This window comes from Charadrius vociferus, unplaced genomic scaffold (assembly GCF_000708025.1).
Source record: "Charadrius vociferus isolate BGI_N301 unplaced genomic scaffold, ASM70802v2 scaffold151, whole genome shotgun sequence".
Classification (NCBI taxonomy): Eukaryota; Metazoa; Chordata; class Aves; order Charadriiformes; family Charadriidae; genus Charadrius; species Charadrius vociferus.
This window is the reverse complement of record NW_009646933.1, coordinates 791,471-861,802: the sequence shown is the minus strand read 5'-3', so window position 1 is coordinate 861,802 and position 70,332 is coordinate 791,471. Positions and strand designations below refer to the sequence as shown.

Genomic DNA, 70,332 nt, shown 5'->3' with positions numbered 1-70,332 from the left:
AGTTTGTTTTTTTTTTTTTTAAAGGAGTTTTTTTTTTTTAACAAGTAAACCTTTTTGACTGAGTTTAGTGCTTAAGGTTAGGAAGGATACTGAATCTGGCACTTCTACAACCATGGAGTACCCTGCATCAAGCACAAATAGTTGGGTTTGGCTTCCTGAAATACTTCTGCTTAAAATTGCCTAAATCTGGCAATGCATGTGACACTGTACATAACAATATGTGCCTTTCAGACTTCTTGGAAAATGTATTTTTTTTAATACCAGGTCAAAACTCTGCCTAAAAATGGAATGTGATACACAGCCTGCTTTCTTGCTTGTGTTAGTTGAGGAATGCAGCAGAGGTATTAATATTTGAAAGCTTTGTTTTTGACCGTTGAATTTGTGTCTATGCTATGAAAAAATGTTCTGTGTTAGGAAACTGGTATTTTTTTCTAAGTGCAGAGAGGTCAAGAGCTGAGGCCCGCTAACAGTAGAGGGTCAGTAAGGACTAAAGGGACGCATACCTACTCTGGGAAGTCCTTTTGCGGGAACAGCAGGCTACACTTCAGAAATAGGTGCCACTTACCCCTGCCTGTCACAGGGGTCCCACTTAGGCTTTTGTGTCTGTTTTTGCTGATTGCACAAGACGCTCTCTCCAGGTTGCAGAATCTCTCTTGGAAGTTGGAGATGACAAAGTTGTTTTTACATAGGCATAGAGAGTGTCATCGTGTATTATTTATTTTAAGGATAGGCCCACAGCCTTATGCAAGTTAAATAGTTCCTCAGTAAATTCTTAAGCTTTAATTGAAGCTGCAATCTCTTGAATAATTTTACCCTTTAATTTGGCAGAGTCACATTTTTCGAAGTGACCAGCCAAATGGAGTGGGGACGGCTGCGGTGCTGGAGTTCTGGGTTCAGGTCCTCACCAGCCAGCAGATGTGGCACAGGGACAGGGCAACGCTCTTGTTGCTGGATGATTTATGTAAAGGTGCTTTTCAGTACAATCAAGAAGACTGCATACAAAAGCTGCTTTACCAGCAGCACAAGGTAAGGGTGTGCTGTAATGGTGTGGCTGTTGAGTAAATCGTCAGTTCACCTGTTGCTTGTGCTAATGTTGATGTGAATGTATTTTCCTGAAATGCAACAAGAACAGTCATGATGATGAATGGTAATGTGGTTATCTGACTTTTTCAGAGTAGGTCAAGATTAATGAAATGTCTGATATTTTAATAATAACTAAAACCTATTTGGAACACAGGTTTCATTCATATGAGTTCTATCATAGCATTTTAGTTTGTGGTCTTTTGCATTTTAGATGTTTGGTAGCGTGTTTAGAACAAAAATAGAGTTTTCTCTCCTGGAAAAAAGGGACACTGTCACTATAGCAGAATCTTTTCACTGAAAAAGAAATAAATTACTGGCAGGCATTTCATGGTGGCTGGCTGAGCTAAGGTTGGGAAGCAACAACACGAGGCAGAAAGGAACCTGGATGAAGGCAGAGCAACATACAGATGTAGATCATCTGTTAGGCTGCTTGTGAAAAAAACCCAAATATTTTGTCTTTCCTTGCAGAATGCTTTGGGCTATCACTGTGACAAAGGTCTGCTGTCTTCGCTTGTTAGCTGGATCGTGGCAGGCAATGTGACACCTTCCTTTGTTGAGGGCAATGCCAATTCCTCTCAGGTAAGTGATATGATAATGTGGTATGAACAACCCTGTGATAAGCATTATACAGGTGCCTAGTTGGTTTGGTTTTTTTCTGCTTTCACAGGTTTTTGCAGACTTTCTCTTGTTCCCTCTTTCTATCCTAGGGTTTGTGGATTTTCTTGTGATAAAATCCTAATTTAGCCTAAGAGAATGCCGTGGGTTTATGACACTAAAGGGAACGTGGACATTTTGCACAGAGAGAGGTTGTCTGATCTGCGTCCAGGAATTCATATAATAGGATTTATTAGTTGAGCTTTCTTTTAATCTTCAGTTGTTCTTGGTGTATTTAATGAGAGAAAAGTACGTAAAGCCTGACTTTTCTATTAGATCAATCTTTATCTGATAAATATTTTGAATTCTGGTTGCTTTCTCTCTGCTTAAGCAAGTTCTGAATTTGAGCAAAAAGGAAACAAACCTGCAGTACCCCAACTGGAGATGTGTAGTGCAGGTGGGAGAGAGGAGATTTTATTTTGCTGGGTTTGAGTAAGTTGTTTCCTCCAAAACTCTGGATAATTCTGTCACTTGTCCCTGGTTTCCCCCTTCTTACCCAAGGTCGTAGAAAATACAGAGGTGAATTTTGAATGTAGATAAGGAGGAAACTGGTTTTCAGTTTTCTTGTTGAGATACAATACTGCTCTTGCAACTTGGTAATGAGAATCTGGCAAAGGCGTATTCCTCTTGAGAAAAAGCAAGCTTCCTGAACCTACTCCTGCCATTTTGTTATCAATGTTTCTGTTATTACTGTGTCGTGCAGGTCTGGTTTTCATGGATGGTGTTAAATATGGAGTCAATATTTGAAGAAGATTCACAGCTTCGCCGAGTTGTGGAGGGGGAGTTGGTTATGAATGCTTCAACGCCTGATCAAGCTTTGAAGGTAAGAGAACTGTTCATCTGCTTTTATTAGAGAGAATTACTGAAGAAAAGTGTTCTCTTGTATTGTTTAGTTTTTCTCATGTGCTTTTTCTTACCGAGATAAAGGCATAACTAATGCTTTATATGATTGGCTTTCCAGGAGAGAATACACTTCAGGGAAACTTCCCTTTACATTTTCAACTGAATTTTTGAAAACTGCCTTGCAAATATCTGTTTTTAATATACCATTATGTACAGAAAGCTTCAGTCACTAATTAGTGTTCTTACATGATTTTCTGGATCATCTGAATTCCTCTTGATCTTCAGTGGATTTACTCTCTATCATTGAGATGGGGAGTGCAGATACTCTTATTTTACAGGTGGGAAAATGTGTCTATATTTCAAAGAACATTTCTCAGATGATCTGAATTTTGCAGAAGTTTGGCCTTTATTTTTCTCTGTATTTGCTGAATTATATTCCAAGACTCTTAGGACTGTTTAGGTCTTTCCCTTAACAAGACACTTAGTCAGGTGTGCTGTAAGCCATGTTGCAGCGTTTTCCAGGTTTTACCCAAATTGATTTAGAAACTCTGGAATGAAGCAAGTGGAAACCAAAGCTGTCCAGTCTTGAAGTCTGAGTTTTGGCCTGTCCTTCATCTCAGCTGTTTCAATGTGTTTTAATGAAGAAGGTAGTCTAGAAGCTCTATGAAAATAGGTTTGCTTTGGCTACATCCAGACTGGTGCGTGTCTTGCATCCTTGGAGGCTAGTCCAGAGAACATTTTTTCCCTTGGCTTGTATGTCTTGATTTACATGGAAGACAGGGAGTATGTGGGGAGTGTGTGGAAAAGGGTGCTGAGGCTTCCCAAGGTCTAGGGTAGGGGATGAGGTAGTGACATGGTCGGCGCCAAGATGTGGGAACTCAGAAAAGCTTCCCATTCACCTGCTTCAGGCACAGTCTGTGTGAGCTTGGTGTGTGACATCAGTGATTTAGTGGGTCCATGGAGTAGAGTTCTGTGTTGCTAATACAGTGTGCTGCTGCTCGTACATTGCATTTCCTTTGTTCTGCTTTTGCAAAAAGAAAAATAAATTATTTTTTCTCCTCCTGTCTTTCTTCACATTGGTTTTACATCACGCTTTAGATTTTCAATAGCACTGCATGGAATGTAGTCTGGAAAAAGTGAAAAGTGGTAACAGACTGTAGGATTCTGTGTCCTCACCTGGGTCAAGATTGTTTTTACTGGATGGAATGTTCTCCATGCTTCATGGCTCCTGCTTTGTTCTGTAACACTACTGGTCTTATGGATGCCTAAACCAGGAACATCTACCTCTGTGAGGAAGAACAGTAATTAAGTAATTAAGTGTAATTAACATCAGTGGCCTATATGGTGGCCTTCCATTCATCACTAAGACCTGCAACAGATGTGAGAATGTTTCCAAAGTTTTCTTTTCCGTAATTGCTGAATTTTCATGCTGTGCTAATCTGTTGGGTTAAGCTGTGACAGCCTGTTACAGGGAACCGCAGCAGAACACTTGTCTGAAAACGTTCTTTTTTGCAGAAAGCGCAGACCCAGCTGAAGCTGCCCATCGTACCTTCCCTGCAGAGGCTCATGATTTACCGCTGGGCTCACCAGGCCCTGGCTACCCCTGCCGATCACCCTCTCATGCCGCTAATCTGGCAGAAATTCTTCCTCCTTTACCTTCACCGACCAGGGCCACAGTACGGGTGAGTCTGATCATAAGAGCTCTAACAGAATGGCAAGCACTGGTAAATCTGCAGTGCATGTGAGATTAATAAGTAGCTCACACTAAGATGGTATCCGAAAGTAGCGGGTACCAGCATCTTCTCTAAAGAGTCAATTTATGTGCAGAGATGCTGATGTGACACTCGCAACAAGACTTCGTTTTGCTTTTTTGTTCATTTTTAGATTACCTGTAGATGGCTGTATTGGAAGACGTTTTTTCCAGAGTGCAGCTCATGTTAACTTCCTGAATGAAATGAAGCAGCGCTTAATAGAGGTTGCAGACTTCCACCACGCTGCTAGTAAAGCACTGAGAGTGGAGAGTCCCACAGAGGCCAGCGACAGATCACCGGAGAAGGCGAGCTGCTCATCGGATTACCTTACTTCACCAGAACTGCATAAGGAACTTGTCAGGTAAAAAAAAAAATCCTACCCAGTTCAGCCTTATGCAGTGCAACCACCTGAGCAGCTGGGAGGGCACCGTCTTAGCTGTGGGAGACGTGAAGGGACGTGACCCTTGGTTGACTTAAATGTACCGCAGGCACTTGTTATTTGTGGTGGTGAAATCTGTTGTTACAGCTTGTTTAAGGGAGGGCCGATTTTACTACTAAAAATAAAACCTGGTTGATGGCTCTCCCCTAAGGACAAGTCTTTGTTTTTTAATTAATGGCATCCCGATACTGGTAAAATATGTGTTGTTTGTACATATCTGCTGCTGGTATGTACCTCACCAGCTATAAATGTAAAGTGCTACTTTGTGTGTATACATCTATTTGTCACAGGCTAGGGCCCAAACTTAAGTCTGAACAAAATTACTTCTCCAGGGAATTTACTGTCTGTTTCAACACATGATCTAATTAGTGCAGTTTACCCAGTTATCGCACTAAAGTTGAGCGGTGACAAGCGTGTGCTGTGCCAGCTGGGAAGTGATATGTCTACTTAACCAAAACATTAGCACAAGACTGTTTCCTTGTGTTGGAGTAGGCTAAGGAGATGTGCTTGGTCGCTCACTGCAACTCAGCTGATGAAAGCTCATTTTTGGAAGGAGCGGTAACTTCTAAGAGCCACATATCTTATGCACAATGCAACTGTAGCTGTGCTGTTCAGAAATCTGTGGTTCTGTTCTACAGAGACTTTTGGTTTGAGAAGTCTACCTTAAGAAATATTTGCAGTATTACAGTATCTTGTTTTTCCTAGAAACTGTAGTTGAAAGGATTATTTGAGGAGAGTCCCTTGTTCGGGGAGTTTGGGCATACAGGGTCTGAGCTGCTTGTACGTGCTTCCCCCCAGCAATTCGTAGGTGCTGTACAAACAAACAAGGGAGATCATAAATCCTCCTTGGTCATATGTGAAAAATAATGCAGAGATGCTCGCTGTGTGGAATGTGATTAATATTTGTCAGTCTTTCATTTCAAAGGAGTTCCCCACTCCAACGTAAAACCAGACTGCTCTACAGCCAAGTAAATCTTATGCTGAGGAAGTCAGACCACCTAGACAGGAGGGAAAACATTGCTAGAGGTCATAAAGTCTTAGGCTTAGACTGCTTCTGTTTTTTCACCAATGGCACTGATACAGAAAACAGGAATTTGCTAGTGGTATTTAATATCATAGTGCAAAGTTTTAATGGTATTCTAGTTACCCCTTGTATTTAATCAGGAAAGCTTGGATGATATGATTATAAAAAGTGTACCCCTTAGTAGAGTGATGTCAGTTGAAGAAAGAAGTATATTTATGTTGAAGTACAGTGTTAGCAGAGGAGGAAATGGGAATAAACTAGCCATGACTTTGAGTCTGACAAATTAAAAAAATGTAACTCGTGTGTGAGCTTTTAGAGCAGGGACTCTAGAACTAAAGTTACAGGGTGAGAACCCAAACTTGCTCAAATGTACTCTTTTTTTTTTTTTTCTCTTTACTGATCATGTAAATAGGGTTGTCAATACGATTACCTCACATAAGAGACAATTCCAGTCCTGGGTTACGTTTGCTAATTTATGTAAATGTTTTCCTTTTCAAATTTGTCTTGTTACTCTTGGTTATTGCCCTTTATATTTTTCTAAATAGCGGGTTTCTAAATAAATTTTCCACTGCGGGTCTTAGAACTGATGCTTAGTGTGTTAGTCACAAAGTGTCTGAAACATGTATGTTTTGAGCCATGTCACCTTGTAGCATAATTTGTTACCTTAACTGTAAACCCCAGAAAGACACTGCTGTGTAATACATGCCATGCATACAATTAAAGTTTATTGATTTTATTTTCTTGTTTTCCTTCTCAGGCTTTGTAATGTTTTTGTTTTGTGGTTGGAAGAAGAGAGTTTCCAGAAAGGAGACACATACATTCCTTCTTTACCGAAGCAATATGATGTACATAGACTTGCTAAAGTCATGCAGAATCAACAGGTGCAGTGCTAATGACTCTGGCGATCTGGGATGCAAAATTGACTTCCCTTTTTAAAAGGGGTCCTCTAAAGCAGTGAGAGACGTGGTGTCGCTGGTCTTTAATACCTGTACAGCATGTATAATACCTTCACAGCTCTAATGTTTTTCCTATAAATCCTGTGCTATCCTGAACTACCTTCCTTTATATTTGAGCAAGGACTCGTGAGTAGATTTCTTGCATATCTTAATGACAACACAGTCCTTATTCTATGCTATTCTGTAATTCTTTTTATGTTCTAAGATAATTTTATAGAATTATTGGAAGTTGGAACTTCAAATGACAAAAGACTGGAAGCCAAAATCTGCTCATGTTGTTAGTATGTAGTATGTGGGTTCAAATATCGGTTAGCAAGCAGGAGATGTATATTGTTCTGTTCAGTAAGCCTAAGGAGTTATTACAGTTAAAAGGCCTGTGACAGGGAGATTTTGGAAGGGCATTTCCTCGTGGCTGTTTTATTTTTATTCCTCCAGCGTATGTGATGGCTGCAAATGCAGCCTGCTTTAGCCTGACTGCAGTTCATCATGCCATGTTTTAGACTATCCTGGTTTCCTCTGTGTTCTCTTTAGGAACTGAGTTTTAATAATCCGTACCCTTTATCTCTAATTTGTTAGAAATGGTACTGTGTGCTTGTCAGATTTCTTCTCTAAGTGTCATCAGTGGTTTTCTGTGGCTTGTCTGTTTATGTGATAAAAATTCTGCACCTTTTTTCTTCAGTTTATATTTTTCTTTTTCCCTAGTAATATTTTCCTAAGAGTTAAACTGCAGTGTCTAGGGTTTTTGGACTGACTTTAGTTCCCCAGCTACTAGGATAGATGCACAGTGTATGGTACCGACCAAAATGGGAATGATAACTTAATTTTTTGTGCTTTAGGATTTGTGGATGGAGTATGTCAATATTGAACTCATACACCATGAGTTTCAGGAAGCTCTAAACCTTTGGCTGCAGGTTCAGCTTGAATCACATACAACCTGCGTTTCTGCAGGGCAAACAGACTTCACCAACCCTTCATCAGGTAAGAAATAAGAATACTTGTTAATGAAACGCGATCAGAAAGAATTATGAGCATGTTGAAGTCCAGTTTCTTTAGGAACATAATGAAGCCTGTGAATAAAGGTGTTAATACAGTTTGTTTTGTATGGGTACAGCATTTTGCATGAAGTTTCATGGTGTTATCGCTAAGATGCCCATGTGAGAGGCTAACATCGATGTTTTTGGTTTAAAGTTCACCACATCACATAATAGCTGGTGGTGTTCTGCCTAGAGCTTCATGGGTGAGCTCCCCCAAAGATTTCTCTGCGCAGAGCATGCTCCAGACTGGCTGATTCTTCCTGAAGTTTAGATAGAGACAGATGCAAGCAAAAGCAAAAACCACTGTAACTGAAAAAAAAAGATTGTCTCTATTTTTTGTTGTTGTTGTTCCCAATGCCTGTCCCTGGAATTTTGGTGAAAGGGTTGTTCTAGCACAGAAGGGGATAACAGTTGTCATGGTAGGTATATTTAGGATATGGTGAGACTGGATTTTATTTCTTTTTTTGGAGGCTGATTAAAAAAGGGGAGGGAGGCAATAGAAGGAAACTGAAATGGTTTCATAGGTGAGTTTTGGGCAAAGAAACTGAGTGGGAATCAACAGGAGGAGAGAGCTGACCTAGAGAGTACTTTGGGGAGGAATTGGAGCTGAGGAGACTAAAGACGAGGGTGAATTGTAGGAAAAGGAAGATGAATTTAGCTTAGCAGCCTGGGTCTGGGAGCCTCTGTCAGAGTAGGGGAATAAATGGGATGGTAAGAGGAAAATTGGAAGGGTAGAAGGTAGTCACTGGGGGAAACAAGGAAAGCAATCTTAATTGATTAATTAATTAATGGATCTTAATGTTGTGTGGTGGAACTGGTCATGAAAACTAGTTGTGTAAAAGAAACTTTGTCAACAAAAGAAGGAAGATTAGTTAAGTGATTTTTTTTTTTTTATTAAAGGAAAGAATCCTGAGAAATACTTGTTTGCTGCTAAAAATATTTCATGCAAAAAACCCAATGTTTTTCTTCAGTTTCTCCTAAACTTTTCTTATTGACAAAACTTACTTCTGCTTTCTCTCCCAGCCAAAGAGAGGATATTGAATAATTTGAAGAAGTTTGATACTCCCAAGCCCCTTCTTCCACTCCAGACCATGAAAGCTCCTGTGCCAGTTATTTCCTCTGCCAGTCTAGTAAGTCAGAAAGAAGCAATTCAGCTCATGCGCATGGACCTTAACATCTTGCAGCGACATGCCAAGTAAGACATCACTGTTTTCCTTCTGGCTGAGTGGCATGTCTAGCAGTGTCTCCAGGTGCCCTTTATAGTGACCTTATTTGTGGTGTTGGCACAAGACTGTCAGTGATTGACTTCTGCTTCTTGTCCCATTGTTTCTCCTTGGCTATAATGTTACTTTTCCACTCCTTTAAGATAATGCTAATTGTCTTATCTAATGACTGAGATTACATCAGCTGATACCTAACTTCTATAGTTTCTTTTCTCAATTGGCATACAAAATAAAGCCTCCCTTTAGCCTAGATTTGTTGGCAATGAGTTAATTAACCTTTGTCAACTAATGTAGTAGCTGCAATATAAAGCACTGGAACCCCCAAGAGAGACATCTGATTTCTGGGACCATTAGCTTTGTGTATGAAAGAATTTTTCTTTCTAATATACCTAAGAGAACCCAGCTGAATTGTTTTCAAACACAGCTGATGAATCTGTAGCTGTTCTCACCCAATGTAATCATTTGATAAAAGTATTATAAACCAAACCAGAACTTGCTAAGCCCAAGAGAGGATGTGTCTAAAGAATTCCAGCAGCAATTTTAGGTGGGCTTTTGTTTGTTGACTGAATCATCGCACAGTCCAGCTTTTTCTTGTCTGGTGGAAAATTACATTTCCTACAGAGAGAAATCTATTTAATTTCCTTCTAGGTTGTCATATAGAATAATTCAGAAGAACTCAGGCAGACTCGAGTAGTTTTGTTCTTATGAACCTATTTCTTTATTACTTTGAAGTGCTATTACTTTGAAGTTTTAACTCAATTTCTTTTAATAACCTTTTATGTTTTCTAGGAAAGTGTCACTAGTCTTCGTACAGCACATTAAATTGAAGTCTCATCTCTTGCTTTTAAATTCTTAGTATTACTGTTTTCAGTAAAGGTTTTGGTAACTTTACCAATAAACGCTTTTCAGAACGGCAGCGCTCTGGGAATCTCAGCATGTTGCTCTCAATAGTGAGATATTGGACACAGTACCTAAGCTGTATGTCAATCGGGAAGAGCAGATCACCCTCCATTTGGAGTGCCGGGGAACTTCAAATAAAGGCTGCCAGGGAGCAGCTCTTGTGACAATCCAGGTTAGAGACATGGCATCACTTCTGTTCTGGGGCTGTTGGACATGGATAATGAAAGTGAAATGACTGAATGGTTACAAGAATGGTAGCAGTTGACCAAATAAATCCATACACCATAATAGTTACCTGAAATACCTAATACGTAATGCTCAAAAGGAAATGCAGATTAACAGCTGAAGAATAAATTGTTGCATAAAAATTGTTGCATAAAAATTGTTTTGCTCACAGTGTCCATTCTAAACTGCTTCCCAATGGGGGATGTGGGGATATGCTCACTGATAGGAATAGAAGCATGATAATGTTTCTAGAAATATTCCTATGGTGCTTGGTATATGAATTTCCTGATTTCCTTTAAGTTTCAGTCCCTGTGGATTAAAAGTCCTACATAAAAGACACGAATTGGAACATGACCAGGGAAGTGTGCTTGGGCAAGATGTACAAAGACTGATCAAAGCTCTCAGGAGAAAACCATCTATACTCAGAGTTCGTTTACTGGGCTCTGCTTCATTTTTACAAATAGGTGCAATGTTGAAGAATTTTAGGAAAAGATATTATTGTGAAATGAATATATGTCTTTTTGTCATTTAGTTTGAAGGGAAACGTAAAAATGAAGCAGTGAGCCAGCAGCTTCATGCTTTGCGTAAAGAAGTGAGACAACTGCAGGCAGAAACTACAAAGCCACCTTCTCTGGGTGTTTTGGAAGCAGCAGTACATGTGGAAAATTTTATATCGTAGGTTGTTCAGACACTCTTTTAGGTAGTGATGTTTTATATTTCTTTTTCTGTATGTTAGAGTTAAAATGTGGAACCTGTTTGTGTGTCTTTTCGTAATGCTCGTCAGCTTGGGTCATCAATAGAGCTGGAATCCTGAGACCTGTATGTGTGACACAGACCTCTAAAGGAACAAGTCTCTCTTAGCAGAAGAGCTTATTGCTGGACCTTCAGCCTCAACAGGGCACACAGTATAGTTTTCTCTTTTGATTTATTGTTTTTTGTGTTAGAATAGCCCTTCTAACCCTGCAAAATCACATTGAGTGATGACAGGGATGCTGTGCTAAACTTCAGGAAATGGCAAACTGGTACCACAGCTGTCTCAGCCATAAGCTAAACTACATGTTTTTAGTATGTCTCTTCATAGATTTTCCCTGTTATAATGCGGGACATAGTTCTTGAATAGGCAGTTATGAACTGAAGTAGCTTTTCAAAATACACAACAAAATCATCCAGTGGAAGAGGACTATATAATATCACTTTTTTTGGTGGGGTGAATAAATGGATTAGTCCAAGGCTGCCTTCCTCTTGAAGGCCTTTTACAGTTCATCCCAGAGGTCCAGTTTTGCAACACCATTCTTCTCAATCTCCTAGGTTTCTGCTGGGTTTCTTTTAGTGTAGTTGGGTTCCTACAGAGTGTACTCACTGTACAAGTTAAACTATTTGGTTACTATTTCTACACGTTCATTCTTCATCATTAATCTGAAAAATTCTGTGGATGAGCTAGTTCTTGAGTTTACATCTGTGGAACCGGATGCTCTTCAGATATTTTAATTCGGACTCAGTGAAGGGGGTTTGAGCTCAATAAAACATTTATTTGGCAGTACACAAGAAAAGTTTGATTCTATTTAAATTCCTTTATTGCTGAGCCTGTTAAGTAAAATGAGGTAAATTTTCTTGCAGTACAAATGTAGTTGAGATGGCCTAAGAACATGATTTTAGGGAGAAATAATCTGTCGGAACTATACTATGAAAAATCTTTTCATGGTCACCTTCTGATTCTGATTATGGAGGTTTTCTAAGGTTAGGAGGTATCCATTTCAGGCAGCAAAATTACTTGAGCTAAACATGGGGCTGTTCAGCCTGGCTATGAGGAGGCTCAGAGGGTTCTCATCAATACTAGAAATACCTGGAGGGGAGGGTGCAAAGAAGATGGAGGCAGGCTCTTGTCAGGGGGGCCCAGTGACAGGACAAGAAGCAATGTGTACAAACTGAAAGACAAGAGGTTCCCTCTGAACATCAGGAAACACTTTTTTACTGTGTGGGGTGACATAGGCTGTCCAGAGAGGTGGTAGAGTCTCCATCCTTGGAGATACTCAGAAGCCATCTGGACACAGTCCTGGGCAACTGTAGCTGTAGATGGCCCTGCTTGAGCATAGGGGTTGGTCCATATGTCCTCCAGAAGTCCCTCCCAACCTCAACCATGCTGTGATTCTGTGAACCCACGCTTAATTATCATGTCAACCAGAAATACCCATCTGAAGGCTATATATTAGCAAGAAACCTTTATTGTCACAGGTTATTTTCCATACATAAATTTAATCTACGCTTTTTTTCCAGGGCCTTAATAAATATCTACAAGGTGCAGCCTGTGCCTGCAATTAAGAAAGTCGGAATTAGTTTGTTTTTTACGTTAGTGGAATATGTGTGTGATGAAACTCAACGCAATCCTCCCACAAGGCAGTTCTTCACATCCTGCATTGAGATTCTAGGACAAGTGAGTTTATTCTCTGGTTTTTGGGTGCCTAAAGCTTATTCCAATTGCCTGCTAATATTGGGGATCTAAACCATTCAGAAGCCTGAAAATTAACTTCTGAGCTCCTATGCCATTTTCCTTTCAATTAGTTGTACAATATACATAGTCTTTAGGAGAGTTTAAGCTTGCACATAAGCAAAATGAAAACTGTTGCTCTGAGATGCCTGCTTAGTGCTAATAAATGCTCATTGTGTTAGTTAAATGTTAAGGTACGCTGGATTTTGGGGCAGGTAATTAAAGTTTGGGTAATTCCCGTATGTAAAAGAGTGTTTTGGCATATGTTTTGCTGTTACTGATCACTTTCTAGCTGATACCTCGTCAGCTTCTGTGTTTAGACACCTCTCTTCTGCTGCCTTGCAGTGTTCTTGGTGTAGAGAGTTAGCCAAAATTTTGCTGGTAGAGAACATAAATGCTTGTTGGTGGTGGTAATGTTTGCCATGGGGAACACATTATGTGGCTGCTCTGAGAAAAAGCATTAGCCTCTGCTTTGGATCCAGGTATTTATTTTCATCTCTTACATACAATTTGTTTCTTTGTGCAGCTGTCCTTCAGCGCTTTGAACAGGTGAAGTGATGAAAAGCTCTGCATAGCTGTAGTTCTGTTTAAATTTTTCCTAGTTTCAGGCAGGGCTGCTGAAATCTGGATTCTTCTTCTATCCCATCGGAAAAATTGTATTTCTAGGTATTTTTAGACAACAGGTGTGGTCACAAGCGTTGTTCTTAAGTGTGCTAGAGAAACTTATTTACTTTACATTATATCTTGTGGAACAGCAGTATTTAGTTGATGTTGATCTCATACAATCTGTCATTTTTGAGAAAAAATTCGTTTTTAAAAAAGGACCAAAATTATGCTTGTCTTGACAAAAAAGCTCTGAGGTATGTTTTCCAATAGATTGGCACTGGGCCATTTCTCTCACCTTTCCTGATTTTCCTCAGGTGTTCATCAGTGGGACCAAGTCAGAGTGCAAACGTCTCCTCCAGACGATCCTGCAGAATCGAAGGCTCTGTACTCTCCTTTCTCCTTACTTCACTCCTGTTGCCTCTCCCAATGAATTTGTGACTTTATATCAAAAGTCGTGGCCTTTTTGAGTGAGGATAACAGTGATGTTTTCTTCATGCTGCTGACAAAGGTAAAGTACTCATGACCACTGCATGTGGTTTGTGGGTTGCTTTTGTGGGTGTTCTTTCCCCAGAAACTGTGACTTTAGGCTAAGGAAGAAAGTGGTGCAAATCTGGTACTTTAAAATAACATTGACAGGTTCTGCAGGTCTGTGTTGTTCACCCTGAATGGTATGTTTTGTATTTCAGCTCAAGAGGGGTCAGAGGCAAAAGCAAATAGGAAACTTAAACTAGCCTTTCCTTGCCCAGATAGTATCAGTATGTTTTTCCTATGGTTCACTCTTCAGTGTGCTCTTACTCCCGATACAAAATTAAAGCAGGCTCTCGATGGCTGCTTCTGCCTGATACCTCTGCAGGGGCATTCATCGAAATAGCCAATGAATCCCAGGTATCTTAAAAATGAAAACAAAGAAAATTATTACAGTGACCGAATCTTGCACCTCTGTGGTGGAAAGGACATGTGTGCCACATATTTGATCTTAAAACATACGGAGTTAGGTAAGAGCAAGTGATTTGGACGTCTTTTTGTTTCAGGGCTGCATGATACTGTTGGCCTGTATTGTCAGTGGGGAAATTACTATTATAGATGTCGATATCACTCTGATTCTCTTAATTAGTTACACAGAGACAGGGTTTGACAGCTGTGAATAGCAGGCAGTCTGTTTCGGGCATGACTGAACTGTTCTCAGTGGCAATGGTCAGCACTGTCCCTGCTGACCTAGGTCTGAACAGATGGTCTAGGGGTTACAAATGCTTTGCTCCTCTCTCTGAAAATTTATGGACTATGTCAGTTAGCCCAGTCCAATGCTCGTGAGTGTTTGGTAGTGGTACTGAAGTGCGGAAATTCATATGCATCTTTATGAATCTGAGGACCCCTGCCAAGGGTTGTTTCATAAATTCAGGGACTTCTACAATATGCAAAATCATAACCTTTGGAGAGTGTTACCTTGGTTTTGAGTTAGGGCTAATGAGGTGCAAGTTCATTAGGTTTTTCTTCAGTTTGGTTGTTTTTTTTTTCCCCTAATGATTTCTCCCTTCTCCTAAAAGCGTTGTGGCTGTTAAAGCTCCTACTTACAAATGCTTCCTGTCCTCTCTTCTAGTTTGACCTTACACAATGGTTAAGTGTTGCTAAGCCACCTCTATCTGAACGTACCAAGCTTCTGGAGTCTATTCACTTGGCGCTCAATGCATGTGGCCTTGAACCTGAAGAAGATATTTTGATGCCATTTAATATCTTCTGCAAGCATTGGACTAACCTTCTCCAGTATCAGTTCCCTGATCACTATAGTGATTTCCTAAGGTTATTTGTGCAAAGTGAGTATCTGAATCGATACATACTAAGCCTTTCATAAAGAACTCTTTCGGCTTAAAAATATGGACTGCATGCAGTAGAGTTAAATAGCAACAAATATGGAATGATTTAAACTTTCTTAAGTTTCTGTATGCACTTTTATGTGCATGCTGTGTGGTATGTTTTTATTAGGTGCCTTTTAGCACTATTAGAAAGAAACATTCTGCAGACTGAAGTACATGCATCAGTGACAACAGATTTTCAGCCCATATTACAGGAGAAGGATGGAGGAGACGTTTCTATTAATGGAAGCACTTATTAATTATAACTATGCCACAGTAATGCAGCATCCTTGTTCCTGAGCACCCTTTAATGTCAAACTGAGAACGGGAATTATGGAGACCGGGCACTGATGCTGAAATCTACTGAAAATGTCCTGATTGACATTCAGAGGCCCATCAGATTATAGGTAGCATCTAAAGAAGAACAAAAGTACTTTCTGTCAAACCATATGTGCTGAGGCAGCAACTGTCTCCTAATGTGTGTTTGCAGCCAAGGATGTACTAAGTGCCTGGGAAACTCTCTAAGAACAGAGCGTGTGGATGCCAAAATGGGAATGTTAAATTACTTACGTTTGGGAATTGGAGAGATCTCTCGCGCTTAAACTTGGGGCTTTCATGCCTTGCCTTTCTTTCTATGCAGTAGGGAGCTCTAATTTCAACCTTTTCTGACTCATTCTGAGAAAGGGACTAATATCCTTGCCCTGATTTTCACAAATGCACTCCCTTCTCTTTTCCCTAAGGCTCATCAGAGCAGCTTCTAAGCCCTGACTGTTGGAAGGCATCGCTTAAAGCTTTGGGATGTGTTTCACCAGTGACTGAACAGGGAAGCTTCAAGAAAAGTGATTCTACTGAAAGTCCTGTATTACGGGATGCTGCAAAAACTCTCCTCTCTGCAGAACAAGTGAGTGCCTCTTTGGTTGATTTATTATGTTTTTCAGCTGAAACAGATGCCCATCAGTGACAAATAATACTGCTGCGCAGTCTTTCTGTAACAGATTAATAGTTTCCTTATTTTTACAGGTTAGAGAGACAATAGAATGGCTTTCCACATCTTTCTGCAAACTCCGACTGGCTTCGATGGACTTCAGGACTTTTGGCCTGTTTTCAAAATGGGGTCCTTATGTGGCTGAAGTGAATACATTTCTGGAGTATCTTATCAGACAACTTATTGACACTGAATTTGCTAACTTAGCCCAAGAGCCTGTTGGCAGTAACAGAATTCTAGCAGGTAATGTGTCTTATAAGCAAATTACTTCGTTACAGGCACTCAGTTTCTTCAATTTCCTCTGTTAAAGACCACTTAAATATACAGTAAAATCTTCTTACTCAGCGTTTGTACAATGAATGAGACATTAAAATACAGACCAGAAACAGTAATGCTACTTCATGGCCATGTGGGAGTTTATCTTCATGCTTGTTGGGATAAGCTTGTTTGTATTTAAGCTTGCTTTAAAATTATTTTATGAAGAGATCAGACTTTATTCAAAGAAAAATACAGTCTTTGCACTGAGCAGAGGTTTGGGAACGAGGGACTACTGAATTTCATTATGATGTGATTTTGATTTGGAGAAAATTGCCAAAACACCTTTTATTTTAGTATAAGCAGGTTTAAAGTATAAATCATTACCCCCCACAATCTCAAATGTGTTAAAGTGATATTACTAAAACATCTAAGCAATGCAAAGTGGTCATGATTGTGTAAAACAGTCAAATTGTTAACCAGAGTTACTAATAAGCATATTGTATTTTAAATTTTTATTTGATGGGGAAGAACTGATTAAATATTGGAATAAGCAAAGGACATTGTACTCAAATTTGGAAAAGTGTAGTATGTTCACTGTAGCTAATTTGAGGAGGAAAAAAAAAAGGAACTTCTGTTTTTATTTTCTTCTAGCATTGCAGTCCTTGTATTCAGTCATTGCTGGACTCTTTAAACCGTGGATACTCATCTTGGATAAGGAAGATGCAAGGTATATGTTACATGTTAAAATTAAGTGTGTTTTTCCTCAAGTAAGGACTTTAACCCTATAACAAAATGGTTTTCATTGTTACCTGTTTTTTTTTTTTTTCTAATTTATGTCTGTATTGTGACCTTCCATTAAATAGCTCTGACTTGTGTCATTTCCTTAACAATTACAGAACTAATTCATGAGTTCCTTAAGTCAAATTTTCCAAGACTTGGATTGAGTAATTATATTTCTTGTATCTAAAATAACCAAGCTGTGGTCAGGAAGCAGAGATGATAAAAATATGAATTGCACTTAGTTCCAGAAACACTCAAATTTATATTTTAGTTTCTTTTTTTTTATTTTCCATAATACTGGTAATTCCTTAGCTTAAAACAAAACAAAAAAGACAAACAATTACAACCCCAAATGCCAGCGGTATGTAAAGAAATGTTGGACCAGATCAGTCCTGTGATGATCTACTGTCTTGCGTTCCTCTGTCTTCACATGGAGAGTTGTTTGTATTGTTATACAGTTAAATTTGACTTTCTTCCAAAGCCAAAAGCTTTTTGAACTGTGAGTGCATCTCCAACGTTTAATTAGAAGGTTGACTATAGGTGGTATGTGCTGTCATTCAGGAATTCCTGTGTTTTGGTATTTCAATTATGAAATGTCAAACAAGTAATCTCTGCTTACTCAATGGTATGGTGGCTCTTGAATGTGACATTAAAATATGTACCTCTCCTAAGGAAGAAATGAGCAGTTCTGAAGAGCTGAGTTTGAATGAAAGGACTGCTGATACCTGCTCTATTGGTTTACTGTGTACTACCTACTGTATTGATTTACTGTGCTTTAGAATATTTAAATCGTTTAAGTGTTTATGGTCTGGTAACTCAACACTGACATTTGCGTTGCTTCACTCTTTCTTTTAAGCAACCAGTCCTGCTACCCTTGGTTAGAGAGCGACACTCCTGCAGCAGCCACCATGGTCTGTTTGTTTACAGATTGCATCAAGCTTTTGCATGAGAGCTTTAAAGGTGGGTGAAGTCCTCGCTGTTTTAATGTAGTGTACTTTCTGTTCTATCAGACCAAAAAGGATTTTTGAGCTGTGGGACGTGAAGGGATTTGGTTTGTTATGAACTTTTAGCCAAGATGATCAGTGCAGTGGTACCAGAAGCTTTTCTTTATTTCGGCCTTAAAAGACAGCTTTTTTCCTTGGCAAAGGTAGATGATATGTTTGGTAAGTGCATATCTGTCTGATAACAAAGTTAAAGCAAAAGAAAATGAGCTGTCATGAGAATGGCATGACTTCATTCCAGGTCTGTATGTTGTTCCCATACAACATACGCAGTAGCATGTCACAATGACCAATACATGTGTCTCAACAGCTAGTCTTGGGGGTAATTTAACCTCCAGGACTGATCATTTTGAGCTCCTATGTAGCATTACTTATTGTGCCTAGTGTGTAGTTAGACCTAGGGATGGGAAAAAAATAATTGCACAATAGCTCTTAAAAACTTTCAGGGATGAACTAGGTTCAAACTTACCTTGTAAAAATAAATAATTAAAAATGATGTATTATTGTGTGTTTTAGAAAACTTGAGATATATAAGATCTTTTTTTTAAAAAAAAAAACCCAACCAACAAACAACAACAAAGGAGCCCAGCATAAAAGCAATGAAGTTCTGTATGGAAGGAGTATTTTATAACTTCAGATTATTGTCTGGCAACTCTTTAAAAGATCGAGGAAGGGCATAAAATCATAAGCTCCCCCACTTCTTGATTTGGAGGAAAAAAGACCTAAAAGCTTAATGTGCATTTTTTTTTCTTTGATGACTAGATTTTAGTATAACTTGCATTTATGGTTTTTCATCTTCAAAATTGGACTTTCTTCTGTAATCAACTTTCCCTGATTTTTTTTCTGTTGTTAATTCAGCTATTTTCTTTTATTCTAGATAAGCTGTTTCCAAGCCACCGTGGGGCTCTCTGGTTACATCTAATGCATTACTGTGAATGTTGCACAGCCCCCAAAATGCCAGAGTTTATTCTCTATACTTTCCATACTGAGTTCAGAAGGCTTCCGTGGAAGGAAATGCATCCAGACCAGATGCTGATGGAAGAGTTCTTTAAAGTGAGTACACAGCATCTGGTGAATTAAGTTCATAATCAATGTTGGCCTTGAAAATAACTGGAGAACTGGGGACAGTTCTTCTAGCAAGTAAGCTTTTAAGGTTTGTAGCATTCACAGCTGCTCATTTGTGATTCATTTTTGTGAAAGAGTGCTATTAAGTCTTAGCTGAAGATGTGGGGAGCTGTAAAGCTGGCAATATTTCTATTCTGTTACTGCTGCATCTGAATGTCTCGTTTATTACATATATATTTAATATGTTTTTAGTTAGAGTTAATATATTTTACTATTGCCATTTGGTTCTCAGTTCCAAGTTGTCTGAGACAGCGTAAAGCTGCAGAAAGGTTTGGGAATGTCCCAGGATTTACTGCTTATTTGTTTGGGATGAGTTCTTCATGCAATTCTCAATAGGCTCAGAGTTTCTTAGTTTCTCTTAGAGCGAAGAGAAATGGATGTTAAGAGTTTGTAATAGATGGTTTCTTTTTGGTTTTCTGTAGTGGTTGTCTGAGAGGCTTAGAAGGTTTTATGTGCAACTCTTAGGGTGTGTGCATGAGTAAAATGATGGAGAAGGGGCAGTCTGTTCCTCTGCTGACCTGAAATACTGCTGGGGATTTATAGTTGGCTAAGGATCTGAAAATTATGAAATATCTTACATTGTTTTATGTGCCTGTCTTTTTTTTCTCCTCCCTAGATTGAAAGAGGCAGCCCCAAGAGTTGTTTCTTATTCTTGGGTTATGTTTTATGTGAAATAAACTGGGTCAGTGTCCTCTCTGATGCTTGGAATCCCAACCCTCCTCCTCAGACTCACAACATGATTGTCTGTCTGCTGTGTATGATGGTCCTGTTGGCAAAGGAGGAACAACTCATAGGCAAAGAGGTAAATTTTTGAAAGGTTCATACCTGTTTGCCTTAGCAGAAGAGTAATCCTTTGCTAGCAAGGGCACAGGATGTGACTTATTTCACATTTGCAGAATGATTAACTCAGAAGTGTGTTTTGCATAGGTAAAATACCCAAATAGCATTTTAGAGATGGCCAAGACTAACTCCTTATGTGGGGGATTTTGTATAACTTGTGTGAAAAAAGAAGAGCTGCTGTTTGTTTTATGAAGCTTCTGTGGGTGCTGTGATCCAGTAGTGTTGTAAAGAGTAAACAAATAAATACTGACAGTTTCCTGGAGTTAAAAAATGACACTCTGGGATTTGGAAAGATCAAATATATATGTTGCTTTCATTAGTGTTTAAAAAATTGATGTTGTACAGAGCTACTGTGCTGCTGTTTTTCCTTTTGTTGTTAAGTATGAGATGCTGCATAGTATAGCTTTCTTGTCTCTTAGGCCAGCCCTTAATTAAAATGTCTGTTTCCTTTTCTCTTTCCTGGTTTTAGAGAACCTTAGTTATAAGCACGTGCAAAGTAGAGGTAGTATTTGCAAGAATTTACATATGCATCTATAATAGATGTGCATATATATGTGTACATGTTATGTGCACGTGTATATAGGTGTGTATGTATTGTACATGCATATAGAAGCATAGAATGGTTTAGGTTGTGTTGTGATTTGGGCTGAACCAGTCACCGAGCTGAACAACAGATGCTCTCACCTGCCTCTCTTTGAAGACCAGGACAGGTTGGAAGGGACCTTTAAAGGTCATCTAGTCCAACACCCCTACCACAAACAGGGACACCCTCAGCTAGATCAGGTTGCTTGGGGCCCCATCCAACCTGACCTGGAATGTTTGCAGGGATGGGGGCATCTACTACCTCTTTGGGCAACCTGGGCCAGCATCTCACCACCCCTCCTGGAAAAAAACAAACCAAACAAACAAAAAACCCAACCAAACAACAAGAAAAAAACCAAACCAACCAAACAAAAAAAACCCCCAAACCAAACCCAAAACCCTCTTAATCTATATCTAGTCTAAATCTATCCTCTTTTAGATTAGGGTTTCTAATCGACAAGCGGCTGAATATGAGCCGGCAGTGTGCCCAGGTGGCCAAGAAAGCCAACGGCATCCTGGCTTGTATTAGAAATAGCGTGGCCAGCAGAAGTAGGGAGGGGATTGTGCCCCTGTACTCAGCGCTGGTGAGGCCACACCTCGAGTATTGTGTCCAGTTTTGGGCACCTCAATACAAGAGAGATATCGAGGTGCTGAGGCGAGTGCAGAGGAGGGCAACGAAGCTGGTGAAGGGGCCAGCAAACAAATCATATGAAGAGCTGTTGAAGGAGCTGGGACTGCTTAGTTTGGGGGGGAGGAGGCTGAAGGGAGACCTCATCACTCTCTACAACTATTTGAAAGGATGCTGTAGAGAGGCTGGTGCTGGTCTCTTCTCACAGGTAATTAATGACAGAACAAGAGGGAATGGCCTACGTCGCCCTGCCGGCCATGCTTCTTTTGATGCAGCCCAGGATGGAGTGGGTTTTCTGGGCTGTGAGCGCACATCGCCAGCTCACAGAGCTTCTCATCCGCCAACACCCCGAAGTCCTTCTCCTTAGGGCTGCTCACAATCCCTTTATCCCCCAGCCTGTATTGATAGTGGGGGTTGCCCCGACCCACGTGCATACCTTGCACATGGCCTTGTTGAACCTCATGAGGTTCACATGGGCCCGCTTCTTGAGCTTGTCCAGATCCCTTTGGATAGCATCCTCAGGTGTGTCAGTCACAGTGTGTCCCTCAGGCATGTCAACCACACCACTCAGCTTGCTGTTGACACAAACATGCTGAGGGTGCACTTGATCCCACTGTCTGTCATTGGTGAAGATATTTAACACTACTGCTCCCGATACAGACGTCTAAGGGACACTACTTGTTGCTGATCTCTATCTGGACACTGAGCCATTGACCGCTACCCTCCGGATGCCACCATCCAACCAATTCCTCATCCACCAAACAGTCTACCCATCAAATCCATATCGCTCCTATTTAGTGAGAAAGATGTTGTGGGGTACCATTTCAAAGGCCTTACAGAAGTCCAGATAGATGACATCTGGAGCTCTTCTCATGTAGTCAAAGGTAGTCCACTGATGTAGTCACTCCATTATAGAAGGCCACTAGGATGGTCAGGCAGGACTTGCCCTGGATGAAGCCATGCTGGCTGTCTCAAATCACCCTGTCCTCCATGTGCCTTAGTATAGCTTCTAGGAGGATCTGTTCCATGATCTTCCCAGGCACAGAAGTAGGGCTGAAAGGTCAGTAGTTCCCAGGTCCTCCTTCCTACCCTTTTTAAAAATGGGTGCAATGTTTCCCTTTTTCCAGTCACTGGGGGCTTCACCTGACTGCCATGACTTTTGAAATACAATGGAAAGTGTCTTGGAAACTACATCAGCTGGTTCCCTCAGGACTCAAGGGTGCATCTCATCAGGTCCCATAGAATTCTGTATGTTCAGGTTCCTCAGGTGGTCATGAACCTGATCTTCTCCTACAGTGGGAGGGACTTTGCTCCCCCAGTCCCTGTCTTGTGGTGCATCTGCTTGAGAGGTGTGGGGACAGAGGTTGCCAGTGAAGACTGAGGCAACAAAATTGTTGAGTACCTCAGTCTTCTTCTCGTCCGTTGTTACCAGTTTGCCAGTCTTGCTCATCAGAGGGAGTACGCTTTCTTTCACCTTCCTTTTCTGGCTGACATACCTGTAGAAGCCCTTCTTATTGTTCAAGTTCAGCTCCAGCTGCTCTATGTAATGTATGCATATGCAATATTATATGTAACTTAAGGTGAAACTTTTTCTGACAGCCTGAGGGAAAAGAGTGTCTAGCATCTGCCTGGTTTAATTAAGACAGTCTGCCAGCATGAGTGCAGGAGCAGCTTTTACTTTGGCGTTCATACCTGTGGTTCTGTGAGAAGAATTGGGACGCTCGCAGATTCACGTTTATTTTGTCACGACCAGTCATATAAATCTCCGCTGTGCCTCGCTTCTTTTTCTGAGTGGCAAACATGAACCTGTGGAAGGGTAGTAAGGAATCATGCATTTATGAAAAACTTATGCATGGCTCTGTCCATTACTTTACATGTTTGTGATGTTTTCCAACCTGATCTTCAGTACAAGACACACTTCAAGTTGGTTGTGTTAAGCACAACTTGGGAATGGGATTAGTCCCTGTGAGGTTAGGAGCAGCACTTGATCTGAATGTAGTTTTTTTTCATAGCTGTCTGAAAAGAAAATATTTGTCTGCTTGAAATTGTTGTCTCAGGAGTTATAAATAAGTGTTGTTCAGTCCTTAGTCAGAACTGCTTTTGCAGACATTTCTTTCTTACCATAAAGTGCTCACCTCCTAACTCCATATGATGTGATGACAAGTCACAATGATCTAACAACTTGAAGACCAGATATATCTTTAAGAACCTTGTCACTGTCTGCTTCTGATGAGTTACTGGGTACAGATTACTTCATCTGTTGAATCTTAGGTTGAGTTTTCTTGTTCTCTTGCTTTGAAGGGGTATTTGACCATCTCTGATTTCCCAGCGCTTTTCCCATTTATGGTTGCATTCCAATATTTCTGAATTGTTGGAATGGGAAAGAGAAACACTGGGTCTTAAGTTGAACTTTCCAAAATCCTGATTTTTGCCAAGAGCTCTGTGTGGGTAAATCTAGCACAGTCTCCTTCAGTCCATTGCTTCTGAAGGACTCTTCGAGACGCGCTGGGTAATCTTCAAGAAGTCCCATTTCACGTCTGCCAGCTTTCTCCTGCTCACACCATCTTCCATTTTCCATTTTCTCTGAGGCATTACAAGATCCTGTGTCAAGATGTCACCAGCAGCCTTTGATCAACATTGTGTTCCAGTACAGGAAAATTACCAGAGTTCACGTGCTTTGACCTGAATGTATTTGCTTATCAGAAGCTTCTCAAGCTTCAAAAGACACCTGTTGGTACATGTTATGAGTCAGCCTCAGGAATTCCCTCCTAGCCTCCAGCAGTGTTAAAGTGACGTGATGTCACTCTTTTTTTACTTCCCAGAATGATCCTGTGACACCTTGACCTGAATCTCAAACTCTTTAGTTCTCTGTACTATGTTCTAGTGCGTGAGCAACTTGAGAAGTACTTGAGGTACCAGTGCCACGTTCTTGTTAATGTAGAATCCCTAGTAGTATGATGTAGTTGGGTTGGAAGGGACCTTAAAGATCATCTAGTTCCCCCCCCCTGCCATGGGCAGGGACACCTCCTACCAGCCCAGGTTTCTCCAAGCCCCGTCCAACCTGGCCTTGAACACCTCCAGGGATGGGGCAGCCACAGCTTCTCTGGGCAACCTGCGCCAGGGGCTCACCACCCTCACAGGAAAGAATTTCTTCCTCATATCTCATCTAAATCTCCCCTCTTTCAGTTTAAAACCATTCCCCCTCGTCCTGTGGCTCCATTCCCTGATCCAGAGTCCCTCCCCAGCTTTTCTGTAGCCCCGTTAGGGACTGGAAGGGGCTCTAAGATCTCCCTGGGGCCTTTTCTTCTCCAGGCTGAACAACCCCAACCGTCTCAGCCTGTCCTCCCAGCAGAGGTTCTCCAGCCCTTGCAGCATCTCCGTGCCTTCCTCTGGACTTGCTCCAATAGGTCCATGTCCTTCTGCTGGTGGGGGCTGCAGAGCTGGACACAGCTCTTTTGTCTAATTTGGATTAGTTCTGTATCCTTATAGTATTAGGGTTGTGTTGACTACCAGCACAATTCCAGTATTTGTTCCCTCTGTAACATGTAGAAATTTGGTGCTTCTCAGTGCCCGGGGGGGCCTTTTGTATTGCAGATGTGTAGGAACCCTTGAGAGGAGGATGGTGGTAGCTGGGGTTAGACTCTGCTGCTTGTAGACAGAGAGACTTTTCCATCTGCATACTTGCACTGCCTGTGTGAGTTGCAGACACTGTTGTGGAACTGCTGTACTGTTCAGGATGGTATTTATGAGAATAAACACTTGAGGAGTCCCCCGTGTTAACAGATGATTCATTGAATGGAAAATCGAGGGACTTGGCTTCTGTCCCTGTTCTGCTGTGAACTTAAATTAATTTCTTTAAAAATAATTTTTAATGCCTTTTTTAAACCTTTATGGAAATGACTTTGCCTTGTAGGGTCTCCATTTCTTTCTAGCTGTCTTGACATGTTTGCATGTCAAATTTTAATGTCTCTGACTTGTGCTTCATTAGAGCGCTGCAGCAGTCTGAGTACTGTTGCATGAATGCTAGAGATGACATCCATGTGTTGGCTTGCTGTTTGAATGCGGAGTTGCTTTTCAGCCAAACTCGCAGTGGTCATCTGTTTCTGTGGGGTTTCTGCTCTGTCTCCTTCAAATTTTGGAGTCTGGGCTTCCTTCCAACGTTGACTACTGTGAATATTAATTTAAAACAGTAAAGAAGGTGGAGCTTAGACTGATGTCTTTAAATCTTCAGGAATCGCCACTCATAAATCTTCTTGGACAGACCAGCTCCCTTCCTTGGCAACTTGTGGGCATTTCATCTTATCAAAGCATCATCAACTACTGCAGCAGTCACTACCCTCCCTCTGTTATCCTCGCTAAGGATGCTGCAGCTGAACTGACAGTGAAGCTCCTGAAAATCTCAGCAGGCTTTGGTGCATCCTCAGATAGTCATGTCCACCTTGTAAGTTAAACTGGATTTGCAGTGTCTCTGAGCTGTTCTTGTGTCTTGCAGTGTTCTGCTTTTGTACATTATGGAGTGTGGAAAGAGTCTAGGCATGATTTTTTTTTTTCCTAATTGATTTTGATTTTGATTAACAGGATGCAACACTGAAGTGCCAAGCATACATTCGCCAGGTGGTTCAGTTTCTCAGCACCTTAGAACAAAGCGGAAAGATTACTCTTGCGGTTTTGGAACAAGAGATGTCCAAGTTGCTAGATGATGTAGTCATCTTTAATCCTCCAGGTTTGTGTTAAAGAAGTGGCAAATTACTTTAAAACTGTCAAAACCCTTTATGGTACTACATGGATTTTTGAACATCTGCGACTATGTAATTACTTGCATTACTATACTGTCTTCCTTATGGGCAGAAGGTCATGTTGCTTTGATGATGTGTATGTATAGGTGGTATGTTAGCACAAACCAAAAATATAAACATTACTCCATAGAGCTGTCAAGAGTGACAGGACCAACAGAAAAAACAGAGGTTATGTTGTGAGTGAAGCTAACTGATATACAGGAGCTTGAGGAATTCTTTTCTTTGCTTTCTTGCTTTTTAATCTTTTTTTTTTTTCTATTTGACTTTTACATCTTTTTTAAAAGGAAAGATGACACAAATACACTCTCTTGGTCCTGAGGGTTTGGGTTCTAAGAAAAGATTCTAAACTGTTGTGCAACTGGGGAAACTGACTATATAGAAGTAGAGAAATTATATTGATCTACACTAGTAGTATGGTGTATCCACAACTGCAGCATTTATATTGATTTTGGTTTCAGTACTAGTAATGTCCTGAGCTTCCTCTATCAAACTAAAACTTCAGGTGAAATCAGTCATCTCACTCTACTACACAGAAGTACTTGTCAGGTGTTGTGTCTCTTCCTGTCCGTGACCCACACTGGTGAACAGAAAGTACCCAAAAATCTGTGTGACTTAACTGTCTCTCAGTACTTGTATTGGTACTTGGGCAAGCTCTGTAGGACAGCCCCATAAACATCAAAATTCATTGTGACTGGAAGAGAAGGCCAACACTCATAACGGAGAAATTTTGGCGGAGACCTCCAGTATAAGAGGAGCCCTCTGCACGCTTTTATGTGTTAAAGAGCTGAAAGAGAGAACGTTAGGTGTTTCTCAACCAGGCGGTGGCGTACAGGAGGATCACTGGTGCAGAGCAGCAGGAAAGTGGTGGTGTGTATCAATGTAGCTTCTCTGTGAGGTTTGGAGGGGGCTGGTGGAGGTTTTTGGAAGAGCCTCCAGGGCAGCACTGTCTCTTGGCAACAGCTGGAGCAGAGGAAGCTGGACTTCTTGCTCGAGCACTGTCAGGACTTGTCCCAGGGGATCTGGTGGGCCCAGGTGTCAGGTGTCTGGTGGTGGTCCTGCTCAGTGGTCTGCAGCCTGTGGAGTGGGACTTGGCTGTTAACCTCCTGCCATTGTCTCTCATTTCGTCTGTGATAAAATGTTTACCTTACTGGAGAGCTGTGCTATGATTTTAGGGGCTTTTTTCTTTTTTTTTCTTTTTTTTTTTCCCCTTTCTTTGTAGGTAGATGATACAAACAAAATAGCTTAGATTGGAAGGGACCTGTGGAGGCCTGTAGTCCAACCTCCTCCTGAAACCAGGGCTAGCTTCAAAATTAAATTGGGTTGTTCAGCACCTCAGCTGGTGAGCTTCCAAGTATCTGCAAGTGTGGAGGTCTTGGCCTCTTTGCGTAATGTTTTTCAGTGATTAATCCCTCTTTGTGCACAACTTTTCTTCTTAACCACTTGAAATTTTTCCTTCTACAACGCCTGATGTTGCTTGATTTTATTTTTTTTTCCTTTTATAACAATGGTGGGTTTTGTTCATTAATACGTTCAAAGGTGTAGTCTGTAGTTACACTTTTAAGAGCCAAGCACGTGAAATGTTTGTGCTTCGGGGTGCTGTTACAGGTGGCCCATGATAACGTGTTCAGGCAATGCCAAGAGATGGTTTAAATAAAAATATTCTGGGGCTGAACACTGGGATTAGCAGGATATCTAGAATCCTGGAAATGCATGAAGGAATTGCAACATTTCAGGGCTCATCTTGGTCTTATTTCAAATTTAATAATCTAAAATCTTGGTTGTTTCACTCTAAGGTGTGCTTTAAACTGTGTTTTAATACCCAAATTTTCTTGGAGACTGTAAGCATGCTTTATCATTCAATTTGTTTGCACTGTAGTCATGGTTTAAGACTGTAGGTGAAAGATGGGCTCCAACATACTCTGCTGTATCAGTTGTGTCTCTGTTTAATGAGTGGTGAACTATCTCATCAAGGGAAGAGACTGTAAGGAATGGATGTCTTATTGCAGTTTTTTAAGTACAGACAAGGAATTGAGGTGTGTAAAGAGCAAAGGGGTTCAGATTCTACAGAAGGGGTTCAGTGGTGAAGTTGAATTTGGGTTCTAGTGTCTAGTTACTGAAATGGCTTTCTTATTTCTGACTTCCAGAGATGGATCTGCAAACACGTCATATGGCCCTCAGCAGTCTCTTTACAGAAACGCTGATGATGATGAACAATTCGAGCGTTACAACAGCTGAGTCGCTCCGGGTGAGCTTACGAAAGTGGATCGACAGCAAAGTGCACGGATTGCTAGCAATGCCCCTTCTCACAGCGGCGTGTCAGAGCCTGGCCTCTGTGCGACACATGGCAGAGACGACCGAAGCCTGCATCGCCGCTTACTTCAATGACGGTAGGAGCACGTCTTGTTCTGCTGCTTGTCTCAAATACATTGGTCAGTCTTCGGGTGCTCATTAAATACAAATCATCTGGAATCCTTACAGCTTCCTGATGCCCAGTACTGGAATTGGGTTTTAATCTGGTTTCTGTAATCAGAGCTCCGTTCTTTGTATCTGATGTCTGCCAGCTGTCCCATATGTATGTGCTGTAGTAACTAGATGTGGATGAGTTAGACCATGGTGGTTTGGGTTTTTCAGCTGCTCTAATTGTGTCTTTTCTTGAGAACTATATATGTCTCTGTGAAGACTGATTTGCTCTGTGTTAATGGTTCCCGTTTTTCCAGCTAAAGGGGAGGGCTTTAAAAAAGAATCATCCCAAGAGAGCAAAACAAATGTTTGTGTCCCTTCCTGTAGTGTTCTGTAGGCTAACTTAAGAAAAAAATACTATTAATTGGTAAACCTCTGAAATTCTATGGTGTGCGGGGTTTTTTTGGTTGTTTTTTTTTGGCGGGGAGGGATGGGGGGTTCTTTATGCATAACCCTTGTGGAGCTACCTATTGATTTCTTCCACATTTTATGTGATCAGATTTCAGTACACCTGAAGGAAATATTTAAAATTCCATTGCTAACATTTTCAAATTTAATCCTGAGTGAATGCTGAGAAAGTATCTTGCCTTGACCTCAAGGAGATGCTCTGTGAAAGTGGAGTTTTTCTCTTCTCTCCCTCAGAGTTGCATGATGAATTGATCACCTGGTGAACAGCTAAAATGGCTGGAGTTCTGTAATTTTAAAGGAACACAGAGAAGTAGTTCCAGTTCTTAGGTTTTACCAGGTGCTGCTTACTCACATGCTCTTTGTTCTGTCCTTTTGTTTTCTTTATAGATTGTCCTCACCACCAGGATTTAGGCTGGGGCCCTATACTCGCCTCCCTCCAAGTTCCTGAGCTAACCATGGAAGAATTCCTGCAGGAGTGTCTGTCTTTAGGAAGCTACTTGACCCTGTATGTCTACCTGCTGCAATGCCTAAACGCTGATCAAACTCTTACCAATGAAATGAAAATCCTGCTAACCATCAACAAGTGGCTAGAGCAAGTGTACCCAAGGTATGAAACTCAAGGCTTCTGAATCATAGAATGGTTTAGGTTGGAAAGGACCTTAAAACCATCCAGTTCCAACCCTTCCCCCCCCCCTGCCACAGGCAGGGACACCTCCCACTAAACCATATGGATCAAAGCCCTGTCCAGCCTGGCCTTGAACACCTCCAGGGATGGGGCAGCCACGGTTTCCCTCGGCAACTTGTTCCAGTGTTTCACCACCCTCATAGTGAAAAATTTCTTCGTAATACCTATTCTACATCTCCCATCTTCCAGATTGAAACTGTTCCCCCTCATCCTATCACTTCATGCCCTTGTAAAAAGTCCCTCTCCAGCTTTCCCATAGGCCCCCTTTGGATACTGGAAAGCTGCTATGAGGTCTCCCCGGAGCCTTCTCTTCTCCAGACTGAACAACCCCAACTCTCGCAGCCTGTCTTCATAGCAGAGGTGCTCCAGACCTCTGATATCTTCGTGGCCCTCCTGGTCTTGCTTCAGCAGATACATGTCCTTCTTATGTTGGGGGCCCAAGAGCTGGATGCTGCATTCCAGGTGTGGTCTCCCCAGAGCTGAATAGAGGGGCAGAATCGCCTCCCTCACCCTGCTGGCCATGCTTCTTTTGGTGCAGCCCAGGATGGAGTGGGGTTTCTGGGCTGTGCGTGCACATTGCCAGCTCACGTTGCGCTTCTTGTCCACCAACACCATCTTTCTTCTAAGCCCCTTTTTAAATACTGTAAGGCTGCAATAAGGTCTCCCCGGAGCCTTCTCTTCTCCGGGCTGAACAACCCCAACTCTCTCAGCCTGTCTTCATAGGAGAGGTGTTCCAGCCTTCTGATCATCTTCGTGGCCCTCCTCTGGACCGAGTCCAACAGGTCCATGTCCCTCTTATGTTGAGGGCTCCAGAGCTGAATGCAATATTCCAGGTAGGGTCTCCCCAGAGAGGAGTAGAGGGGCAGAATCACCTGCCTTGACCTGCTTGACTTTTAAAGTCAAGGCCTTGAATCTGCCTTGACTTTTAAACAAAGCTGTAGTTGTGTAGCTGGTATAATTACAGGGCTAGGTTAATTAGGTTAATATCACCAGTCTGCTGGATGAAATGGCCAGTCCTTCTGTATCCGCTGTTACGCAGTCTGTCCAACCCTGGTGCTAGTTGTTGTGGTTAAAGAGAAGAGGCAGTTTTATTTACTTGAACACTTCTGGTGCAGTTTTGGTCAGTTTTCAGTCAGAGAAGCTTGATTTCAATGGCTGGATTTGCACTCAATTTAAATTACTTTAAGCAAACCCTAAATCAGCGTAGATTACATTTTCCAGAATGTCCACTAGGTGGGATGTGTTATATGCTAAATAATCAGCTTGACACTGAGAGAACTGGTGTTCAAAACTGCTCAATGCTGACTGTTGGCAGCTCTGAACCAAATCTGAATGCAGTGAATGTGGTGGGATGTCCAGAGTTAGGGGCCTGTATCTCTGCAGAACAAATTAATTAGGTAACAGGGTTCTGGGGGAAACGGATGGATTGCTTTGTGGTTAAAATGATAATATTTTTAAGTACAAAGTATGTAACAACTGTATTTACAGTTCGTACTGAAATGGCCAGAATTTAGCAAACATGGTGAATATTTTTCCTTATTAATGTTGATAATGTTCGTATTTGCCATGAAGGAACATTTTGGGAAAAGGTACATTCCCACTGTTTCTTGAAATTCAAAGAATACTTTCACTGTTGTAGGTGCCATAGTAATTTGATTGCCAAAGTATAAAGGCGACAGCAAAGCCACCATCTTAAATTAAACCTTGCTCTAAACATCAAAGCTGAAAGTGCTTGGGATGGGAAATGACTGGGACGGAGTGATGTGAAGATGGTCTGATGCAGGAAACTCGTGCTGAAGCTTTATGTGGAAAATCTGAGCTCGTTAACTAAAACTGCAAACTGTTTGGGGAAAGGTTAAAAATACTGTAGGGGGAACTTCACTTTGTGCTTTGCTTGACAAAAAAACTTCACAGTTTACTTTTCTAGAAGATCATATTAAAAGTCTAAATTGTTGTGGAAACAACAGCTAGTGCTTCATAAAGTGTTTTATTGGTAAGTGAAGAGAAAAAAAAAAGAGTAGAGATACAGCTTCATTCCTTTTATACCATTCTTACACAAGTTTAAACCCACTTTTGGCTGCAATATCATTTATTCTCAGTTGTATAGCTTAAAAGGAAGCATTGTTTTTTGTCCTTTTACAGACTCTTAAAACCTGCTAACTGATGTCTGCATCAAATCCATAACAACAGTTACAACAGTAACTGTTACTGGTGGGGTAGTATAGTTATGCTGTCCTCATATAGTAAGATTGGCTGTCATTAATTAACCATCTGAATTCTTCATGGCGCTAATGGGGAGACATACAAACTTCTTAACCTATGCATCTGACTTTTCTTGATTTATATATATATATATTTTAATTTTATTCTTTAAATCTTGCCTAAAGCTCAGCGAAGGAAGAGGCAAAGCTGTTTCTTTGGTGGCACAAAGCCATGCAATTATCCTTGATTCAGATGGAGCAAGATGACACCATTCTGATCGAAGCTGTCATTCGGACACTGCTGTCAATCCAAGGCAGGCAGAGTCAGCTGGCTGAGGAGCGACTGAGTTCTGGAATTCTTGGTGCTATTGGGCTTGGCAGGAGGGCTCCTTTGTCACCCAGGTAAGGGTTGAAGATGTGGTAAATCAGTTGATTTCAGTCATCGTGTTAAAAAAGCTGCAGCCTGGACCCAGACTGCAAAGTGCCATGTCAAAAGATGCTCTGAATCTAGGGTGTCCCCAAATCTATAAAGTTGTTTGATCCCATCACATAAAAATTGTAGCAAGGGTTTGAATCTGGTTAAGTAGTGGATATGGACTTCTGCAAAGTCTGTGGTGGAAAAGGAAGGAAAATGCAGTTGCGATTCTGGCTTAAGGTTCAATTGCAGTGAAGTTTGTTGGGAAACTGTCATGAGAGGAAAGTATTTTCACATGGTCTGTAGAATACTGTTCCTGTTGCTGCCACAAGAATTTTGCATGATCACATGTTGCCTTTTTACATCTTCACCTTGAGGCATTGGAAATGTTAAGAGAAGCTCAAAGAAATACGTGCTCACTTGGTATTCACTTTCTCTTCTAAAGAGAGACGCCAAGTTTGGTTGTTAGGTATTAAAATCAAATTCACTGTGGAAGGAATGCCAAGAAAAAAATACGTAAATGTTTGTGTAACACCAATTCAACACAGTACCTAAACATAACTTTATGTTTATAAAGACCTTCTGGAATGCAATCCTGTTGAAATTGCCCTGAAATCTTAGTTTTGTTCAACTCATCCTTTGATTTGGGTGATAAGAATGTTTCAAAGGCTGTGAAATGAAGGACTATTTCAGATGGGACCTCAAGGCTTCAGCTAAGCTTGGAACACATGTAACATTTTAGATGTATGGTATTCTCCTCTAGTATGTATGATATCCTAGTATGTGTATATATATTAAAGGGATTTATTTTTTTCTAATGCACTGAAAAAGGTCCTCATGCGAGAGATCTCATGGGTTGGAACTTCCAGTTTATCTGCTGTTGAGGACTTGCAAATTTGATGCTACCTTCTCTCTCTGTCCTTCTCCCTGTGCAAGGTTTCGGGTGGTTGCCCGCAGTTTGTCTGCCTTCCTCTTGGTGCAGATTCCTGCAGAGAGTCAAGTCCGCCTGAAAGCGGGGTCAGAGCCAAAGCTGTCGCAGAAGGCCCAGCAGGTAGTGTGTGCCAGTTGCTGGCTTCTTGACATGCTCTCTTTGCGCGCTTGCTCAACTTGCGGGGTGAAGCTGATAAGAGCATTTCTTCAAGCTAAATCCTGCTCTCAACTTGTTGAATTTATTTGGCGCTGAGTGCCCTTGATCTTTTTTTTGCTACTGCTTTACATCTGGCTCTAAATTCTGAATTTCAGAAATAGCTTTGCCTTCTTGGGGAAGTGAGTATATCACAAATGTATGTGCTGTTTTGCATCAAAACACCATTTGCCAGAGACAAGGCCAGGTGCAGCATAGGCTGGGTGATGGTGCAAGTTTACTGAACTGTTGTAGCAAGACTGTGTGTCTGAGCCCTAACCTAAAGTGATCCCAGGTGAAACTGTTTATACGACATTCTGTATTAATGTGAAGGCATCAGTTTCTAATGTTATACACTGAAAAAGCGCAGGTGAACTGATGTCTGTAAACCCTGAGTTCAGAAACTTTGGGACGTAGCAGGTAGGAGGAATTTAAAACAAACAGGAAAAAACAATGTTGCTGTGATTGTACTGCTTTTCAGTGATAAAGAAGGGCTGCATTCACACTAACATTTGTTTATATGAGATCAGGGCTTAAAAGCCCTATGATAAATAAACATTCCTTCTTTAGCCTGTGTGCTGACGATTATTATTGTTCCAGTAAGTGCCTGAGAAGAGGAAGAAGGAGTTGATTAGAAACCAGAGCAAAGTAACTTGGTACAACGTGCTTCTCCAATAAGTAAATGAAACTTGTTCAGACACAATTCCAGCATTTCCCCTGGCTGATACTGCCAGCATTGGCTCTCTTATGTACAATTTCTCACTTGACATTGTCTCTGTAATATTATTAATGTAAGCAAGGTAATACTTTTATGAAAGTTCATAAGATCAACCTGAAATGAGTAGTTAAGTGTGTTGCAGTTTGTAGTTTGGTGTAATTTCCTTGAGACCATGTTTTGAATTCATGAAGTAAATATTTGACAATATTTGGGTTACAGAATCCTAGCAAGTCTTGATAGAACAGTTGTCTTGTTGATCTCAGAGAGGACAGATTGAAAAAAATGAGTTGGCTTGAAACGGTGTTATGTGATTGTATTTTACAAATGCTTTATTCCAAATACTCCAGGTTCTCTAGTAGATAAGGATCTTCTAGTAGATAAGGATCTTCTAGGGGAATTGTGCACATGGTGGCTCGTGAACAGGTGTGTTATGGCCAGAAGGACACACAGCTAACAGAATTTTCCCTTGTTTCTATAGGCACTAAATGCTCTTGAATCTATGGCATGAAACAAACAATATATGGATTATCAAGAGCAAGTCTCCCAGGCTTCCCAGTTCATCAAGCATCCAGAACACTGTCTTCGAGACGGCAATAATCTCTTGGCTCTCCTTATTAACACTCTGTACCCAGAAGTGCATTATTTGGACAGCATACGATAGCGGCACTGAGCTCGCAGAATCACGCAATGTTGATTACTCTGGTTTACATTTAATGTCTTTATTGCACAAGTAAACGTGGATGGGGATTGCATACTGGCAAGTTTTCTGCTCTTTGAGGTTTTCTTTCTTTTCCTTTGATTGGTAGGCCTGTGGAATTGCTTTGTTTTTGTTGACTGAAAACACTTGAATATCTTCCTGTGTACGGTGCACATCTGAGAGGAGGATACCATTAGACAGTGAAGCTCATCCTGTAGCATCTTAAGTCTTGGCTTTGTGCCTTTTTTATTTTCCAACCTGTCATTGCTCAGGCCAGCTCAAAGTGAGTGGGGGATTGTGTATAAAAGAGGTTTTGACTTTCTTAACCAGGATACCTCTGAATCTTACGTGAGTGTGTGCCTGGAGACTTGTGAAATCCCTGTGTTTGGAAAGATAGTATTTTGAATTTTGACACTTTTGCTATCCCACAAAAGTCTGTAGTTGAAAGGCATGCCTAGAATTTTCTTCCACTTCTGTAAATACAACCTAAAGTTTGAACTAAAGAACTTTGTTTTTTCCTATTTTTCTAAATATTAGTGAGTCCGCATCCATATTGCTTGTTAAATGCAAGTAACTTCTAGTCAAGTTCTTTTTAGGTCAGGTGATTTAAATCCAGACACAGATTTTCTGGATGCCCAGTGTCTGGGAGGGGAGTAGTCAGTTATGTTCATGTTGGGTAGGATTCCTTAATCCTGAAAGTTTGGTTGTTTAGAAAATACAGACTTAACAAATGGACACCCACCATTTAAGTTTATTCTGCCTAGCTGGGCATGACATGACAGGGTTTTAGATGACACTGTGAAAAGGTATTTTTCTTCTGCTAAATTTTGGTGATCACTTGTTAAAATCCTGTTGCCAAAGCATGAACCGTGAGCCTGTAGATCTGTTGTTTCAGTTGAATGATCACTGGTTTTGTTGCCTTGTCTGATCATAAGATGTGCTTTTGTTCAGGGAAAGCAGAAGGCGAGTTTCCCCAGCTGCTTGTCTAATGTCCCTTTTATCACTGATGTATCTGAGGTGGCCCAAGGTCCTGCAGTCCCAATCCGTACACCTCTATGAAAGAACAGTGATCGCTTCTTCTTTTCCTCCATTAATTGTGCCTTTATGTTTAGAACATGATTACGTGTTAAAACATTAGTTCTGGTCACTAGGGGAAGGAAATGTGCTACCTACTGTCTGGTCAATAATGCTTTGAAGTGTTGCTCTTAACTGTGGTTCCGGTGCTGGAGAACAAATCATCTTTTTCTTCTTGACAGATTCTGGTAACTATGCCAGCTGGGTCATTAGATCACCTTCATCCTAATGTGGTCTTAGAGTTCTTTGCTCTATCTGCGAGCCTACAAATATATATATGCACACACACATGTACATCCCTCTATGTATTAACCAGATATTGAAGCAGCATGTTTTTTAACAGACTTTTGGAAAATTCATGCCTGGAAGAATACATTCTGCTGCCTTCCCCCCCCAAAGACTTAAAAGCACTGGTTTTATTAGATTCAGTGTTGTTGATCAGTTGCATAAAAATGTGAAGAAGTCAGAAATATGTGTGTCTGAAATGCACTTTCAAAATGAGATAATTGTTTCAGCTGTTGAGTTTTTACAAATGTTGTATTTATAACATGCTATGTCTGCAAAGACCATGCGAAATAAAAATGAAAAATCAAGTAATTTGTGACAAAAGCCATGCTATTTTCAACTTGCTGGAGGAATCCACATCAGGTAATACGTAATTGTTCTTGGAGATAAAAGTATGATGGGGGAATGCCATGCAATTGCTCAGTTGATGGAGGTCTGGAGACTTTTCTCTTAGACATCCTGAATTTAATATGTGATACAACAATGTGGGGTTTTTGTGTGCCCAGAGCCCAGGAGAAACCTCATCTATATATAATAGCAGAAATAATGCTTCTCTGTCTTCGAAAAATCCCCCAAACCGCTGTGGTGATGTGACCGTAGAGGGATGCACTGGTTCTGTTCTTTCAGCACTCACAGCTGGCCCGACTCTGGAATTTGATATTTATCCCAAACGAGGGGAAGGCTGGTGGTGTGGAGTGAAGTAGGGGGGAAGTCCAGTGCTGGTGGTGTAACATTCTTGCTGAGGCCTTTGCTGGTAGGCAGGGCCGGACCAGTCTGGGGTCGTTGCTGTCAGCAGACACCATTGACATCATTATCGTGTCCGTTTGTTTTGATCACTGAAACAGCTTCTTTAGCATCTTACAGCTTAAAATGTAGTAGAGATGGTGCTGTTGACTTTTATTCCTATTTCTCAATCTAATAATTGTGATGAAAATTATTTATCATGGTTAAAGTACTCCCTGAATAATACTATGGTAGGTCCTAAGAAGTAGGGAGGATTGGCCATGAGCTACTGCTTACGCTGTGCGTGTCACCCTCAAACCAATCTTCTGATTTCTCTGAGAACATGGTAGTGGTAGAAGTCTGAACCTGTGCTTTCCTTAAATACAGGGGAGCAGTTTTATGGACTGGGACTGACAGATCCACTGGCAGTTCTCTGTCACAAATGTGAACTCCAGAGCTTGGGGTCTTAATTTCCAAATGATGCCCAACAGATGGACTTCTTGTTTCTTCTAGTGTTTCTGGGAAGACTTTTGCATTCCCGCCATCTCCCACCCTCCCTCCCACCCTAAACTTCAGTGTTCCTGTTCACATCATAAATGTAACCAGGTAATCTCAGAAGGAAAACTGAGATTTGTGGTGGTTTTAGCATTGTAGATTGCAGTGGAAGGAGATGAAATTGGAATGTCAACTACTTAACAATTGTGCCTTTTGGATAATTCATGCAGTTTAGTTGGAGAATTTCTTTCTTTCTTTTTTTTTTCCCTTCCTTGTTACTCTGGCCAAGTCATTTGAAGTTGCATTTCACTTTCCCAGTGCAGATGTTATGAAGAAGTGAACTTTAATAATTCCCAGGCTGGGGGTGGGCTTTCAAGCAGGCGTGCAGGCTTGGTGGTAATTCAGTAGCAGCTTGGGCTCCTGTCCAGCGGTGGTTGCTACCAGAAGCAGCATCGTTAGAAGAATTTTGGAGCTGCTGCCCTGGAATGATTACACAGAGGATCGAATACAGTGGTATAAACCTGAAAGTAGGTTCTTGTCACTCCTCCTTTTTTCATTCGTTATTCTCCTCCTCTATGCCGAGCTGCTGCCCTTCACAGCCATCTCCTGGACCTTGGCCTGACCCAGACTCCAGGCTGACTTGCATCACCCTGTACCATAAGCTGGGTCTGTTCCCCTGGTCTTGGAGCACGTTCACGCTTGGGTTAGAGACCTGTCTGTGGATGGCCAGTGACTTTGTAGTACTGACTTCATCCCAGAAGAATTTAAGAGACATGTTGTCAGGCCTTAAAGGAATTTTTTCATGAAACAGAGATGGAGACTGTTTAGAAATAATTTTCTTTTTTTTAAGAAAGCCGGTTTAGTTTATTGAAACGTTTTCACAACATATTTGTCACAAGGCTCTGAGATTCTGCTTGTGTGTGCACATGAGCACTAGGAGCTGCCGTAGAGTTAGAATACAGACCACCCTTTGCATGTCTTGCTTTCAGTTCTACCAGCTTTTGTAGAACCTCTTTTCCTTTTTGTGTGGACTCCTTGAAAGTTAAGATTTTCTTTAAACTCTTAAATAAACTCTTCTGGAAGTTAAGGAATAATAAAAATAAACCACACACACCCCACACACCCCCACAGAAATTCCAGTAGCATATTTTTTTTTCCACAGCTGATATTTGAAACATGAAAATACTTCACTTGCGGGCTCTAGGAAGCTGCACGTGGTTTGACAACTAGAGTGGTGGAAACTGCTTTTTGAAGTAACATTTGAAAAATGCCAAAGCAAAAAGATGTGAGAAAACGGCAGAGTGTTATCTGCTTGCTGAACGCTATCTGATACAGGCTAAAAACACACAGGTTGGTTAGAACTGGCGTCTTGCGTAGATGCTCTTCTGCTCTTCCAGATCCATCCCTCTTTGTTTTTTCTTTCATCTGTCTTCCTTTTAAAGGCTTCTCTTGCTTATAAAGCAGCATCGGGGATGGAAAACATGCACCTGCAAGGCCTGTTTGACCTTCCGTGCATCAGTCAACAGCAGTCTTGTGTTCACTGGGAAAGGCACGCTTGTACCGAGCAGACGGGAGTTGGAACCATGCGAGCGGGCGCAGATGAGATTGCCCAGGTCCTCCCCAGGTCCTCAGCTGCGTCTCGATGCTGTTCTTTCTGTCGGCAAAGTCTGGCTGCCGCCATGTCTGCGGTCAAAGTTCTCGTAGGTAGAATCTTGCAGCTGTGGCCTGGCAATGGAAGAAGTGAATAAGGTGAAGACACATTTCTGGCTGCTCTAGACTTCCTACGTGGCTTCAGCTAATAGTTAAGGAGTGTCAGGGTGAGTGTCTGCAGTGCTGTCTGATACGGATACTCCCCTCTGCAGCAGGTAGCTTTTAAGTGTCTGAGTTGCCTCTAATGTTTTACATCTTAAAGCATCCAGACTGGTCTCCTACACTGTTAGCATTAACTCAAACTACTGTCCTGCTGCTCAGGGCCTCAGGAGGCGGTGCGAACCTCTCCTGAGAAGGATCTTCTCACAGAGGATCGTGGTTTTTAAGCTTCATCTATCTATGTATGTATCTATACAAATACAATCAAGGGTGCAGTATGGTTTGGACGCTGTTAAATCAGCAAAACTGTGCTGTTGCAAATAGTTAATACAAATTTAACGGTAGTTAATGTAGGATTAAAATCCCTGTTGCCTCTTTGACTGTGTCCTGATGCTGTACACTTCGAGTGTCCTCCTGAAATGGCCATCTTTCTTGGGTAAGGTTGGGGAAGGAGACATCGCACAGGGATAACTCGGGTTGGAAGGTAGGAGCCCCAGGAAGATGTAATTATACTGACCTCAGGTACAGCTTCTTTAGGCTTAGCCTAAGGGTTGGTTTTGTTTTTTAGTTTGTAGAGGCTTTTTTCCCCCCATTTCTTCCTACCTTGGCCACCACAGCTGTCAGGAGTGAACTGCTGGAGTTACCTGTTGTAGGTGACCCTGCTCTGGCAGGGGGGTTGGACTAGATGATCTCCAGAGGTCCCTTCCAACCCTGACCATTCTGTGATTCTGTCCAAGAGCGGTGTTGTGCTGGGTAATGGTAAATGCCAAAGGTACTGTGGGAGCGTGGTATGGATGCCAGCCAAAGAATCAGGCCCTGCCATACCTGAGCTAGCTCTGAGGTGGGTTTTCTGGCATCTCCATATGTTCTTCCACACTTGTCAGAGTTTATTAGGTTTGAGGTGGGCCCTTTTTCTGCCCTGTTAGAGACAGGGGTGCAGAGCACGGGAAGGTTCCTGTCGCACAGTTTCCCTCCTGTTCATCATTCATCAGCCTGCTGCAGATGCCACCCCAGCCTGTTCCCCTCGCCTGTACCTTCGGTGGGTGGTTTTTTTGCTAGTTTATTGTGGCTTCCTACCATGCTCTGGGCCTGTGGCCCACCTGAGCTTCTGCTAGCCGCTTGCTGCTGCAGCATCCATGTGCCATGGTCTCTGCAACCTGCTGCCCCAGTCTTGTGGGGTTTCCTCAGCTTGATCCAAGCCAGAGCCTCCTCCCAGCAGTTCCCTATCCCTGGTCCCTCAAACTGGCTCGCCTGGCCATCAGCCCAACCCTGTCCTTGTCCCAGGAGCCTGCTCTCAGACCAGGAGGTTGTTGCCAAGACCAAGGACATGCATTTCTCTCCTTAGCCATCTCCACCCTCCTGCTGGATAACGTGAGTAGAAGGCAGGATGTCCTTACCGGGTCAGGCTGGATGGGACGGAGGAGGGACCTGTGAAGTGGGAAGACATGGGTTAGCAGTGTGGTTGGAGTGAGCTGCAGAGCCAGGACTGGCCTAGAGCTGTCAGGAGAATGCACTTGCAGGGTGGTGGTGACACCCCAGTGAATGGTGAGAAGACTTTTTGTCAGGTGTGTGGTCCCCTTCACGAGGGTGGGAATTTGGCATTGGAATATAAGGAGCAAAGTGTTTCTGATTGGTCTTACAATTTCTACAGTTAGGGGCAAGTGGTGGCTTTTGCAAGGTGTAGACATCAGATAGTCTCTACAGATGAGTCACCATTCTGTGATGTCTCGTCCAGCCTGAGAGGCAGAGCCTGGAGTCCCTCCTCGTCCCCTCCTCCCTGTGCCATCGCACAGTGGAGTGGTGGGCTGGGGACCAGGGGCCTCTGAGCTTTGTGGGGAGGTCTTGCCCTCAGTCATAGAGTCATAGAATGGTTTAGGTTGGAAAGGACCTTGAAGATCATCGAGTTCCAACCTTCCTGCCATGGGCAGGGACACCTCCCACTAGACCATATAACCAAGGCCATGTCCAGCCTGGCCTTGAACACCTCCAGGGATGGGGCCTCAACAACCTCTCTCAGCAACCTCTTCCAGTGCCTTACAACCCTTAAAGTGAAAAACTTCTTCCTAATGTTTAATCTAAACCTGCCCTCGTCCAGTTTAAAGCCATTCCCCGTTGTCCTGTCACTACAAGCCCTAGTATAAAGTCCTTCCCCAGCTCTCCTGTAGCCCCTTTAGGTACTGGAAGGCTGCAATAAGATCTCCCCGGAGCCTTCTCTTCTCCAGGCTGAACAGCCCCAACTCTCTCAGCCTCTCCTCACAGGAGAGGTGCTCCATCCCTGGGATCATCCTCATGGCTCTCCTCTGGACACGCTCCAGCAGGTCCACATCTTTCTTGTGTTGAGGACTCCAGAGCTGGACGCAGTACTCCAGGTGGGGTCTCACGAGAGTGGAGTAGAGAGACAGAATCGCCTCCCTCGACCTGCTGGCCACAGTTCTTTTGATGCAGCCCAGTCCATGAGCTGATTCTCATCTCCGATGAGCTGGGGTTTCCCTGCTCTTGTGGGCCTGGCATGGCTGAGTGATGGGATTTCACTAATCATGGGGAAGCACCTGGATAGTGAGTCCCAGGGGACCGAGAGGGGTGGTCTGTAAAATGAGGATGCCCACCCCAGGAGATTAAGCTGTTGGGTGGGATGCAGCAAAGGTAAATCCTGCCTACAGGATGCAGGGGAAGAGGTAGTAGTTAGTCTGCTTCAAGGGAAAAAAAAAAAAAAAAAAAAAAATTAAAAATCTGGTTGTGTAGGCAGTGGGTTCTCCACTAATTGCCCATCTGTTAGTTTATTAACCTTTCTCCACAGGTACAGGGAAACTCCTGCTCCCTCTGTCTTTTCAAAGGTCCCTTCCCAAAGGAGACCTCCTTTCTGCAGGCTGTGATGAGCCAGCCAGGAGGTCCCTCTGACTTGTTCTTAGATTTCCCATTAGAAATGCCCTTCTCCTTGGGTGGAAAATCATATAACCATTAAAAAAAAACCCACCCAAAACACAACCAGCCCTTCCTGCCTGCCTTTATTTGCTGCATCCTGTCACTGATTATCAGTCTGATGGAGGGAAGACTACCGAGGGAAATAGTGATACGTACCTCCTCTCGAGAAAACAGTGAAGCCCAGTATCACCAGCAAAATGAGCACTTTAATTCCTAGCGGCACAAAGATCAGGATCAGGAAGAAGGAGCTGTTGGATGCTTTGTATTTGTAGAAGTACACAGCCCCCTCTGCTCTCCCGTGGCTGTTGACAGCGGTACAGGTGTATTTTCCATCGTGGGTCAGGTACTGGAGCTCTTTGGTGACACGATGGTTCATGCTGGTGATGGAGGTGAGGTTGCTGTAGGATGGTCCAGTCCAGGTCAGAGCGGGTGCTGGCTCCCCCTCGGCGGTGCAGCGTGCCTGGAAGGTGCGATCCCCGTTGGAGCTGACAGTGATGTTGATGATCCTGGGGGCAGCTGCAGAAATCACAACAAGGGAGGAAAGTGCATCAAGCTTCAAAGGCAGGTCTAACGAAAGACACCTGGAATGAGGTCTTGGTTTTGGTGGACCCTCAGCATGTTGTATCATGTTGGAATCAAACCTCCCCTGCCTCGTTTTTCTCAGCTGTTTTTTCCCTAGATTTCCCCACCCTGCCTGTATTGGATAGAGGAGCAGAGGGATCTGCCCAGCAAAGCCTGTGTGCCAGGATGTGTACTCTGTTTATGTTTTACCCCTGCACTGCCTTACGCAGTTTTCTGAGCTTCTGTCAACTTGACCTTCCATGGTAGCAGAAGGCAGAGGCACTGTGCTGTAGCAGGGCAATTATCCACGAAGATGTGTTGCTTTCTGCAGTTGCACCATGAACCACAGCCCACTGCTGTCCATGACATAGGTACAGGTGTAGCTGATGACCTTTTCCAACTGGCTGCATCTCCACATGGTCCAGGAGAAGGCAACCATGGTGCTCTCCTGCAAGCATCTTCTGGCTGTTCCCCTGGCTCTGACCTCCAGAGCACATATGGAGGAATCTGTGCGAGCCCTTTGCTTGATGCCTGAAACTTGCCAGATTTGGCAAATTATTGACAGGGAACCTTTCCACTCTTTGCTACCACCTGTGTTTGACATTTTCCTACAACCCTCTAGTGACCATCCAACAGCTGGTGTAGGTTCCTGGTTGCTTTGGGGTAGCACACCAATACTAAGATAGGGCCACTAATTTTGTATCCGGTATTTGTAGCATATGGGGTTGTGTGACTGAATGAACTGTGGTAAAGATCGTTTGGGGGATGCAAAACGTTAAGAGAAGTGCTGTTGAACATGTCATCTTTGGTCTAGTCCACTAAGGAAGCGTAGCTGATACGACCAAGCTTATCTTACCCATTGGTCCTCTCCTCTTGGACCCATCGGCCTGTTTCATGCATTTGGTTCCTAAAGGCATTGTGAAAGGGATCTAAATGAGTGTCCTCACAGAGGAAAAGCAGGAGTTCAGTATTTATCTCTCTTTTTTTTTTTTTTTTTGTCAGGCTGGACAGCAAATGCAGAGCGTGCAACCACATACAGCATGTCTTGCCCCTTGGCTGCGTAATCCAGGAGCAGTTTGAAGCTGGAAGACTGATCTAGCTGTGTTACTTGTGTGTCTGCCTGGTTTGGTGTTTAAATTAGCCTTTTAAGCATTATTTATTCATACTGTTGGGGCCCACTCCCAAAGCAGGGGGCAGCTGGTGTACTTTATCTGCTTGTGTTATCATTCCTCTGATGTTAAAATCTAGGTAGCCTCTGAGAGACAGATTTTGCTGCGGTCCTGCCCTGGTCATGCTGTGTGTGTGGGTGCTTAGGAGCTGCCCCAAGGAGACCCTTGACTACGCAGACCTTCCCAAGAAGTAACGCAGCTCATCCTCAGGTCCTGTCTGGATGCCCGCAATGCACAGCAAGCGTAAGGCAGTTTCACTTCACAAACAAAATTGTCCAACACATGGCACCTCTGCACTCATGAGTAAGGTCTGAGTCTGTTCCCAAGGCCACCTGGGTCTCCTAGTGCTCCCTTGATCTGCGAGCGCAGTTGGGGAGATGGGATAAGCACTTTCCTGAGCTGCCTCTCCTTATAAATGAATGCTGAGTCTGAATAAAGCGTGTCGCAGCCTGGGGGTGCGGTTGGCACAGGGACTGTGGGAGCCCTGGGCATGGAGGGGCACAGCCGGGGCTGTGTGGTCCGTGCTGGAGATTCACCCCTGCTTGCTTTGCCGTGTCTCTCCCGTGCTGCACAGCTCTAAAAGAAGGTGTTTTTCAGCCGTATCATTCATCTGACAGAGCAAACGAGTCCCACTGCAGCAGCGGGCTCTTGCGTTGGGTTCCTGTACTATGAGCAGTGTGTGGGCTTCAGTGGGAGCCGATGGGCAGTGTCTAACTTTGAGGGTCAGATTTTGGCTGCGGTGTGGTTCACCTCCCTGTGTTTCTCTCCTTCCCTGTCTGTTTGGTCCACAGACTCCACAGGAAGGAGCAACGCCCCGCGTACCTCCATCCAGCAGCTATCGCAATGGGTCCCAAGCTCGTGTGGGGATGCAGGTGTTACTTCCATGCGGACGTCCACCCTGTGGATGGACTTCTCGCCTTGTGATACCGGTGCCTGGTGTTGCCTCAAAGGTGCTTTGCCTTGTGGCTGTTGCCCCCTGGTTTCTTAGTGATCCCCTGGTCAACACTGGAGAAGCCTGGGGCTGTGTGCTTTCCAGAGGGACAGGATCAGGTATGCATAGCAAGCGTGACCATGGCAGCTGGAGATGCTGCTTTCAGCCAGATATGGGTAAGAGCTTGGGGTTGTTGTTTTTTTTTTTTTTTCTCGGGATTCAAAACAGCATTTCAGCCCAAGCTGGAGATAGTGAAAACCTTCAAGAGGATGTGAAGCTCCTTGTGTCATCTGATCTGGGTGCAACTCAATGGTTGGGAGAGCCCAAGGAGTTTTAGGTGTTAATGGAGACTGCCAGCTACCCAAGTTTGACATTTGTAGATCAGAGCTGGTTTTCAGGCTGTTTTTACTTAACCTTTCCAGCTCCAGAGGAATTTAGATGTGAACTGCACAGATCCTGTGCTGCAGGGACAAAGTGGGATCATAGAATAGTTTGGGTTGGAAGGCACCTTTAATGGTCATCTAGTCCACCCCTCCTGTGATGAGCATGGATGCCCAGGGCTTGGCTGGCTCTTACCCCAGCAGCCAGACCTTGGCTATTTCCTAACCAGTTTTGTTCCTGTTCCCTTCCCTGCATTGAGCACATCACCTCCTACTGGAAGACTACAGAAGGCAACAAGTATTTCGTGCCCAAATGTTACAAGTTACCCCCAGAGCTGGGAAAGCCAACCCTTTGGAAGACCATCTGAGGTCAACTTCTGTTACCACCTCATCAGCTTCCACATCTTGTGGCTCTTGCTTCCCTTCGGGGTGGCTTTGCCTCCTTTGGCTCTCATGCCCTCTTACCAATCAAATGCAGCTTTATCCCATTTCTGCTTTCATACTTGTCGTGGATGTCTCCAGACAACTCCACCCGGCAGAAGTACCTCTCGCTGTCGCTCCAGGTCAGATTGTCAATCCTGATGGAAAGGTCCTTGTGCTGGGGGTTGCCAGGCAGTTTGTATTTGTTTTTGTAGCTGATGGCAGTCTTACAGAGCTCGCCAGCGCTCTGACTAATGCACTTGAAAACTATGGTGCCGTTGTAAGGTTCCTTGATCCTCCAGATGGCAGTGAGGGTCCGGTCAAACGTTTTGTAGGGGTGTGTGAAAGTACAGGGCAGGATCACCATCTTCCCAAGTTCACCAGTAACATCAGATGGGACATGAACGGACCAGCCATTGGACTGCACACCTAGAAGCAAAAAGAGATGATCAAGAATGACTTATGTGGAGTGTTTAAGAGGGAAATTGGGCATCCTTCCTGCATCAGCTCTGTTGTCGCTCAGAAAATGGATGCTCTGTTCCCGTGGTGGGCCCTGTGCTGCTGGGTGCTCTTGCTCTGCAGCAGAGCACAGGGGATGGACTAGCTCATGTTGCAGGTGATGTAATTCTTAAACAGGCCTCTTGTCAGGTGAACAATAGCATTGTCAGTAGTGTAACACAGTCTTTTGCAGTTAACAGACATTTATGTGCTTGGGGGAGAAGACTTTTTTTTTTCTTTTTTGTCTAAAAAAAAAAGGTAAAAGTTAGTTTTGCATGTATTCAGAGATCTGGCGGGTTTAGGCACTGAAGTGTGGTAAGTGCAACAGCCCTGCGTTTGAATTCGTGCACACAACGCACGCTCCCACGCTACAATATTTGTTCTACCAATAGGCTGGTGGTTGTATTACGCCCGGGGAAGGTAGAAACAGCTGATGTTTCTCGTGCTCAATGCTGCTATCATCCCCAAGTAGCATCTTACTCGTAAGCTGCGGCAGGATCTGAATCAAGACTTGGAGATACTCATCTTACAAGGGCTGGTGAGAACAGGCAAGTTCCCTCTATAGCTCCTATCGTAGGAAGGAGGATGCTCTTGACAACACAGAAAGCATCTCCCTGTTAGCAGAGCAGCTTGCGCTGTGCAGTCTAGCTACCAGTCTCTTCCCAGACAGGCCTTGTCCTGATGTTATGGTGTAGGAAATCCTGAGTTTTCCAGCTGAGATGTCACAAACGGTTGGGATTTTGTTCCTTCGGCCAAATTTAGTCGCAGTAAATCCTAGCGCAGTGCTGCCACCAGACCCAGTCTGATCGTTTCTGCCTGATGATGAAAACAGCCTTCACCTAACTGGGTGCTCCCCACCTCTGAAGTCCATAGGGAAAACTCAAGGTCTCCTCCATTTCTCTTCCCCAGGAACCAACAGCGTCAACAAACCGCACCTGTAGGCAGTGCTGTCCGTATAGATATGGGTATCTATCCCCTGTCTTGCTAATTGCAGCAGCTGTAGCAGCAGATTGTGGCTTCAGGAATGTCTGTGGCTAGATTCCTGTCTTATAAAAGTCATTTGATGGCTTCATTAAATCGGGAGCTTTCCCCTCAATAGCTGAGAATAACTGCAAAAAATGTAAAGGTGTCCAGTAATTGCCACCCATGCCTGGTCTCGCTGGCTTTGCTGTGGTATGTGGGCATTCTCAGCTGTCGGGTTAATTGAGTAAACTCTAAGATAAGATTATTTTTTTCTTTTGCTTGTTCATATATCTGTTCTCCATAATATTTGGCAAATACCTCAGTGGCAGTGCAGCTTGTATTAATCTATTGTGCGCTGCACAATGGGCAAAGGCCAATGTAGGACCAGTTCTCTGCCATTAAGTTATTTATCTGGAATCGGGGCCAAGCCAGTATTTTGATTACTGAGATCTGGAGGCGGGCTGCCTTGTCATTCGTTATAACTACATGACTACCCTTTGCAGCCTCAGTAATCTAATGTACAAGGCTACCTGGCCACAGGAGCTCCAGGAAGCTCATGGACTTTGAGCACAAAGACCTGGCAGTGAAAACAGAAATGCTGTTGCTTTCTAGTTTATTTCACGGTTTTTTTGGTTGTTTCACTGTGTGTCACTGTCACCCTCACTTTTGGAGAACTGCAGATCATGTGCTTTTGAGTAAATGGTTTGCTTTTCTCTGCCACCTTTTTGGTTTGCAATTTTATTTTTTTTTTTAAATCTTAAGCAAAGAACATTCTTTTTAGCACGTAAACATTGCCTTGCCTTCCACATGAGAAATAATGTTAAAAATAAGTGCTTCTAGTGTCACGAGCTCCACCCATTTCTATGTTCTATCAAACACATTTTGCCTTGTTATGAGCGGAGGGAGTTGTCAGCATCTTGTGTATCATTTAACCTTAGCGCTTTAGCTTTTAGGTCTTCCATGGTGTCCTCTTGCTAACACACAGCCTCCATTTGTTTATGGGATTGAAGGTGACAGGCAAATAGCCTACACACCTTACGGGAGGTAACTCCTGAAAGGAGCTGCCAGATCAGTGTATCAGGGAAAATTATTTCAGGTCATGAATGCAATAACAAGATCAAGAGCTGGAGACCACCACAGATACTAGCCTTGCTCTGTTGACTATTTGACAGTATATCTAAGCAAATTCCGTTAGGTTTAATGGAACTTAAGCGTGTACTTGAAGTTAAACATGAGCTTAAGCGTGCAGTGGAACTGGAGTAAATGGTGTCCATTGCATAATAACCCCCAGGAACATGAAACGGCACTTCTGGGTGGTGATGGACGTGCTACATCCAACTGGCAATGTGGGGGGAAAGTTAGATGAAGAATAACTCCCTGCACAAGTTAAAGAAGCAAAAGATGTAAAACCCACACAACCAAAGATTTCTGATGATTGCAGAGTCAAGCCTTCAAGTTTTTCCAGTATTCCCACATGCACCTGGAACTTCATGATCCTTTTAAGCAATGTGATGGATGGTGCAGTTCTTGGAGAGTTCATTGTACTAGGCAATTGCCCTGGCACTTTGACTAGAGTGGGGGAAAAAACCCTGGTCAGGCAGGGATTCATAGCAAGCTCAAAACTCACCCTTCCTGGAGATGCGAAGGAGGCACAGAAGAAACAAGCCCAACTCTCTCATGCTGGTTGATGTTCTCCACTGAGGTGTATCAGCAAACCAGAACTGTCCGTACTACATCTGAGCTGCTGGTCTTGCAGTCACAAAAGGTTTTTCCAGGGATGGAAGAAGTTGTGGTTTTCCTCTCCATGGAGGGAATGAGTTGTCTAGCTGAACCAACTCTGGATTTAGATATTAATAGTTTTGCGGTCAGTCATGTGAAATATGCAACAGAGGAAATCAGAGTATTACCATTTTCCATATAAAGGAAGGGGATCGCAAATTGGGGCTGCAAACACCCACTCCATGTGTGTGATGGGGCAAAAGGGGCTGTTTTTCAGGTGCTCTGGAGGAGACTTGCAGTGTGCCAAAGGAGGTGGGTTGAGGCAGTTCTTCCTTCTGAACCTAGAGCCTGCCAGCCAGCTGTGCTTTACCTCTTGTGCTCGCTGGTGGTTGTCTTCCCTAGGTGTAAAAAAAACCCCAAACATACAAAAACCCAACCAACCAAGCAAAAAACCTCCCTCTTCTTTTGAAATCACCTGAGCACTTGTGCCGAGGTTCAGTCGTGGAAGAGTGCTCTGCTGTCCCCTGGTACCTTGCTGTCTTTGGACTCCCATGTCCCTGGTGAGTCGTGAGTCGTTCTCCTTGTTGTTAACCTGCATTTCAAATAAGCTGAGCTCCAGCTTTTGCCTTGGAATCCTTGCGCAAATGCTTGCTCTTTCCATGTGGGTTTAGCTTTGGCAAACTTGCTGTGCAGTTTGGTAACCTGCAGAGCTCGGGGCTTGTGGAGAGCTGACCGTGCTCCCCTCCCTGTCATCTGCCAAACAGTGACCCTGTGACATTAAGTTTAACCTTGGAGTGTACATTCCCTATCAGGGCTTGGCTTGAGGTTTGCTGCTTTTACTTCAGACTGGAAGAAGGCCTGATGGTGGCCAACTCCCTCTTCTCATCTTGATGGCTACTCCACTGTAGGGTCCATCTGCCTCCCTCCTGTTTGGGGATGGGGACAGCAGCACCCACACGATTCCTCTTGCAGGCAGCCAGGGGCGTGCAGCCACTGGAGGGCTCCCAGAGCCAATGTAAGGTGCTGCTGTTGAGTAGCTGCTGCCACTTTCGCTGTGCCAAGAGCCAGCGCCTTCCCCCAGCAGTGATGGCAGGGCTCCTCTTTGCCCCTCACCCCTTCTCCTCAAACTCTTGGCATGTGTTCCCTTCTTAACTTGCTGCGCAATACCTCCCAGAGGAGGGACTTGCAGATTTGCTACTGTTAAATCTGTTCAGTGCTTTCTGAACCCTTTTTTTTATTCCAGTCAAAGTTACAGTGTCTGTGAAGGGAGGGATTTCTGTTTTCCCAGACTTTTTGGAGGAGGCTCTAAGAGTACGTAGCTGTTATTTACAGTGGCTCGGACCTGTCACGACTCCGCAGAGGGTGATCTTATTTCAACTAATGACTTAGAGCCCTGCTCAGTCCCTGTGCGTGTCCTCCCAGAAGCAGGAGGGTCAGGACCCAGTGCTCTAAGTACTTCGGAAACTGTCCTTAATAGCTGTAAAAACTAATAGATGCTATTGCCAGCAGAGAAACCTGATGGTGTGGGTGATGGAAAGAGCGAATAAGAGACCTGTATCCTTATCCCATCTGTGTTATGTGCCTTTTCTGTGTACCTTCCCCGTTTTCCTCCGCATACTGTTTGATATTATCTATTTGTGATGTAAACTTTTTGGTGTTGTGACTGTCTTTAAGGATTTCACCGCTTGTGGCACAGTGGGAGTTAGTGAACTGAAGTAAAAGATTAAAGTGAAATCCATGCTAAAAACGTGTTGTTACAGTGAAGCATAAATTATTAATGTAAAGAATAGCTGTGCTTAACACTTAGTTTGAACCTCTCCCTCTCTAATGTTTTACTCCAGCATCTCCTAGATGGATATCTGGTAAATCAGTACAGAAGTGTGAATCCTCTGGGTTTTATCTCAAAACTGATTTTATTATCCGACCATGAGGTAGATATTTGTAAAGAAGCATTTTAATGTTTGAGAATGCTGAGTTGAAAATGTATAGCTGAAAATATTTGCAAACTATTTGAATCAGCCAAAAAATCTTGTAAACAAAACCATCCAGGGGCTATATGATCCACAGACTCTGTTATCTGTGAACTTTTTTACCCAGTTCTGTGTTTAAATAGTATCTAAAATTTCTGTAAGGAGGGCTGGTTCTGGTCCAACAGTAAAACCAGGATGCCTTCCATATTGGTCAAATTCCGATTTTCTTCCTGCTACATCTTTTTTTAAGGGTGAAATGACAGCAATTGTTATACTAATTTACTTGTGTCTTCCCTCATTGCTTGTACAGAAGCAACAATCACAGATCTGGTCTCAGAGACACCCCGGTTTCTGGTGCTTTCTTGTGCTATGAAAATACGTGGAATCTGGAGAAAGGGAGGCGGATGGGAATTTGTGGGTTTTCCCATTCAGAAAATGGATGAACCCATTTAAATAAAAAGAACCTGTAAATAAAATGTAGAGGAACCTGCAAATTCAATAAGTAGCAATTGAATATGGGCCAGGGGGAAATTTTCAGCCAAGGTTAGGGAGACATCTGCCCACCCTGCCAATGGTATGGCCAGTTTGTGGCGTGCTCTGAGGGGGAGTGCCTCATGTCCCCATCACCTTCATGGCTGCGTCTTGTCCTGTGAATAGCAGTCCTGGGGATTTGAAGGCCAACATCAGCCTTTGCTCCCTGGACTTTGCCTCCTCTGTCTGCCCTGGATCCAGGTGACGGCCTCATGAGGCACTGAGAAAGGTGAGAGATGTGTGGTGTCTGGGCGTTGCTTTGACTACAGCAACCATGTACTAGTGGCACTGTAAGGAGTTACCTACCGTACCGTATAGGTTGCAATTTAAAGGCATGACCTGATGGAGAGAGCACAGAAGAAGGGGAGAATGATGTTGAAATAAACTGATTGAGGTGGTCAGTGGCTGTATCTTGCTAACGTGAATGTTTTACTGGACATGCAGCATTCCCAGCTCCTTTTAACATTTCCTAGTTGGCTGACTTCTTGTAGAGTTTAGCCTCTTGTAGAGTGTTCACCTCCCCTAACTCCTGGACAAATTTCCTCAGCACTTAGTGATGGATGGTTGACAATACTTGCAGCGAGACCCAGAGCACACCAGGATGATTTCTTAGCAGATGTGCCCTCTGCTCAGCAATAACCTGTGTGCCACATGCATTGGCAGACAACAACTTGTTATCCGAGCGCTTTGGACTTGTCAGAAGCTGCTCCATGCCACCTCGCATGCTTCTCCACTGACCGCCGTGTCAAACTGCTGTGATCAGAGCATCTCTCTGGTCCTGGGGGGTGGTGATGCGCAGCCAGGCTACAACACAGCTGGATATGGGCTGGGCAGAGCTCATGCCTTCTGGCCCCACGTTTATCACTGAGGACCTCCCCAGTGAGCTTTTCTGTGTGGCTGTACCTGCGCTGATAATGCACCCATTTATTCAAGACCCGGAGTGGAACCGGTTGTTCCCTTTCCGTCCCTTTGGGTCTTAATTCCAGCTCCAAGGTTTTCTACTTCGGTTACTTCCGCGGCATGTGTAAGTCCTGCCCCTAGTCCTTCCGAGTATGCCAACCTGCACAGGTTCGACACAAAAGCCTTGTGTTTTGTCAAATCTGGCACTCTTCCCTGAAGGGATTAGGGCTGGGAGGTAGCTAGGAGGCGAAGCTGGGAGGCCAGAGGAATTTTCCCTCTGCCTGGTCTTTGCCAGCTGAGCAGGAGAAAGCTGAGCTGGGCTGAGATTCTTGAGGAGCCGCTGTGGGCTGCCCATCTCCCCTGTCCCTCCACTTCAGCCTCACTGAGCTGGAGGGGGGAAAAATAACAACAGGTACACTTATAGTGCAAAGAAAGTAGAAGGGGTGGGAGGGATGGAGGGTGTCTAAATGAGACACCATTCCTGTAGGTGACACCGATCCTGCTTCTTGGCATTGAGTGCTGCTGCAGAACATGGTCACTACTGCGTCAAGCTCCTGCTGATCCAATTTGAATGTCTAGAGGTTTGGTCTCTCGCCTGGGGTGTTTGCTTAGCTCCTTACAAATGCTCCTGACCTGGGAAACTCTCCTGCCTGCCACATCATCGCTGCAAGGTCTTGGGCTGTTCCATCACCACAGCTGCAGCGGTGAATGGATGGAGCAGCACCAGAGGTGCTGCTGAGCCCTTGCTGCCTTTGATGAACATCAGCTAAAGAAAGTTAAATGCAGATGTGGGTAATTTTTGCCTAGTGGCCCATTACCATATGAAAAACACAGCTTGCATCTGATGGATGCACAGATGGAAGAAGCAAAAGGAAGCAGCTCTCTAGTAACTTGTTGTCTGTTGCCTTCTGCAGTCACATCCATGTATTGAGATGAAGAACAGGTCTGATGTCCCAGGCACGTGTGGTTTTTGTCCCTACTGCTGCCCATACAAAGCCTCTGCTGTGACCAGGAAGAACTGGGTTTGGGACACCTGTGGACAGGCAGGGATGTGCTATGTGGGCCTTTGCCCGTACCAAGGTAGGTCAAAGCCATTGAGACAATGAGCCCGGGGCCGTGATAATGGTAGTGCCTGCCTTCTCCCGGCAGCACTGGGGCTCAGGATGGGGCTGACTGTTCATTATCGGCTTACAGCGGGCTTATTTCATGTCAGCACTGGGCTTGGTCCCACGCTTAACCACTGGTGTAGGTACACCTGATTTCATCACTGCTTTGCCCTGAAATGCCTGATGTGGCCATTTGGAGTGGCAGCCCTGAGGGACTTTTGACATGCAAGGGATATATGTGGACTTGCTTAACGATAGCAATGGAAAGTTTTAGGAGCGAACCCAATGCTTGTCAGATCTGAGTAAACCTACCAACCACTGACTGCCCTCCCCTCCCCTGTCCATCCTGTCATCCAAACAAGCACGGAAGTGCTGGTCTCTGTGTGACACTGGGATTAGCCTGAGCAGAGGGGTGAGCCAGCTGGCAAAACAGGGACACTAAACCTGTCCTTTAGCCTAATCCGAATGACGTGTCTGATTAAAGGCGCTTGAAATGCCACCAGAAAAGAAGTCCCTGCCCACCCTTCCTACTGGGAGTGAGCCTGTGAAGATTTACGTGTTCGGTCTTTCCCTGCTGAATGAGTGTGGCTGTGATTTAAGAGGTTTATGCTCCTTTAGCTGTAGATTTCATAGCCCTCCTCTGGAATCAGAGATGCACTCCTTTATACTGCAGCTTGGGAAGGAGCGTGGGCTGGCTCTATCCATCAGTCCTCACGCTATCCTGAACTTTCCCATAACACAAGACTCTTGGCCAGTGAAGCAATGGGGCTGATGCACGCTGTGAGCTCTGGCCCCCACCACCTCCATGCTGTCCCACATTGCAGACTCAAAGCAGATTCAAAAGCACGTAGACTTAGATCTGCGGCAGTGAACAGAAACACTCCTCTCTAGGAGGTGCCTCAGGAGGATACCCCTCTACCTTGTTTTCGCTCACACTCTGCCTTGCCTGAGATCCTGCAACCAGTCTCTCTAGAATGAAGTGTAGTGTGGCATCTTCTCCAAGAAACATACCATTCTGTTGTCCTTTGTCCATCCTGATGTCTGATATTCTGTAGTGTTTCATTGATCCAAATGCAAAATGTAACTCTAATGTTGTTGGTGGTATTTTTGGTGGATTTTTTTTTTTTTTAAAACTTTGGTGCCCCAAGCTGTCCTGCATCTGCAATGTGATTAAGGCCTGGACTGTTCAGCCATTTCCCCTTGCTCACTGACAAACTTCAGCTGAGTTTCTCCTGTTGGCATTATCTGCCACTATACAGCTCCAGAAGCGGTTTGACTGCTCCCTGACTCACCCACCTGTGTCAACCACAGGTTTTTCATCCTGCATGGGTATCTCACCATCACGCTTGCTCTTATATATAGCCCAGTGTGTTTGAAAGTGATGGCTTTCAAGGGTGGGTGGAATGGCCAGAGGAGACCGCTGCACCATCTAATCTGACCTGGTATATAACTTCTAATATAACATAGGTGGTTTCCATCCACTTGCTTCTCAACTGAATTCCAAAAGTTGGGTTTGATCTTGGTATTTCAGTACATTATATAGGAGGAAGGCATGAGGGAAGGCGCAGTGCCCACAGCCCCTACCAGGCCACACTGGGCAAGCGTGGGAGGAAAGGTGAGTTGCAGATGGGAAGCCAAGCAGTTGAGGTAATAAATGAGGCAAGGGTGAGTGGTTGCTCTTTCCAATGAACTGTGTCTGGAGGCAGCTTTCTCCAACAGCCTTGACCTGATTGTCCCAGGATTGTCTACATTGCTGTTAAATCTGCAGCTGAGTCATAGACAGAGGCAAGCGTGTTTTAAGGGCATTGTAGACACTTTAGCCTTTAAGGGGAACACTGCAAATAATTTTCATAGGTAGCTCATGACCCGCATGAAGGGCACGTGGTGTAGGTACTATGGAAAGGGGAGACCTTTATTTCAATTCTTGGCAGAGCCTTTCAGTGCAAGGTTAGGACAAGAGGAAACGGCCTCAAGTTGTGCCAGGGGAGGTTTAGGATGGATATTAGGAAAAATTTCCTCAACAAAAGGGTTATGAAGCATTGGAACAGGCTGCACAGGGAAGTGGTGGAATCGCCATCCCTGGAGGTGTTTAAAAGACAGGTAGACGTGGTGCTGAGGGACGTGGTTTAGTGGTGGTTTTGGCAGTATTAGGTTGATGGTTGGACACAATGATCTTAAAGGTCCCATCCAACCTAGATGATTCTATGATTCTAAGATCAGCTCCTTTCTAGCTGAGGCAGGAATTAGGTGAGATGAAGGCAGCGACTTTCCTTGCCCTGGTGAAGTGACTTGCCTCTGGAAGAGCCAGGAGAAGGAATCATTTTTGCTGTCTGTGGCAGAGGGTCCCCAGAAGGCAGGTTGAAGATGAGATTGTGTTACTGTTTTATCCTATTTGGGGTTGTTCTTCTGGAGTTCAGTTTGCTCCATGGGTGTGATATTTTGATCGATACAGGCATTAGGGATAAATAGAACTTACTGATAAAGTGCTACTGCCTGTGTGTTTACTCTTTACCTTCACCTCAAGAAGCATTTCTGGTAGTAAGTGGAACATTTAGTGGCAATAAATGGCAAACTGTTTTGGGCACATTTCTAGCATGCTCAGTCCTGCCTTGAAATCACAACACTTGCATGTGTCTGTGCTGGTAGGTGCCCAAAACTGGCAATTTCTCTTTCTGTGTTGTCAGTACTGGGATCTGCTGGGTTGGAAGGTCCCAGCGGTGGAAGTGCCAGGAAGAGACATGTGAGTTGTAGCATATAAAGGCATTTACTTTTGCCTCCTTTTGTGTCTGATAACACAGAAGTGTTTCCAAAGAGCCAGTGGTAACACTTTCAGGCCAATGTAACCTTTACTTAATTGCATTATTGCTATAACCTCGTATAGCCCTTTAGATACCAAGTGAGATAAGGCCCCTGCCTAGGGGAGCTCACACTCATTAGCGGTGATGGATTATGACATTGACTCCTGGGATTAAGATCAGAGGCTGATAATGTGGAGGAGAAGTGTTATGGGGAGTGCATTGTTCTTATCAGTTCTCACCACTCACGGGGTTGAAGCAAACAATCGCACATCAATTTACATCACTTAATACGCCCTGCTCACAACCATGTGTGCAAGTGGCTGTTGACTCACCAGCAGGACCTTGCTGAAAGCTCAGTGTTCCTGTCCAGGCAAGATTAGAAAGTGAATTTGCACCAGAGGAGGGAAGCTGCTTGACAGAGAGGTGGCAAAGTGAGGAAGCTGAGGAAGCGTGGTGGGAAAGTGGGGTGAAGAAGAGATGCAACTTGGGGTTGGGCAAAGCTGATGCTAAAGTGCTTAGAGAACAGCAGAGCATGGGGTATGAGGAGAGGATGGCCCTTCGGTGAAGTGGACATTTCCATACAGTCATTTCTCTCCTCTCCAATCTTGAACCCTCTTTGTGGGTTGTGACCTTTGGTCATGGTCCCTTTTGCGAGGAGATTGCCTTAAAGCACAGTAGGATGGAGTCAGGGCGTCAGCGAGATGAAGTTTGGTCATGCTGCAGGGTAAATAAAATACTGGTAGTCTAGAGCTGGGAATCAAGTAAAGCAGGTGGGGAGGGGAATGTGCTGGTTAGGAGTGGATGTGATGAATAGAATGAGCAGTTAATGGCACTTCTTGGCACGCGGGGCAGGCGGCTTTCTCACAAATCTCTGCTTCTCACGTGATGTCCTCGGAGACCTTAGTGAAATTAACTAGAGAGGGTCAGCAGTCCCTGAAGGCAAACTCTTACTGGGGTTTCCACAATTCATTGGGTTGTGTGTGAGCTTATCTCGATGTATTTGAAAATCACTGTGCCTTATTGCAGCATGTCCTTAAGTACCTGAAGAGTTAAAAATACATGACCCCGCATTGCCCATGTTGCAGTTTCCAGCAGTAAGAGGGAAAAGGAGGTTTCTCTCTCTGTTAGGGAACTGGGTGACTAAGGCCATCTGCAGGTAGGTTTTTAAGCAGTAGACTGCAGGTGACTTTGTTGTAGAATTACAGAATAGTTTGGGTTGGAGGGGTCCTTTAAATTTCATCTCATCCAACTCCCCCTGTAATGAGCAGGAACATCTTCAAGTAGATCAGGTTGCTCAGAGCCTGGTCCAGCCTGACCTGGAATGTTTCCAGAGATGGAGCATCTGCCACCTCTCTGGGCAACCTGTGCCAGCGTTGTCATGCAGACAAGTGTTGATCTAGCCCACACTGATGAAACAGAAGCAAGTTCTTGTAGGCAAAATACATTACTTTGTTACAGATAATCACACTGTAGAAAGATTAGCCCATGATTTAGCCAGGGAAAGAAGAACAGACATGTGCATCCTCTGAGGTTCAATCGCTCATTTGCCTGTCTGGCTTGATTATTTTGAATAATCAGACCTGTGGCCCTTTTCCTCTGAGTGTATAAATGACTCTCAGTTATCCTTTGAAAGCTTTTGGATGGGTTCCCAGAAGAACTTAAATCCTGGATGGTTTTGTGACATCTCTGCAAGCAGCTGCCTTCTCCAGCAGTGGTATGTGGTTACCTCTCCCATGATCAGGCTATATGTATTTGAGCAGAACACAGACAACCCCATGTGTCTGAAGCTGTTTGGGTGCATTTCTTTCATTGCTTGCTCATGGCTTCATCTAAAAGCACAGGTTTCTTCGAGCCTGATAGCCATCATTCTTTGAATGGACAATGGAACAAATGAATGTGCAGAACTTGCTGGCATGATTATCGGTCACATCGCAAATGGGGCCTCTGTTACCTCCTTGGCTTTATTACGTAAATCTGCAGCATACAGGTTAGCAGCCTCCTCTGGGAGAAGGATTGTTGTAAGGACAATGTGCCTTTCCTGCACGGCATTCTTGCTGACATTCCTCCTCTGCTATCGTAGGCTTCAAAAGTCCTTGGTCTGCCATGTGCTCTAGCTTGAAGGGTGGCACTGGTTTTGCCTGGCTGGTCTACACGAATCTTGTGGATTCCTGCTTGTTTGCAGAATTGCCACCCTGGGAGGCAGTGAAATGCTTACAGCTGTGATTTTCAGCTATACTGGAAAGGAAGGGATGGGTGGTTTGACTTGCTGAGACAGGACCGTTCTACAATGTCCCAGCAGAGTTTGGGCTGGAGCTATAAATACTGCATCCCTCCTATGTAATTCATTCTTTGGCACCCTGAGCTTTCCTTGTGCTGAAGATGAGAGAAAACGTCAGCTTCCAGGAGGAAAGGTTTTCTTCTGGAATTTCCATTGCAGGCAAAATATGAAACAATAAACATTTTTGTACTAAAAAAAAAGAAAAAGAGTTTTTGGTATTCAGTGGAGAAAGTGTGGAGATGTCAATCCAGCTGAGTCCATTTCTCAAGCACATTTGGTGTAACACATTTCTGTGACACACCTCTTCTTCTTTTCACCACATCTGCAAACATCTCAAGGGTAACGATAGAACTCCTTTTCTGCTCTGTTCCTGCTATTCTGCTCTTAATCCCCAGCATGACTTTCAGTTCACAACATCTATCGTTTGGTATGCCAGTGGGCATTTGCGCTTTCGAAACTAATCTAGTTCTTCTCTCTGCTTTGTATCAGCTTTCAGCTCTGGCTTAGTAAAATAAATAATTGTAATGTGGCAAATTCATCCCAAAACTGTATCACTCCTGTTTTGGCTAAATGTAATCTCATGTTCCCTTATGTAAAATCCCGGCTATGTTTTGGATGGGCTGGTCTGACTGCTGCGTGGATCCTCTCTTCCTTTAATCCATTTTTTTTGGTTTTTTCCAGTTAAACTAACATAATCCAACAGCATCTTCTGTACCATGTGGCTGAAGGGTGATCAAATGGTATGTAATCTGGCCGCATAAAACCTTTACCGAATGCCTCTGTAATAGTTTTGTTGCTGTCCTCACCCTCAGGAAATGCTGCTCTTGTCCTCGGATGGAGCAAATCTCCAGTGCCCTCAACTCTTGCTGGGTCACATGTCTTTCATCATTATTCACCCCACAGAGATGAAATCCCATGCCTTTAGGTGTTCCAGGAGAGAAGCGAATGGTATGTACTTTCCAACAAGCCGCTGAGGGCAGCAAGGTTTGAGTGAACTCCAGCAAGGGTCCTGCTCATGAATGCCTATGGATGGACAACAACTGCTGTGGCAGGAACATGGTTGCAGAACAAGAACGCCAGCACCCACCCTAGAACAAGCTCTGGTAGCAACTGGAGGGTGTCGTGGCTAAGGATATTCAAGGGTTAGTGAATCTGAAGTGTTTGATGGTGCTGGAGAAGCTAGAATGCTCCTGCAGGGGGGTTGGTGACCATGTCCATCACACTGTGAGCAAAGCATGGACATGGAAAAGGGAGCTAAGCCTCAAAGATCCATTCATGGTGGCATGGCCAATAAGAGAAGGGGTTTCTTAGAGCAAAGGACAGAAGTTCAATATCCCCTCAGGAGACTTTTTTTTTTTTTTCCTTAACTTGCAGTTCTTCCAGCTTATTGCTGTGTGCCTTGTCTCTTGGATAAAACTTGGGTTTGTTACACGCACAGGCTTGCTGGCTGTTCATGGTGCCTGGCAGAAAAAGTTACACGCAGAGGTGCATCTTGTTGCTAAGACACCACCGCACAACACTTGCTGTTAAGTGGGATTTCTCTCTCCAGGGAGGGAGAGTTTGTATTTTGAAAATATTCTGTGCGTAGGTAGGGTTGAGTCACCTACATAGTTTAGATAAGGGTAAGTTAAAGATAAGTGATCTGTTGGGTTACGATGAAGTGAATCGGAGGGATGTGTCAAGGCGGTTATCATTCTGGATTTTCCTATTCAGTTGAAAACTGCTGCTTTGTATGCAGGGAGTGCATGAACATAGGAAAGGGTTATGTCTTACTCTGGCTGAGTGTAAAACCAGGACATCTGAGGCAGCAGGAGGTGACTGAGGATCCTGCGTTTGCTGTCAGATGCTGCCACTTGCCGTAGGTGTTCTCTGTCATGCAAGTAGAGAAAAACAACAGAGAGCAAAGGGAAGATCAGGATGAGCGGGGAGTACGTAATGAAAAATGTATAGCAGTTCCAGATACGGGATTTTTTTTTAATTTTCTCGTCCTGCAGACAAGAGGAGGTTCAGGTCAGGGGAGACAGATGTAACACTATCTACTACTTATGTGACCTGTTTGTTATCACTAACCTCATCTACATTTTTTTACCCACACAAATGGTGTTCAGCATCAGGATGGCTAATGAGATGAATGATGGGTTCACTATGGCTGGCAGATGAGGTGACAGCATTTCTGTAGGCTAGCGGTGAAGAGGCCTTAGAAAGAGGCCCTTTTACTGCTTGCTGAGAGTCCTATTCTTGTTTTAGCATCTCAACACAAACAAATCAATGTTGTATTTGTTTCTCCCATGAAACATTAAACCCCAGAAAATGTCATACATCAAGTGTGAACACCATTGTGTTTTTTGAAGAGTAATAAAGACCCATTCCCAGTTTTATTGAGAGAACAGGCATTTTTCCTCTTACAAATGATGTTCTTGCTTGCTCCAAAGTAATGTCACTTCACCTTCCTCTCTCTTTCCTTATGTGAGAAACCAGGGTTTAGAATCACAACCTGAAACAAAACTGTATGGATTCTGCTCTCCTCCGTAGGATCTAACTCCCTAGATTGTGGTGCTATTTATCATATGAAGGTTCAGTTCCCAAAAGGGCAGAAATGCCACGTTGCCCACTGGTCCATCTCTTAAGCCCCCAAGTGCTTTGCTCACGATCCACTAGTATGAGCAGGGTACCAAGAGCATCATGGTGGGCACGGAGCTTCCTGGACTACACTGTAGGAAGGCTTTGAGGAAGATGTGGCATAAGTCCCTTGCCCATTACTTGAGCTAGAATTCAGCCACTAAGCTGTTGCACGTTTTCTCAGTAGTCTTCCAGTACTCATGACAGAGGAGGGCAGAGACTTCAGTCTCTGTTCAAGTGTATACATAATGAGAGGTGATTAGAGCACATAGCAACGTGGGTAAAGGTAGTGTATGTCTATGTGGTATGGTGCTGAATACAGGTACCAGTTCAGGACAGAGAAAGGAACACCACTTCTTCCTCCTCTTGTGTATGTGGTTCTGTGAGCATGCTCTGAGATGCTCATGCTTCCTGCTGGATTAGAACCTTCAGGCAAGTTAAGTGGAAGGAGCACTTCATTCAAGAGGGTTATTGGCCAGGCATGAGTGGCTCAGGATGCAGATGGTTTTGGACATGTCCAAGAGTTAAGGAACTGTGTGCGTGGGGTGGGGCCATCTCCCAAGATGGCAAACCCACTTGTTGGTGTCTGCTTATGAGTAGTCATCCATGCTTTTGCTGGGATCAGTGTAGTTCTAGTCAATACTGCCCATGGGGTCTAGAGGGTGATTCAGCACACCCTAAAATTGACCCCCACGTTTTTCAGCTGAGTCACTGTCTGGACTCCATGGATTGCATTGATTTAATCTCCATTGAGTAGAGTAGGACTTTGACACTTAATACACATGTATATGCCAACATGTAGATGCATAAATTTAGTATTCTTAATATGTGCTTGCCTTCTGGATACTTTATGGGTAAAGCACAGCTGGGCAGGGCTTTTGAGGATATAATCTTGAATTTAGGCTTAAGATGACTGTTAGGCAGTACAGACTCATGCAGTATCTCTTGGGAGCTGTTTCACTGTGGGCTTAGACCATTTGTGGATGTACACTTGCAGCTCAGATTTGTCCCACCTAGCTTGGGTTGTCATGACAGTGCATGTCTGGTCTCCCTCAGCCCCTTTGGTGGTCAACAGAAAGACAAGTTGCTGCTACTTAACTAGCTGTTTCAGAAAGGGTTGTGTTATTTTACTGAAGTACTTTTCTCTCTGCTTTGAATCTCTCTCTCCATGAATTGTACAAAGTGTTTGTAGCTACCAGACTACAAAATTCGGCATTTCAACAGGAGCCTCTGAAGTCAAATGGAGTGTATCCGGGCCTTACTGGGGCAGCATTTGGTGAGCGCTAGAGAGAGCTCAGCAGGATTCAAGCATTGCCTGACCACAGAGGAATCTAAAGGGTAAAGACAGGCAAGGCAAGTTGAAAAAGAGGTTGATATATCTTCCTTTTATAAATGAGAAAGAGAACCACGTAGGATTTGCCCAGTAAGTGTGTAGTCAGAGGCATATATGTTGGGTTCTTGTGCAGGGTGTTCAGAACAAAGTCATGTTCCCATCCTGAATTTTTTTCCATATGAGTCTTAGAGCTTTATGCACAGTTCCTTAATGATAGACAGGCTGTTAAATTTGTAGCTTACTGGTGTTCTGTGCCATTTTTCCTGAAATCTAGGGGTGTATCTGCTGTTCCCTTTTCCTTTTTTTGTAGACTTGTGTAGTTTTCTTGCCCTGCACATTTGGTTGGCATGTGTAGGGTCTTTCATAGGCATTGTAACCTCTGCCATAAACGTGCAGAACATAACCTGCCGGCAGGGAAGAACATCCCATCCTGGACACAAGAGTGAATTCCAGCACAATCTGCAATGACAGTGCAGGAAAGGGCCAGGGAGGTTACTTCTACTCACATCAGTTTGTAACTTCCCTCTCTCTTTCTTAGAAGTCATATTCAAGTTTTACTCTCTCTTTAAATATCCTACTCTTTCTGTATCTCATAAGCAGCGAATATGGAAAGGGAAGGTACGAGATTTAGAACGGCCACTTTATCTTTGAACTTTCTTTTCTGTTAGAGACGTGACCCTTACTTCCCTTCATTTAATTTGTTTTAAAATAATAACAAAAAAAAAAAAGCTATTGTTAGGAGACCTTCAAAAGATTTTTCTATAAAGTTGAAAACTACTCTTCTAGGTTGTCCTACGCTTTGGTATGTCCGTGTGGTACGAGAGGACAGTCAGTGCAGTATAATGCTGTGAATAGTGCCTTCACCTGCAGCAAATCCTTTGTGCAGCAAAGGAGTGCAGAGTGGCTGATTTTCTTATGAAGTATCACATCCTGCCCCACAAAACCTATATACTACAATGTGTTTTATAGCTCCTATATGGCTGAGCCACCAGGACTGTTTGCTGGGAAATCCCACTTGAATAAATTCCTTCTTTTCCTTCCCAGTGCGCCATGCCAGGGGTATGGTTTTCCTAGTATTATTTCTAATAGAAAATCTGATCCTTAACCTCCCACTGATTTCAGCCTTTTCTGATTAAACTGATGACAGGTCCAAGAATGTTTAATCTGAAGTGTGGGGACTTGTAATTTGTCAGTTTTCCAAGCCCATGATTCCCATCCATTTTCTAATCTATGTGTTTTCACAGGTTGAAAAAGAAAGGAAAAGACAGATTTTCCTAGGAAGTGTTTGCATTTGAACTCCCAGTTTTGCAATCATGTGCAGATATGGTTTTATTTTACTAAAAAAAAAAAAAATAAACTCATTGACCTCATTAGGCCTAAAGGTGGAAGCAAATGCTCTGATGTTACAAGTGCAACTGAGCCATATTTTCCACATGGGTACTTCTGTTTGACCATAGGATTGATTTCGGTGCTCACTTCTAAGCGTTGGAATTTTTTGTGAGAAATCCTTCTCATGGCAGTTGAAGAGGCTCCATGTTTGGGGCCAGATTTCAAGCTGCATGTCTCCCTAGGGCAGTTTGAGATATAGATATGGTGGGCAGGATTTCATCCGGCCTCAGATTGGCTCTTGTTGCCCCAGTCTCTGAGGCTCTTGCCATAGCACATGAAGCAACGTGAGCTCCTCTGGCACATGTTTGCCCTTTCAGCCTCCCTTTCACTGGTTCTTGGTGGCATCCTTCTTCAGCAATACCCTTGGGTGGTGCCCAGAACCCCCAGGTTGCAGAGTTACTCATGTTCCCTCTCCCTCTTTATTTCTGTTCCTCTTTCTACCACAGGTGAGTGTTCCTGTGTCAGGCCAAGGGATTCAATGCTGTTGTCTCCTGTGGTTTTCCTCGTGTGTGTGCCAAGGACATAGAATCATAGAATACTGGGTTGGAAGAGACCTCAAGGATCATCTGGTCCAACCTATCTTGGCAAAAGCACGGTCTAGACAAGCTAGTCCAGCACTCCATCCAGCTGAATCTTAAAAGTGCCCAGTGTTGGGGAATCCACCACTTCCCTGGGGAGATTATTCTGTTGGCTGATTGTCCTCATTGTGAACAATTTTCCTTCTGTGTGCAGTTGGAATCTCCCCTAGGATAACTTATACCCATCACCCATCATTTTTTCCATGTGACTCCTGGTAAAAAGGGAGTCTCCGTCTTCTTTGTAACCACCCTTTAAATAGTGGAACATGGTGATAAGATCTCCTCTAAGCCTTCTGTTCTCAAGGCTGAACAAACCCAGTTCTCTCAGCTCCTCATACGGCCGGCTTCCCCGTCCTTTGATCATCTTGGTGGCCCTTCTCTGGACCCTCTCCAGCCTGTCCACATCTTTCTTCCATAGTGGGGACCAAAACTGAGCACAGTGTTCCAGGTGTGACATGACCAGCGCTGAGTAGAGTGGGATAATGACTTCTTTATCTCTGCTGGTGGTGCCCTTGTTGATGCAGCCCAGCATCCTGTTGGCTTTCCTTGCCCCAGCAGCACAGTCTTCACTCATATTGAGCTTGTTGTCCACCAGGACCCCCAGGTCGCTTTCCACAGAGCTGCTGCCCAGACAGGTAGATCGCAGCCTGTGCTGCCCTCCAGGTTTATGTTTTCCCAGGTGCAAGACCTTACACTTGTTCATGAGGTTCTTGTTAGGCCACTCTTCCGGCCTCTCCAGGTCTTCCTGCAGAGTTGCTCTCCCTTCTGAAGTCCACCTCCCCACTCAGTTTGGTGTCATCAGGAAACTTTGTCAGGGCACACTTGATCCCATCATCCAGATCACTTGTAAATATATTAAACATCTTTGGTCCGATGATTGAGGCAGGGTGGCTGGCAGCTCCACAGTGCAGGAGCTAAACCTCAGCCCGTGCAGGACCAAGAGGCCGCACTTGCAAAGAGTTAGGCATGAAAGGGCTCTTGCTGATGAAAAGTGCAGGAACGCTATGCAGCAAAGTTGGTTTACTTTGGATTAAAATGGAATGGCAAGTCAGGAAGGCTCAACCTCAAGGTAGGTAATTTAACCTTCAGAGCCTCATTGCAAGAGAAACATCTTTTAATATTAGCTGGTGTAGGAAGTGCTGAGGAGACAAGAGAAGTCCATGCTGCCTGCTGAGCCGTGTCTAGGCACTGTCTGGGGGATTCTGGTTGACAAAGGCTGGGACTGTGCCAGGGCACGTATGCTGAGTCCAGCAGGGTGGGCGTCTGTGTGCCAGCACCTGATCCTTTTCTTTTACCAGCACGGATGTAGCCTTTGTGGACCTAAACCCAAGTCTTCTGGCCCAGTTCTATGAAATATTAAGGCTTCCAACTCCTGTTTAAAAGCTTTCCCTTTCTATGCATGGGAACCTAATTACCTTGGTCTACCTGTGCCTTTGAGAATAAGCAGAGGGTCTTAAGTCATTGGGGTGTATTTGCTTTGAGAGTTATACTGCTTCCCCATCTCATTCAAAATCCTGAGTAAACTGAACTGCCGGGAACAAAAAGGGCTTTACCACCTGAAGGCAGGTTTCCATGGCAGGAGAAAGAGAAAGCATCAGAAAGGTATTCGATTGCGTCCAACAGTTCACTTGCCATAGTGGTCTTTGCAATGCAACTCTGAGGGAGGGGTAAATAATCAAGTATTTCTTTTGAATGTGCAGCCCTGTTTCCTCATGGCTAGCATCTTTCTTAGCGGGTGAATCATTCCTAGCTATGGCCAAATTCTGGGTCAATTCTACCCTTTGCACTAAATGTCAAGATTCAAAAGATTAGTTAATTATCGACATGAGCATTCTTTATACTGTTTATATTTCAAGTACAATGTGGTAAAATCAAACAAAACCTGCAACAGTCCTGGAGGATCAGATAAAGGAGATTGTATTGTTGCGTGTCACAGCATCACAGAATGGTAGGGGTTGGAAGGGACCTCTGGAGCTCCCCCAGTCCCACCCCCTGCCAGAGCAGGGGCACCTACAGCAGTTGCACAGGACGGCGTCCAGGCGGGTTTGGAATGGCTCCAGAGTGAGAGACTCCACAGCCTCTCTGGACAGCCTGTGCCACTGCTCTGCCACCCTCACAGGAGAGAAGTTCCTCATCGTGTTTAGATGGAACTTCCTATGTTCAAGTTTGTGCCTGTTCCCTCTTGTCCTCTGGGCACCACTGGAAAAAACCTGTTTCCATCCTCCTGGCATCCTCCCTTTAACTGTTGTTAAGTATTGATAAGATCCTCCAGATCTGAGCATCTGAAATGCTGGTGTGCTGCAGTCATACCCCCTGCTTTTGGTCCTGCTTCTGTAACCAGCTCTTGGGTCTGGTCCTCGGGTAACCTGGGCTGAACCTTTCCTCCTCCCAGTTCAGCATCATCAAGGGTGTGGCATCTTCATTGCACAGCTAAATATTGGCCTCTTCTCCACTTGCCCAGACATTATTTTGTTGGAAGAAGGGGAAATGAGGGCTGTAGCCCATGTCCTGGTACCACTGCTGGTGGTGTTAGCATGTCCTGGGCTCCATGAGGAAGCAACACTACTTTGGGGAGGGAGAGGTGCAGGCTCTCCTGACAAAGACCTGCTGGTCCTTGCTCAGCATCCTGTGATTTCTTGTCTTAAGTTGTCATTCTCGCTTTGCCTCCCCTTATCTCCAATAGCAAACCCCATGCTAGGAGGTGTGTGGCTGAAGCCAGCGCTGCTGGGCAGCTGAACCACAGCAGAAAGGACTTGGGGGCAGGAGACACGCCAGTGTCAAATGGTGGAGACTGGGGCAGTTGCTTGATGTGGAACTGGGAGTCTCAGAGGAAATTGTGCACATCAGACAGGAGCAATGAAAGTAGCTTAGGAAATGGCAGCGAGGGGGTTCATTTGAGTTAGATTTTTGGATAAAATCTGGTTCCAAGCAGATGTTTTCAAGTGTTTTTGTGTTCAGTGGTTTGTGTTTTTTTTTTTTTTTAATTATTATTAATTTTTTAGAAATGTTAAAAGCAGTGACATCTCTTTTGCTGTGTTATGTTGGCACTGGGAAGGAAGCAGTCCAAGAAAGACCCTCAAAACTCCTGGCCAGCATAAATGTTTCTTGTGAATCTGATATCACCTGTGAAACACGAATGTAAAAAGAGCACTTGTAAAAAATTGACTTGAATAGCATTTATTTGATGTAGAGAAAAAAAAGAACAGTTTCAATAATAAGATAAATTAGATCTGTTAGCAGAGACTGTGTTATGAACGATAATGGGAAAAAGCATGATATGCATATTCTGACTGATATACATGTCAAATTACCAAATAACTGTTATTTTGCATGGGGTGATGGGAAGAATGAGTTCTCTGAATAGCGTAAAATGAAGAATTGATTCTGAATGACGTGCAAAACCTTCCTAATGGCTGAGACATGGCCTTCATCTTTTCTTGTTTTTCGGTTCTGTGCATATGGTTTCTTTACGCTACTGCCAAAACATCCCCGTTGCTCAGCAACAGCAAGCTGAAATAGCACCAGTCAGAGGAAATCTGCTGATTTACACTGGTCATAAAGCATGTACTCTTTACCGAGTGCAGATTTTGACATAAAAGTGAAAGCTACCCTTTGTAGGTTTGCCTCTCTGGGGTGCTGGGTGGAGAGGTGTCAGTCTGGACACCAAAAGATATCCTTTTCCATCACAGTTTGACTAGGGGAGAGGTGCATCCTCTGGACAGAACATAACCTCATCTAACCCCAGCCTGGGGGCCCATACAGCATCTCCCTTAGGAATGAGTCCTCATCTGGTCTCGAGGAGGTTTCCAGCCCCAGTTGTAGCTCTGCCTTCAGCTGATCGTGTCTCCTGTACAGAAGCAGACTTTGCGCTTGCACTTTTAAGAAGGTGTTGATGCAGCAAAATGCCGTAAGTACAAAAAGCAGAAGCTCGAAGTTTCCTAAATAACCCCCATACACTGATTTCATAATTTTGTTTTTCAGTGTCTTCTAGACTATTTATTTAAGAGAGAATCTATCTTTGAAAGAGCCTAGTGATGATAGAGGAAAACTTAGACCAAACTCAAAAAAGTATGAATATTTGTTTTAAAAATTAACTCCGCACAATATAATGTAGATATTTACCAGGTAAAACACAGGAAATGATACATTTTTACAAGTGATCTCTGGAGTGTCAGTTATACAGAAATACTGTCAAACATCTGAAAACCTAACGCTTCACCAGAAAATACTGCCAGCAGTTCATCCCAAATATTTTTCACTCAGATCTTTTTGGTGATTGTAAAAAGGCATATTTTTTTTCGCAACTTCAAAAATCAGCGGTAGCACTATTCACACGCTACATTTTATTTCCTCTGCCACAAGAGGAACAGGTTTTTATCTACTTTCCCACGAGCAACAACCTCATCCAATTGAAGATGTCCCTGCTCATTGCAGGGGGTAGGACTAGATGACCTCTAAAGGTCTCTTCCAGCCCAAACCATTCTATGATTCTGACATTACTGCACCCAGGCTAATGCCAACTGAAGGACCTGAGCATACGGAGTAATTGTGGTGAAGATGTCAGCTTCATTATGGGATGAAGTATCTCCATGACCCGGGCAGAAAGGTGGCTGAGTTAACACCCACCGAGGGGACCAGCCTGTTGGGTGCAAGGTCAGCTTTCTCCTTCCCTATCTGCAGACCACAGCAGCCTGTGCAGAGGTGGCACAAGGCTGGTCTGCTGCAGAGCTCTGCTACGTCCGCCAGTCCTCCAACCATCCCATTTCCATCGCTGGGCGGAGAGAAATGGCGGAGCAGCAGCTTCAGCAGCAGGCTGGGACAGTGCAGCCGTTTGCTGCTTGATATTTGTGGGCTGAGGGGGATGGTGTAGGGAGAGAGGTCAAGGAGATCAGCTCAAATTAGTTCTACTTGTGCACAGACTGAGCAGAGCCATTTTACTGCATAGGAAAGGGACAGCGATGACTTTGCTGCTGTCCCCTCCTTTTCTAACCCATGACCAAGTTCAAGTATTAAGAAAAATCATGAGATTAACGTAAAATCATGAAACTTGTTGGTTTTTTGGGGACTTTTTTGGTAGAAAAAGATTCTTTTCACTGGTGTTTGCTTTCTTGGCCTTGAGCTTACAGGCTTTTCTCTGCAACTGGGTAAGCCTGAAACATTTTATTCATGACATGTTAGAGCCCAGTGCAAACTAAAACATTTAAAAGCTGGGGTTGATCGACAATCCCTCCCTGCCATTATTGTGATTTTTACCACAAGTCTTGCAATTGTTATCAACGCTGCCGGCAATTTGTGTCCATCTTGTGTGTGATGATTCCTAATGCCCATCTCCACCAGGCTTGAGAGATCCTCCAGGTAGAATTCTTCACCACCTATTTTCTACTTAGCAAAGGGTACTCTTTATTTCACTTCTCTGTTACTATGAAGCTTTCTAAGATGTACCCTATTGCTGTTGTAAACTGGTTTTAACCATTAATTAGGAGTCCTATCAGATACTGAGAGATGCTCTGGTCTTTATTGCTTTATGTCTGATTGCTGTGACTTGGATTTCATAAACATTTTTCTTTTCAACTGCTAAGTCATTTCCCCACTGCTCAAAATTCAAGCGTCGTTTCAGGCATGTGTGCTTTTAAATCATTACAGTTTGGTCTTGGGAAAGGTCCTTCCAACGCATCACAGTCCTATCTAGCCAGAATAGAAAAAACAAATGTGGTGGAAAAAGTCTCTCCACTCAGAAGGTGGTGTTTTTTTGGTCTTTTGACTTTGTAGCTTACAAACCACGTTTTTGGGGGAAACACTTTGCACTCTTGCCTTAAAATCTGCAAAGTATCTCTCTTCTTTGGTCTTTATACCTCACAGCAAGACCTCTGATGTTTCTTCATCTTCAGATAATAAGCTCGGTTAGCTTCTGGATAGGTGACTTTGGAGAGTGGCAGCTTGTAGATGGCAGAGTTGTTTGTGGTTATTAACAGGAAGGTCAGCGCAGACAAACAAAAAGACCAGGTTCCTGATGGCAGCCCAAACTGAAAAAAAAAAGAAAAAAAAAGAAACCACTTATTTACTAAATGTCTTTCTTTCATTTGATCCCCCAGCCCCTGAACAAAAC

The 70,332-nt window shown here is 43.6% G+C and overlaps 3 protein-coding genes across 3 annotated transcripts in view; 1 reads left to right on the top strand and 2 right to left on the bottom strand.

The window, feature by feature from the left end:
* The window catches only part of EPG5 (ectopic P-granules autophagy protein 5 homolog (C. elegans)), a 58,064-nt gene extending 23,325 nt beyond the window's left edge, over positions 1-34,739 (top strand). Inside the window, 27 exon segments of the mRNA XM_009894753.1 lie at positions 829-1,026; positions 1,552-1,662; positions 2,441-2,560; positions 4,096-4,262; positions 4,465-4,692; positions 6,552-6,675; positions 7,587-7,728; positions 8,808-8,979; positions 9,917-10,079; positions 10,665-10,807; positions 12,407-12,563; positions 13,538-13,667; positions 13,670-13,731; positions 14,821-15,034; positions 15,814-15,974; positions 16,094-16,301; positions 16,968-17,043; positions 17,953-18,056; positions 18,975-19,150; positions 19,839-20,024; positions 25,504-25,713; positions 25,851-25,995; positions 28,213-28,455; positions 29,324-29,543; positions 32,009-32,224; positions 33,174-33,288; positions 34,557-34,739. Of these exon segments, the coding sequence (XP_009893055.1) occupies positions 829-1,026; positions 1,552-1,662; positions 2,441-2,560; positions 4,096-4,262; positions 4,465-4,692; positions 6,552-6,675; positions 7,587-7,728; positions 8,808-8,979; positions 9,917-10,079; positions 10,665-10,807; positions 12,407-12,563; positions 13,538-13,667; positions 13,670-13,731; positions 14,821-15,034; positions 15,814-15,974; positions 16,094-16,301; positions 16,968-17,043; positions 17,953-18,056; positions 18,975-19,150; positions 19,839-20,024; positions 25,504-25,713; positions 25,851-25,995; positions 28,213-28,455; positions 29,324-29,543; positions 32,009-32,224; positions 33,174-33,288; positions 34,557-34,739 (4,374 nt within the window).
* Positions 34,740-38,980: 4,241 nt separating this feature from the next.
* On the bottom strand, positions 38,981-49,385 carry SIGLEC15 (sialic acid binding Ig-like lectin 15). Its single transcript, XM_009894752.1, has 5 exons — positions 49,256-49,385; positions 45,590-45,973; positions 42,240-42,599; positions 40,559-40,589; positions 38,981-39,077 (listed from the first exon to the last, which is right to left on the bottom strand). The coding sequence occupies exons 1-5, from the start codon at positions 49,383-49,385 to the stop codon at positions 38,981-38,983; spliced, it is 1,002 nt and encodes a 333-aa protein (XP_009893054.1).
* Positions 49,386-70,016: 20,631 nt separating this feature from the next.
* Positions 70,017-70,332, bottom strand: part of SLC14A2 (solute carrier family 14 (urea transporter), member 2) — a 41,106-nt gene continuing 40,790 nt past the window's right edge. The window contains exon 17 of the mRNA XM_009894751.1: positions 70,017-70,249. Within this exon, the coding sequence (XP_009893053.1) occupies positions 70,073-70,249 (177 nt within the window). The 3' untranslated portion in view covers positions 70,017-70,072. The remainder of the gene's footprint in view (positions 70,250-70,332) is intronic.

Excerpts from the sequence above, each read along its gene's own strand:
- SIGLEC15 (XM_009894752.1), bottom strand. The coding sequence starts at position 49,385 with ATGGAAAGAGCAAGCATTTGCGCAAGGATTCCAAGGCAAAAGCTGGAG. Across the intron at positions 45,974-49,255 it reads GGGAGTCCAAAGACAGCAAG|GTGTGCAGTCCAATGGCTGG; the intron begins GTACCAGGGGAC and ends TTTTGCTTCTAG. Across the intron at positions 42,600-45,589 it reads GATAAAGCTGCATTTGATTG|CTGCCCCCAGGATCATCAAC; the intron begins GTAAGAGGGCAT and ends TGATTTCTGCAG.